The sequence below is a fragment of the Wolffia australiana genome, chromosome 11, assembly GCF_029677425.1.
Source record: "Wolffia australiana isolate 7733 chromosome 11, ASM2967742v1".
In the NCBI taxonomy this organism is placed as follows: domain Eukaryota; kingdom Viridiplantae; phylum Streptophyta; class Magnoliopsida; order Alismatales; family Araceae; genus Wolffia; species Wolffia australiana.
Window position 1 is genome coordinate 10,312,242 of NC_135845.1, and position 72,089 is coordinate 10,384,330.

Here is a 72,089-nt window from a genome sequence, read left to right on the forward strand (position 1 = left end):
TACATCATTAGTTCACATACTCGAATCTTGTTTTCATCAACCCTCTCGTTGATCATTACTAGTACAAGAAAGTAATTCCTTAATCATCGTTCCTTGTGGAGACGATCCGTACTCAGCACTAAGTAAGTATTTTTACGTACGGTTAAATATTTTTACTGAATAATCTCACTCACCAACGACGAATTTTAACCCTAAATTGAGATTATCAGTAGTGGCCCATCTTCCTCTGATTACTCATTTGAAGGCCCAAAACACCATTTTTCTCTTTTCAAGCCCCCTTTTGAGAATCACTAAAATTCTCCAACTCTTAAAGAATTGTATCTTCTCATTCTTGTGAATTTCTACACATGTGAAACTATATAATACTCATCAATACTAAAACTTATGGACTTCAAAGAATTAAAGGATATTAGTAAAAAAATAGCCATAATGTACAAAATTTAGAATTATAGCTTATGCATAAATATTTAGTTGATGTAAATGATAACATGATAAATTCTGAATTAATAATACCATAATAATTCAAAATGTTTCTAAATATCTATTCATTTATCATGTTATCATCTAGTTAACGACTCCAATGGCCCAATAACCATTATTGGCCTTCCAAATTAATTAACAATATCATCGTATAGATTAATTAATGCCGGATCAATTTAACCCAGTCAATAGGTTGAGTCTTCGACTGTAGGGTACCAAGCTACACCTCGTGCTCTGAAATATACAAATGAGTGTATATCGACTCACTCATGGAACCTGCTCATCATCGGTTATAGTCACTCATCCACTTGATGCTCCTAGGATGGCTTATGGTATGATCAACTGTCAAACCCTAATCGGTCATCTGAGTTAGTACTGATGCATTTGGAAATCACCAGAGAACACTTATCTGGACATTTCACTACCCTGGCCAAGGGCTTTATCACATCGTCTCCTTGAGCGGTCTATTCTTATACTAAGGGTGGAAGATCCCATCTTCACTCAATCGTCTTCATGAACTTCTTGGTGCACCCAAACTAAGACTGTTAAGAATCCATGATTAGAGACTCGTTGGTTAGAATCAACGTACAAATGTCTATCCACAAGACATCCTTGGTGTCTCAGGTCTAAGGACCACTTACACAACCGTGACGCAAATAAACCTGATTGATAGTTTGGTATAATACCATTAATGGACTCATACGGATCAATTCAATGAACTCTTTTCACTAAAGTGCACCCACTATCTATCCTTAGTGTCTCCACACTAATGGCTATAGGACCAACGATACTCATCATATGGTGAGGCTAGACAGTGTTATTCTACTTTGATACTTTGAGGTCTTTCTCGAACTAATTGATAAAATATCTAAATATCCATAAACCATAATATCATTTTAAGCTTGATGAGATGTTAATAATTTTAATGAAAATAAACACGAAACTCATGCTTGTACTCTAATATTTAGAATTTTATCAGCAATCTATATTGAACTAATTGATACATAGAGGCATAGATTAATATACACAAGATGAGTTGAAAATGAACTAAATCAGATATCATACAGGGAAAAGAGTATCTCATCGAAAAAAAGTTATTATAAAAGGCCTTCTTATTATCTCATCGAATTAGGACTCTCTCTTTAGAGATTATTGTGATCATGGTTATATAAATTTACAAATAAATGTTTGTCCAATACAAACTTTAACATTAAATACCTCTATCTTGAATAAAAAATAATGAGAAAAATAAGTTTTATGATAAGTCTTGAATAGTTTACAGTTAAAATTAATATGAGAAACATAAATAAATAAAAAAATCAAATTAAAGTACCAATTAATAATCTTTCAAAAATTGATTTGGTTCTACCATAGGGTTTTAGTATAATGAGGAAAATTAGATATACTCATAAGGTTGATTAATTCTGGGAAATTCAATAGATTTTTTTTTTGAAAACTCATGCATCATATTTCCAAGCCACACAATCATAATTGAAATTTTTATTTTGATTTAATTGCACTTCGAATATCTAATGGTCTGAAGTGATCATGGAGGTTATTGGTTTGATGCCTAAGAATTGTAGTATGCTATCCCTTTTAACATGGAGGGTTTTGGAGGGTATTTATATACAAGGAATGTATAAACATTCCCATTGCTTTTATCTTCCACGGTATATAAGATCCAAGAAACTAAGATCACATTCGTAAAAAAGAGTAAACTTTAAATTGTCTACAAATAGTATAATAGTGAATATGATTTGTAGTAACTAATGCTGAGCAATATGTAGAGTATGCAGTTTTCTTGTATAATTCCATCAATATTGTCTTAATTTCTATTTAAAATGTGCATCGTACTTACATTTAAATGCTGAGCTCATTTTATGTGATGAGAGAATGATGTACTTCACATTCTCTCATCTAGAGATGAAATTCGACTCTTTCATAACTTTGAAAGACCTAGAGAAACTAAACCCAACTCATATATTATCATCATTGTAACATATTTGATGGATATTATGTGGCCGTCAAGCCAGTCACAGTACCATGTTTATCTAAGTTCATTAAATAAAATATTCGAGTTCATTATTATTCCGTGTGGTGTTTTTAATGAAGTCCATGAATATGTGCAATGACATAGTGAATTATGATGAGATCATAATATAGTGATCACTAGTCTTTAAACATGTATTCTAAATATTCCTATTCGATGGATAGTTGAGACGGACATCGAATTATCTAGATAGAATAGCACTAGTTGATCCTGCTTATACAATAAGTATAGCTGATCCTGTAGCTATTATTGTGGCGACACCAAGGACAAATAGTGGGTGCTCTTTGGCGAAAGAGTTCACTGAATTGATCTGTACGAATCCCTGAATGGTATTATACCTAAACGTCAATCAAATTGATTCAAGTCATGGTTGTATGAATGATCCACTAACTTGAGACACCAAGGACATCTCATGAATGGACGACTATGTTTTGACTATGATTTGCGGGCCTCTAATCACGGGATTCAAAAAAGTTATAGATCGGATATAGTAAAAAGCTTACAGAGATGATTGAGTGGTCAAGATGGGATCATCCGCCCTCGGTGTAAGAGGAGATTGACTCGCGGAAGACGATGCAGAAAAAATCTTGGCCTGGGTAGTGAAGATATTGGAGAAGGCGTTCTCCAATGATCCCCGTTACGCATCAGTACTAATCGAATGACGGATTAGGGTTTGACTATAAACCACACCCTTAGTCATTCGAGAGTCTCGCGCAAATGATGGATTATACAAATACGGTAATCGATGATGGTAAAGGTTCCATGAGAGAGTTCGAGACTACTCGGTATCTTCTAGAGCATGAGGTGTAGCCTGGCACCCCACGGGCTCGAAACTTAACCTATCGATTGGGTTAAATCGATCCTTATTTAATTGATCTATATGTTGATATAGTTAATTAACAAGTTGGTTAATAAATATTATTGGGTCGTTAAAGTTATTAACTAGAAAAATACATAAGCCTAGAGGGTCACAAGCACAAGGTCATAAGGGCATTGGTGGATATATTTTACTTTGGTATTTAAGAAAAACCTTAAGTGAAATATAAAGAGGGAAAAGGATCTCATTTTAAGCACCCATGCAAGCCTGATTTTAAAGCCCCCTCCTTTCTTCATTCTCTACATCAACCAAGGAGAGAGTCTCCAAGAAGAGTTGAAGAGGAAGAGGTGGATATCCAAGCGCCGAGTGATCGCGTGGATACTTCTAGAGGCCGGACCCCTGAACGGCTTCAGAACGATCTCAAAGTGAGCATGTCAAGGGTGGAATAAGTTCCCCACAAAGGTACACTCAATATTTTGTTTAAAAGATTGATTGTGAATCGATAGACACGCTTCTGCATCCATGGAACGTGTTTTCCATGGACGAACCAAGGCATCGAACCCAACAATATTTTGGTTCAGATCATAAAAAATATTATCATCACTGAAAATATCAGTCATTAAGATCTAAATGATTTTTTGATTGAAAATGAGATTACTATATGAATAATATTCATGAAAGTATTAATATGATGTATATTTATTGAAAAAAATTAAAAATTTTCCATTGAAGACATCATATAGTTCTATTATATTAACAAAAACTATTAAGTACTTTCATTATACTGGATTGATTTTCATCTACAAGTTATTTTTAATCATTGAAAGTTAATAAAGTATGAGTTTAAAATACACGGAGCTAAATGATCATTATAGTTTGAGGTTAAAATTCATCCACTTTTAGGCTAATACTTAATTGAATTACCTTTTTAATCATAGACCATGCCATGAATCCACAAGAAACATGATCTCTCTAATATTGCAAGGACCTAATATGATGGAATACTTTGAGAAACACAAACTCATTTCTTGATGAACATAATTCCTTTTAACAATTCAAAAATATTAGGTGACCAGCACTTAATTGGTTGTATGTTTAACAAATCAACAATCACTCACTCGCATACTAGAGATCAAAAATTAATTATTTCATGCAATCTTAGAAAAACTTTTCCCACTCCCACATTTAACAAAATTAGGCCCCAAAACCATAGTTGTGCATTCTAACATACCAGAGATACAGGTCTATTTGAAACAAAAAATAGTTGTGGATCAGTTACTACTCACTCTCATATTTGACATCAAATTTTATCGATTTCATGGTATCTTAGAATAGCTTTTTCCACTCCCAAGATCGAAACTAGATTTTTCCCCCAAAACCATAGTTCTACATCATAGAAAATCACAGATATAGGTCCATTTGAAAGAAAACCATAGTCGGGGATCACCTATCATTCACTTTCAATTTTGACATCCAGTTTTAACTATATTATGCTTTATTAGAAGATCTTTTTCCAATCCCATTTGAAATAAAATAAGCCCCCCAAAACCATAGTCATGCATCAAATCACAGATGTAGGTCCACTTGAAAGAAAACCATAGTTGGGGATCACCTATCATTCACTTTCAATTTTGACATCCAATTTTAACTATATTATGCTATCTTAGAACATCTTTTTCCTCTCCCATTTAAAACAAAATTATCCCCCTAAATAAATAATTGTGCATCCCCCCAAGCCAAAAACATAACCAGATGCAAATTTCCTTGGCCAAAGTCTGCCTTTAAATTTTGATGGTTTACTCCCTCATAATAATTTGAATATCAATATGATAATGAATAAATGAAATATATGAAGTCTAGATTTGGCTAACAGTATAAATACCAGAGCCTTCATCTGTTTCCTCTGCCTCTTGACAGTTTATACAGAAGCAGGCCAACTCCCCACTCCTCTGCGCGTCATCGAAGCCGACGATCTCTTTCAACAACGACGAGCAGCAGCTGTAAGAGATTATCTGCATTAGATTGGTTCTGTAGTTTTGTCTGGCGATTTTGTCTGCTTTTTCCGCTCTTTTACCGTACTGAAATCAGGAGAAAAACAAATGTTTGGATTCGATCCCCGACTATCAGATGCCAATTCACGCTTAGGCTTGAAGCTTATTCGATTCCGAACTTGCCTCACTTTTCTAGTTGATGCCAATTTCGCTGAATTTCTCTTCATAGTGTCGGAGAAGAACTGATTGATTCTTCATGGTCTTCTTGAGAGGAGTTATTCGTTTACTGCTGAGGGAAGTATGCGCTGTTACTGTGTAATCATACTTACTCGCGGCGTTCTTCTGTAAATGTTTTTATGAGACTCACTCTCTTCGTGATATTTGTCATTTACTGAATCGGAAATAGTGCAGCGAAAACTTTTCTATGCTTATCCGTTCACAAGGTCGATTTGTCTCCTTTTTCTTCTCCAGAGGGAAGCTTGAAACTATCTTTGAACAATTTCTGATCTTGTCGTGGTTGACACTTTTGACAGCTTTATTGTTCTCGATAACTTTCTATCCTAGTTTTTTGAAACCCGTATTTTTTAATTTAAGGGTAAAATTGTAAAGAAGGTTTCTGTCCGTCATCGCATGCTAAAGAAGAAGTAACCCATGACCCTTTTAAATTGACCTTTTAGTCTCCTTGCTGAGTGTGAGTTTTTAATTTTGTCCGATGCCTGTTGTGAAATGGTAACACGCCAGAAACTAGGTTGACTCTGGGTCAATACTTATATTTTCTAAATGTAACATTTTGAGAGATCAAGTGATGGTAGGTCTCATAATATGTAATTATATCTACTTAGATATATTTCCAATTTTTATCTTGTTTTCCTGGTTAGAAGGTAAAATATCACTCAGAGAGAACGTAAGTGTTGGGGGGATGAGACAGAAGTGAGCTAGGAATTCGGGGTCATAGAATGAACCGTGAATTCCGATTCTTGGTTCATGCGTATCCTAATCAGTCTCTCCAACTCATAAGCCATGTATCTCAATCCTTGCTGCAACAGTTCTTTTTGAGCGGATCGATAAATCTTTGGATTGCATCTCAATCATATTTTTTTTGGCTCATCCAAGAAATGTTGCTTGCTTTTGTGCGACAAGATCTATAAATAACTATTTAAAATACATATTTATAATTATACAATATTAATTTCCAAACCTGATTAATTACACAAGAAACAAGAATCCAGTTAGTCAAAGTAAAATAAGCCAAAGAGGTTTTCTAATCTCCCTCATATAACTAAGGTTACACGAGTTTTTTTAGAAGTCAGAGATGTGACCGCTGAAACTCTCTTGGATTCGGATTTTAATCTCCGAACCTGTTATTTAATCTATAAGCGACGTTAGCCCCGACTAATAATTTACGTAGGTTTTACATTTCTATGTCGCTCAAACTCTCTTCCTCTCTGCATCTGCACGAATTGTACCCTGCTTTACAATCCGCCTGAGTCAACATCACATTGAAGACGTAAAAGCATCTTTCAGTTTTCTGGCTTAATGAGTTTTAGTTCTTATATTTCGTCAGGGAATTATCTCAATGGCTTTCTTCGTTTACCATCTCATTTTCCCTTTTCTTCTCGGTCATCTTGTTGTCATACTTCATTGCCTGATAATTTTATATAAAATGAAACTATGATACTTGGACAGGATCGTGAATCGTGTCATAAATATTCCCACTTAGATCTACCCGGAGAAATTTTCTTATTTGTTATATATCACTTCAACTTAGAAACAATCGGGTGACAAACAAATATATTCTTTACTTTTATTCCAGATTCTGAATGAGCCAGTTGATGAATCCACTGTCTTTGGATGTTAGAAGAGGATGCCGATATCTTTTCTTCAGGGATATGGGGTACAACTTTTTTATTAGAACCGTCTTTTTGAGCTATACATGATGTTTGTGCGAATTTTTATTCGAAATATCTTTTTTATACTTTTTACAGGCTGAGAAAATTCATATCTTCGGAGTTCTCAAAACGCTGTTATGGATCAAAGCTTCTATTATTGCGGGGGCTATCACAAGGTCTTAGTCTACAAAGTCCTGGAATCCTAAGCAAGGTACTGATTATCATTAATAAACTAGATGGGTTTCCTTCTTCCTTCAGCGTAAGATTTCCCTATTGTGTGCTCCACAACTGCACTCAGGATTCGCTATTTCAGTGAAGCAAAACTGTCTTCTGTAAACGTACCCTCAAAATTTCAGAAGGCTTCTCATTCTTATTGTAGGTCCTTTGTCATTCTGATTGGAGACACATTTAACTTCCTTATAACCATTTACCTTTGGCGACTTCAGATGATGATTCTTTGTATCCTGAAATAAGTGTGAGAAGGTCACAAAATAAATGCCCTTCAAAGGTTTCTTCAAATTCATCTAGATGGTGTGTAGTAAACATCTTGGAATTATATCCTGTAATTCTTGCTCGAATGGAAATGATGTAATCGATGACATTTCTAATGGACTTTGGAAACTGGTGAATTTAATCAGCTTGTTATGACTTCATATATTTTACTCCTTTAAAAAGAAAACCGATAACTTTTAGAATGAAGCAGGGAAGATCCCAAAATCATACTGTATAGCTTGTTGACTGTGTGGCAGATAGGTGACCATTTCAAATAAGTGTATCTGAATTGGGATTTTGTATCTGTGCTATGAAGGGGGTAACCTTAATTTTTCCAAAAAAGCCCTTCTTTTGTACGTACCTTTGGTGTGGGCCACAGTTCAGTGACTCATCAGCTTAACTTTTTCACTTTTAAAATATTGTGTTTGTTTGGCTGGTTTTTATTTCCCTCTTAAATGAAGAAAAATGCTGATGACTTGTGAGCTTAGTGCTTTCATTAGTTAGGTCCTTCACTCCGGTGAACCGTGTAGAAATCTAGTTGTAGACAATAAGTGAAAACCGAGCTCCGTAAAAGAAAATGAGAATTCACATGACTGAATGGATGTCTGGGATTCATTTTGTGAGGAATCGGTTCCCCGCCTTATGATGCCTTTGGCTACTGGGCAATCACTACGTACATCTAGGAACTCTTCAGTTTTACCGTTCCAACTCCATCTTTCTACAAAGCCCTAAATGTGGTTATAGAAATTTTCTCTCCAGCCCCTTTTCTTATCCCTCCTATGTTGGAGGACAAGCGCTGGGAAAGGAGCTGTAATGGAACCTAAAACAGCTTTCTTACATTTGATAACCTCAATCTCGGGTGGCCTGTGAGCACTAATACTCTGATAATTTCTGTGGACATTTGAATGATTGGAGGTGGAAGGGCAATGGGATAAGGCTGCCATCCAGGGAGCAACGGAATAAACCATGGAAATAGTAGATAGTGCAACTTCATTGACATTCTCTCTGACTTAAAAGGCAGATAGATTATAAAAATTATATAAAACCCAATACTAAATAGGTAGTGACACTTTTAACCTTTCAGTCTAACAAGTTCCAAACTAGAACTCTACAATCGCTGATAGCGTGCCCAAGAAAAGGAGTCGCACATAACTCCTAGATCACTGATAGCGGACCTTTTAAATAAAATGGAGGGAGAAGGATTTCAAGAATTAAGTTACCCTTTTTGAGTCTGGTAGCTGCATGAGCAGGCTGAGGCACGCTTCTTCTGCTGATTGTTGTCAGCTTCCTCCACGGGGAAGAAGAAGTTGAAGCGGGATACTCCCAACCATGCTGGTCAAATCCCTTCGTCAATCTCGACAGGGAAGCAAGGTACTGCATCTGGCATCAGAGTAACTTTAGATGGACATGACTATGGAGAGAAGCCGTTTGTATGAAGATTCTACTTCCGTTGCCTCAGGTACCTGAGAAAATTATATTATCTGTTATGAGCTTCTTTCAGTGACAGAAGTATATTATGCTGATTCTGAAGGCTAAGTGTTCGAGTATCTGTTGAATTATTGATGGAGTCCTTCTAGAGACTTATTTCAGAAGACGAGTCAACGGTAAGCTCAGTCTGCAACTGAGCCTTAGGTGGGAAACATAACAGATTCTTGAATGATTGTAGGGTTATCGATACCCTTTCTGAAGACATTTGATGGACATGAGATGAATGATCATTGAAGTTCTTCTAGGCACTATTGGATTGTCTAGCCATCTTGGGGGTGAGGGTTTCCATATTTGGCAATTCTTGAAGCTTAGGCTGTTCTTGCTTGTCATCTTGCTCTTCTTCTCTCTTCTTTCTTGAAGCTAGATAGATCTCCATTTGGAAGTTTCTTAAAAAATCTATGTCCCTGGTGGCAGAAGATTACCCAAGGTTTCTTCTTAAACCATAATTTAATATTTTGACTCCTACCATTCAATTTTATTTATTTTAAATAGATATCAAGATCTAGAGATAGTCTAAACATAGTTCTTTCATAAATTTTATAGTTTACTCTATATTTTGAACCCAAGTTGTAATTCTACATTAAGCTATAAGTACTGATGTAGTGTGGACTACACTTCCATTCCTGCTCATTTGGTACACTTGAGATGTTTTTCAGGTTTCAGTCTTCATGGGTTTTGATGACGTTGACGAAGGCCGTGAGATCCCCCCGGAAAGGTTTCACCATAACACCAAACATTTTCTTGATGAAATTGATATTGCGTCGTCATGTGCCAGATTTCCAAGTATTATCTTGGGTAATTCTTCTCTAGTTGAGTTGTATGATGTTGAATGTGAAGAGCCCGAAACAAATCTTCCGGCAGTTAAAAGCAGTAGTGAATGGCTCCAAATATCAGAAAGCGTAATCTCAACTGAGTATGAATTATCAAATGTTAGCCGTTTGCTAGAATCATCTTCTCCAGATTCCAATCTCTTTACTTCAAGTGAAATTCAGTTGCGCTCGTATCATTCTAAGCCGTGTACTCCAGACCCTGGAGAAAGAAAGCCCTCAAGAAATAAGTCAACCAAAAAAAAAACAGAAGCTTTTATAAATTCCCCAGAGTTTATATTGGATAAACCAATTAGATTTCTACCAGGACTGTCAGCCAGATGCTGTCGACAACTTGAAAACTGTGGTTTTTACACGGTAACTTTCAATTTGTACAGAACACATTTTTAAATTACTTACGATTTGATGATTGAAAATATTTAATTTTAATATACAGGTACGGAAATTGCTGCAGCATTTTCCTCGTACATATGCTGATCTCCAGAATTCTCAGGATTCCATAAATGACGGGCAGTATTTAATTTTTGTTGGAACGGTGTTGTCTTCCAGGTAAAGATGAGTGGTGACCAAAACTTGAGGCTAACTAAGTTGAACTTGAGGCTAACTAACTTGAGGCTAACTAAGTTTATATATGAATCAAGATGATATTTTTCTGCTTATTTTTCTCATTCAATGCACCATATTTTTTACCATCTCTTGAAGTTGCGTGTCAAAAAGTTCAATAGTATTTAGTGTTTGGCAGTAAGTATTTCGCTGTTAGTTTGATATTAATTTGATTTGTGAGATATCTTGATTGGGTTAATGATATGATATTTTCAAAGAAGTACAAGAGAAGGAATAAGGAGCTATCCGGTCGACGGCCCATTGACCGCACAACCTGACCAAAGGGGGCAGAGTCCCTACAAATAAGAATAAAGTCCATAGGGAAGGCATTGAGTCTCTTCTTGAATCTGCGGGTAGACGGTTACACCGTCGGGAAGGCCAGAGAAGCAGGGCTAGCCTGCAGATCTGGAGAGGGAGCTTGGCCGCGGAGGAGCCACCTGATCCAGAGAATGAGCTTCGCTGAGGAGAAGCCGTCTTGATCGCCCATCTCCCACATCTGAGTGTTATATTCTACATGGTTTGAGTTCAAAACCCATTTGGGGAAACTATTGGTGACTTTCTTGAATTACAATTTGAGAGTAATCCATTGATACTATATTTCTGTATCAGTTAATCGCAACTACGAGTCAAAATCAGGGATTTTAGCTGTCGGGTTTGAATTACGATAATTATTTTCCTGAAGATGTTGAATCGCTGCTGTAGTCTCTTTCCCTTGTGTCTCTCTGACACCTTTTCACCTACTATCAGACTTTTTGGCGACCAAATATCAGGTACATATGAGGAATCGTTGGCTTAAATATTAGCTGCAGGATAGTGGGCCTTGGCCCAGAAGGTAAGCAAAATATAAGAAGACATTCTGATTGTCGTCACGTACAATTGACAAATAGGCCACTTCTACATGTGGCCTATTTATGTAGGAAAATCAAATAAGAAAAACGTAGTGACCCACGCCAATGGGGCCCATTAGAAGCTAAGAAATGGACCCCGATAGTCCTGTGGATCTCGTCAGGGTAAATCAACAATATAAGAAAATATAATGTAAATGAGTAATATTGTGATGTAGATCTTGAAAGAAATCAATGTAGATCCATACAAAATGATGTGGAAATTGTCAAAAAGAATCCTGACGCAGGAAGTTGTCTGAGGGAATACTGTGCATGGTAGAGAGGAAGAGATACGAGGAAACAATGCGGTGGAGGTAACAATGAGATGGAACGGGAAAATTGGAAGACGAGCTCCCTCCTCTTGATTGCAGGCTGGCTCCTGCTCCCCAGCTTCCAGTTGCAGCCTGCAACTGATTCTTGAGAACTATTTCTGTTGATACCTTTTCTCTAGCCATCCCCCCCTTTATTTATATCTTCCAAGAATCTTTACTGGACGAGTCTTCTTTTCCTTCTTTGGTAATTCTTGGAGAAGAAGCAACTCGTATCATATTGATGCATCCAGCTTGTATCACAAAAAGGCATTAACCAAGAATAACATGATTGATCTCAATTCCCATCAAATCATGAAATGTCCAAGAAAGTTCTGATGAATCTGTCTTGAGAGAGAGAGATGAAAAGAAAGATAGAAATGGAACCCCCATGATGGATGAGTTCCCCTCTGTCCGCGGATGGATCCTCCGCTCCTCCGGCCTCCAGCACTCTGTCTCTTCGTCCCGATTCTGGTAGACTTCCAAGAAGAAATGCGATATTCCTTTCCCGCGCAGGTTACCTCTTCTTTTAAACTGGTTCACACGTGCGAGGACTCGCATATGTGTTCTGGTTGGTGAATTTGTCTTATAAAGAACGTGTCAGATATAATTTTTTTTTACAAGAAGAGGGAAGATCGCCTGAAATCAGTGAACAAACCAAAATTATTAATAATATATGAGTAATATAAAGTGTTGTCTCTGGGCTGAAGAAAAAAGATTAATTATCTTTGCCTATTTTGATTGTGAAAAAGGTTTAGCTGTCTCTTGAGATTTGAATATCTTTTAACTTGGTTACCATCCTTGATTTTTTTTTACATCATTTTTTTTCTCCCGTCACGTGCTGTCTCACTGGTTCATGAAATCTTACAATTCGTGGCATAAAATTATCCCCTCCATCTCAGGGGAATCAAAGCTGGGGTTTCTTTCTCGTTTACTGAGGTTATCGTCAGCTGTGAACTGGAGGAAGTTAAAAACTCGTCTGAGGATATTGATGATGGTGGCTGTAGTAAGCAAAATAGATATGTTTACCTACACTTGAAGAAATATTTTCGAGGCACTCGGTTTACAAACCAATCATTTCTTCGAAGTCTTCAGTCAAAGTACAAAGAAGGAGATCGCGTCTGTGTTAGTGGCAAGGTGAGAAAGATGATTACATTGAAGTTTTTCATGTATTTTGGATCTTTCAAGTGTTGAAGTGAATCAGCATTGCATGATAGATACAAACAAGCACATCTGAGGTTATTGTAATTTAAAGTCTCTATGAGATTCTCTCTAGCTAATGGTGGACAGAAGGTTCTGCTCATCTCAAACTGGAATTATTAGTCCTTACATTCGTTTAAATTTAATTCTTTAACGTGGAATTTTCTCCTTCGAATATGACATTGTCCTTCACTAAATTTCTTATGAAATTTTAGACGTAGTTAGGGTACTCTCAGGTTTCAGTTCGACTGCACAGGACTGATCTAACAGGAGATGCGTTCAAAAAAGCCAGTGTCCTGTTGAAAATTTTCTACATTGATACACTTCTTGGCAAGGTTCAAGTGAAAGAAATCCAATTCTAAGAGTGGGAAAATGTCCTTTAAAAGATATTGTATGCCTTTCCCCTTTCTTTTTAATGTGATATTTGGAATACAGGTGAAGAAACTTCAAACTGATCATCACTACGAAATAAGGGAATATAGTATTGACATTATTGAGGAAGAGGAGGGAAGTAACCTACAGGCTGAAAGAAGACCATATCCGCTTTACCCAGCAAAGGCAGGACTAACTCCGGGGTTCTTGAGGGATACCATTTCCAGGTACTTTTTCTGTTCCAAATAAGTGAACCGTATCAACATCTAACACTATTATTTCATTTCTAATTACTATTGTTATTAATTACATATGTTTCTCTTCCTTCTTCTGTTTCTTTTCTTTCTTTCTTGTTTGTCAAACGATGCAATACAATTTTTTTCTTTTTTTTGTGAAACGATGCGATACAATCTGTATCAAATTGGAAAGGAAAAGATCAAGAAATGCAACTTACAGATGTAATATCGCAATTCCACAGTAAGATCCTTCTTCAGAACTCCTAGTGGATGCAGATCCTCCTGTAGCTAGCTCTCCTTGTTGGTATGAACCCCTTCAGAAGACCCTTGCCGCATACAGCTGGTCTTTCCAAGATCTCCCACACCCCTCCAAGAAGTCTAACCGCCAACAGATGCCTTTCTTGTAGGTCTCACCTCTTATTTACAGGTATCATTTATTCCCTTACCACTCCCAGTCAAGACTGGGAGTTAGTGGCCACGTCAGCACCACATGGGGCATCAGGTCCCCTGGTGCCTGTTGACTGGTTAACATCCTTTATTTGGCTCCCTTTTCTTTTTCTTTTCTCATATACTCTAATGGGAACCGTATCTAGATGATTCCTCTTATTTCTTCTCTTTCTCTTTTCTCTCTTATCCGTTGGCACCCCTCAACGTCACATAACCATCAATGTCACATCAACTTTGATGACAATGTTGATGCTTTTATGTGGTAGATATAGATGACATTAAAGGAGGTTTTTTTCCGTATGGGCGGTTGATGTTAACTATGACAAATAAGTCCATGACGGCTGACACCGTCAAAGCAATTGTCAACATTCTGTCAACATCGATGTCAACGTCGATGGGATGTCCCAAACCCTACTCTCTTTATTGCAGTTAATATCTCGTCTTGAAAGTGGAACAAAGCTGGATGCACTCTTGAGATCGATTGGATTTTGGTGGGAATCTATGGAGGATTCTTTGAAGGAAATGTAGGAAGAGAGAGACACGAAGATGGAAGAAACCAAATGACAATAGGCCCAGATTGGCTCGTGGGCCCCCTCTGGCAGGGTGCCCTTGCCAATTCCACAACTGCCTTCTGGTGCTTTAGTGTAGGGCTACAAGTATTAAAAAAGAACTAGTCTTTGGATGAAAATGAACTGTCCAGGATGCCCCTGGACAGGGGTTGGTGATCCATTCTTTTAAAAAAAAGGGTTGGTGATCCCAACAAATTCCATAGCCATGTGTGAACCAGTACCCTTTAATAGTGTCCTTTGATTCTCTCTGTTATTTTCTCTTTCAATTCTGATTTCATTCCTGCGACATGTGTAATTCTCCAACTGAAAAGGTCAATGAACATATTAAGTATGTGTAGTCCTATTTCTGTCAAGAATCAGGATTTGGACATCATACAGGATAAAAGACGATGCGTCCTGGTAAAAGCTAGCAGTTTGACCTTTCTCTTTCACAAATTTAAACTTTCGTACAACATATGGACTTGGTCAATTCCCTTGATTTTGACTAGTTCCACTGTTCGGCGAACCGATGACATGACCTGAACTAAAATTTAATTGGTTCTGCTAAACGAATATATGCTTAGAATTTCGATTGAGTTATATAACCTTGAAGCGGTAACTGCTAGTTTAATCTACAGTTTTTGTCCAAGAAATTGCATCTGTCAAATCTAGGGGTATTTTTGCAATTTCCATCTTGGTATTCCTATCCCTATATATTGGTAGGCAACCCCTGGTTTAAGAGATTTGCATTATTTCAATGGGGAGGATTCCGTCTGCCACCCTGGCCTCCTCTTGTTCCTCTTTTCCTGGTTTGCTCTCCCTCTGTTCTCCACTTCTATGTATTTTCCTGGCCTTTCTATTTCCTCCCCCTATGGAGCTCTACAATATATCAAATAAGAGCACTGCCTAGTACTTTTAACTCATTAAATGGCGAGTGCCCATGCACAATAAAGCATCAAATGGCCTACCAGTTCATTTAAGAAGAAAGAAATTCGTAGTTTTAATCATGCTCTTTATACAGGAAAGCGATTGCCTTTTTCCATTAATTCCTTTTTTATCATGGGGACTGCCTTTCAAACAATTTGGAAGGGTTTCCAAACCATTGGATCATTTTCTTAGCGTTGTTGATTGGATGTAAAGCTCATTGAAATTCTGATTTGACTTAACAGTTGATTCCAAGATGTTCTGTTATTCTCTCAACTAAAACTGTCTTCGTGTTCTACTTATTAAAATTTTAGGCTTCGCTGTCACTGCTGCCGAGAACAAGAGGACAACGACTCGTTGATGGTGACGGAAGATTATGACAACTAGTCATCATCCTCTTGTCTTTCTTGCCAGTTTTAGTATTTCTGATGACAAAGGCCGATGACGAGTCATCATCTTCTCCTGTCATTCGTCCACTACTGAATGACTGGTGACAGTGACCTCAATCACAAAGAGGGATGATGTCAAACTTGCCATCGTCCATGAACAGTACCAGTATCACCGAAGTTATAATTAGACTCTCATTTGGTTAAAAGTAGGAAATGATTCTTTGCCTCACCTCCAGCTATAGTTTATTGAACAATTCACATAATTCTGTTTGACATAGTCTCAGGGACTTCATCCAAAAAAGTTTTTTCATCTGTATGCATCTGTGGAATTTTTTCCTTGTGCATATGTCAGAAATGAGGCGTCCATAGTTTTTTATCCATGTTGATCCATTTCTTGATAAATTTACTTATCCAATTTACTTTTGATATTACAGAATCCTGAAGGTTTTGGAAAGAGAAATTGATCCTATTCCCTCTGAAGTTTTGAGTGAGTTCAATCTGTTGAATCTTCGTGATGTAAGTTAATTTTTGTGGGATTCATGCGCACGCTTCTTTCAAATTCAGTTTTTTGTTGCACGCATGCATCAAATCTTCAACCAGTAAATTGTCCATCAATCGTTTTACACAAAAAATTCAAGTTCTTTCCCTTTTAACTAATTCCCCTAAACTATTCAAAAAATTGAGCAGGCCTATGTTGGAATTCATCAACCCAGGGAGTTTGGTGAGGCTGATTTAGCTCGGAGAAGACTAATATTTGACGATTTCTTCTATTTACAGGTAGTTCTGTTTACTAATGAAAAGAGACTCATAAACTATATCATGTTCTTTAGGTTAGTTGTTTGCAAATAATACTTCTGGTTGACTTCAATCGATTACTTGACTATTCAGAATGATTATTCCAGTCTCGTTATGAATGCACATGGTTGTTCTCGAATGAACGATGCGGCTAAATTGCCAGCAAACGTCTGTTCCGAGTATTGACAGTTGTCTGATATGACGCCGTTGTATTTAGGGATATTTCTGTCTTTTTAGCCCTGTGTCATTATTTAGTGTTAGGTCAGTCTCCTTAATATATATATGCACTTGTCTTTGAAGGGAAGCGAACAGTCATTAGAAGAATTGTGTTTACATCTCCCTTCCTATCCCCAGCTGTCATCTCCCTCATTCCTCTCAAGTGTTCTGCAAATGAAATCACCTACAGCACTGGCAATGACTCCAACATCTCGTCCCCATGAAGATCTTACTGCCAATAGGTTTCAGGGATGGGAATTGACAATTTTTGCGTCCCCTTCCCTCTCGCCCCAAGTATTGAGATGCGGGATGCAACATGCCGTGGACGTTTTTTTCCCAGACTGGATGCCACTAGGATGGTACACCATTGGGTCGGGATTTGGATCCATAGATGTGTATCATGACATGCCTCGTCCTGTCCCCTCCTCCCATCTCAACCTGAGAAGCAGTGAACTTCACAGGAATGCATCCCCCGTCCAGCCCTGATGCCCCATATGACGACTGCAAGGTCGCAGTCATATCATTGACTAGTTTTTTCATCAAGGCCTGTGCTTTGATCCCAAGTTACAGTTTGATGTTTGGCCTTCCTAGCTGGGAAGATTATTTCAGATGCTTGCAGCTCTGGGAACGCAATTTGAAAAGGAGAGTTTACTTGACAAGTACATTACGCAAGGCCTGGACACCATTTCAACTAATGAGTGGTCCTCGCTCACAAAGAAGTTTCTGGAGGCGCTTCCGTATTCTCTTACTCGCAGTCAACTGGATGCTGTCTCAGAAATCATTTGGGATCTAAAAAGGCCTGTGCCTATGAACAGACTCTTGCAGGTATTTAAATTTTCATTGATCCCCTTTTCTTCTTCGATTGTTGTCTATTTTTGGGCACCTGTAAAAATTGAATCCTTTAGCCTGAAAATCCTGAACCGTGAACCATGATCATTGAGATATGAATACCAAAGCCTAATCATATATATATATTAAAAGGAGAAATTGTGAAGCATTCAATATCTTCCAGATCTGTACCAGGAGTTGCTCATAATTTGTTATTTTCTTAGTTGATAATTTTTTACTCATAGTTTTGGACTAGCATGATCCCTAAATTATGAGTCACAAGATGATAGATTTTCTTATTCATTACTGATTGATCATTACAGCATTGAGAGCAAGAAACAATTTATACATCGGCACTTAAACTGCGTGTAATGCACACTTTTTCTCTAATTTTTCATCAGGGTGATGTCGGCTGTGGGAAAACAGTAGTAGCTTTTCTTGCATGCATGGAGGTCATCGGATCAGGATTTCAGGTTCGTAAGAGGATCTTATTAGTGAGGATATCTTATTTCACATCTTAAAACTATTTCATTGTTCAGTCTTGTCTGCCGAGTGAGAAGAGGTGCATGATAGATTGTCACAAAGCTGTTTGGTGTTGTTCTCGTGAACCTTTAGAACTCCATCTCATTTCAGGCGGCGTTTATGGTTCCGTCAGAACTTCTTGCTATGCAACACTATGAGCGTTTGCTCTCTTTACTTGAAAATATTGAGGAGGAAGAGAGGCCTTCCATTGCCTTACTGACTGGATCTACGGGTGCAAAGCAAGCAAGAATGATTCGGCAGGTATTATAAGTTGAGGATATCTATATTTAAAAATTAGTATTAAATCCTTTTTCTTTTGTAGGATCTTCAATCTGGAGAAATAGATATGGTGATTGGAACGCACAGTCTTATTGCAGAAAAGGTGGAATTTTTTGCATTACGTATTGCAGTGGTCGACGAGCAGCAACGGTTTGGCGTGATCCAGAGAGGTAGATTCAACAGCAAGGTAGTTTCTACTTGGAACTAGATTTTTTATTGTTATTGTATGATATAAGTTTGATGACGGTCTATCAAGAATAAAAAAGTATAACGAAAGGTGGGGAAGAGAGGGAAGAAGATAAAGAAGCAGACATTCAAGAACTTTCTAGATCCAGCAATCTTGATTCTCCTGTCAATTATGAGTAGGGCTCCCAAACTCCAAGAAAAACCGAATTTCATGCATTGTGATACGTCTAGGTTCGTATCGGAAGGAGTAGAGGACGAGGCGAGGTAGGAATTCCCAGGGTGGAGAGGTGAAACGGGAAGGGTAGGGGAGGAGGCCGAGCAGGGGAGGTAGGGATCGGCCGGGGGACGAGCCGCCTGAAGACGCAGTGAAGCAGAGTCGATCACGAGGACGGGGATCGTAGAGGGAGACGGAGCATGGATGTAAGGAGAGACGAGAGGGGAGAGAGGACCAACATTCACTTAAGCAAATAACATTCTGTCTGCCCTTCTCCAAGGAGGGCTGTGCTATTTAAAGGGAACATAGAGGGAAAGGAAACATAGAAAACTGACGATAATGCCCTTCACGCAGCCAGGGGATCTTATCACATTGACAACTAGTCCAGATACATGTGTAATATTTACATCCTTATTATTTCTCACCCATATGCCTAACTGGGTCATTTGGCTTGTTTTTTGGGCTGCCTGGTTGGGCCTTTTTAGAACTCTACCATTTTCTTCATTTCTCAGTATAGTGGTTTTATGATTGTACATAAAATCAGTCTGATTCACGCTAAACAATTGCTCCCTTTGCCTCAGTTGTATTATGCCTCGGGGGCATCAAGAACGGATTCCAAGGAGTCCGATGAATCTGAAGATAAATCATTCATGGCTCCTCATGTTCTTGCTATGTCTGCCACTCCAATTCCGAGAACACTTGCATTGGCTTTGTATGGAGATGTGTCTTTGACTCAGGTCCCCTGTTATGCCGTTTTTGATATATTTCCAGTGCTTTCATTTCTTTTAATATTTATAATTTTCCTTTAATTCGACTGAGAGAAGAAGGGTTATAAGCCACAGTTGCTTTCTAACTCCTATACTCTATTATAAATGAGGAACAAAGATGAATTTAGTCTAAGAAATGGCGCTTGTCAAGCGTTCATCAACGGTAAATATCATATTCCCTCGTTGATTTTTTAGGGAAGCTCATGATTACATTGAAGTTGACAGGGTAACTGCTGATGATTGATGAGGTATAGCAAACGGCTTATGCCCTCCATCAACTTAGTTCAATTTCTTGTAAGAAAAACATTAAGCCCATCAACATCAACCCCATTAACTGCCCTAGTTGACATTGAAGTCGACATTGACTTAATTTTTAACAGGTGGAAGATTGATGATGACCTTGACCTTGATACCATGAGTAATATGTCCTTAGTTTTTTCTTCCGATTATGAAGTCACAGCTCAGAAGTAGTGGAATCCTTGTTTCATCAACTCTCTGTCAATGTCAATGTCAACGTCAACGTCAATGGGCTGACCTCTTAAGGCCAATTACATTATTTTTGAAACCCTAGTTTTTTGAATATTTGATTCCTACTTGACTATCTCTAATAAATCAATAGCGTCCCTATTCTGTGACATTTGAGCATGATGACTTGAATGATCAGTTTCTGTCTTGATTCAAAATATTTTGATCAAGAATTCCCTAAATTAACCTCCTAAACAGATAACGGACTTGCCCCCTGGAAGGTTGCCCATTGAAACTCACGTTCGGTTTGGTGATGAGTGCGGCTTGGGAGAAGTTTACCAGGTGTTTACATTTTAATCCAGGAAAAAGATATTCCTTTTATAAGTTTGGGTAGATATTTAACTATCTGTGATTGTAGATGATGCTGGATGAGCTGAATGATGGTGGAAAGGTCTACCTTGTCTATCCAATCATAAAAGAATCTGAACAGCTGCCTCAGCTTCGTGGCGCTGAAGCCGAATTCGAATCTATATCTAGCAGATTCAATGGGTTCCAATGCGGTCTTCTACACGGTCGGATGAAGGGCAACGAGAAAGACAAGACCCTTCACAGATTTCGATCAGGAGAAATTCAAATCCTTCTCTCCACCCAAGTTATTGAGATTGGCGTCGATGTCCCTGATGCTTCAATGATGGTTGTTATGAATGCTGAGAGATTCGGAATCTCCCAGCTCCATCAGCTCAGAGGGAGAGTGGGAAGAGGGGAAAAGAAGTCAACTTGCGTGCTCCTTGCTTCCACTGCAAGTGCCGTTGAGCGTCTGACGGTTCTAGAGAAATCTTGCGATGGATTTTACCTGGCAAATGCTGATCTTATAATTCGTGGGCCTGGAAACTTGCTCGGGAAGAAGCAGTCTGGTCATCTACCTGAGTTCCCAATTGCAAGATTAGAGGTGGACGGAAGCATTTTGCAGGAAGCCCATCTTGCTGCCTTGGTAAACTACTTTGATCTTCAACTTATGCCTGTACACTTGATTACTCAATGGGTGTCTTGAGAGCACATAGAATTATTTCTTATCTTTGTTTTGCACCATCTTTTGTTTCATTGTTTTTATTTATTTTAATTGTTAATTTTTTAATTTCTGTTTTATTTTATTTAATTTTTTGATTGCCTCTATTGCATTTTAAATCCGATCTTTTTTTTTGAAAAGTGATATAAGACGGTCACCTGACAAAGCGGTAACCACCCAAAATTACATGTGAAGATATCTAAAGATCCTTCAATATGGTCAACCCCTCCCTCATCTGGTTACCCCTTGAGGGAACCATGATGCCACGAGGCCCTCGACCTCGTGGGCGAGCCTGTCCTTGGACACCTTGTGTCCCCCTGAATATTGCCTCATTGTGGTGTAGCCATATTGCCCAGAGCACTATCATCGCTCGACCCCCTTCCTCCCTCCTCCTAGGGCCCTCTTGCCTTAAGAACTCCCAAAATACCCCCTCTGTCATCACATTCACCACCAGCTGTGATTGGGTGGCCCAGATTGAGCAGGCAAAGGGCCAAGAATAAGGGATTGCAGTCTTTGTCGCCACTAGTGCATAAAGTACATGGTGGGAAGGTATCAGGACACATTCTCTTGCGGAAGACGTGCGTCACTGGTCTCTTGCTCAGTAAGACCCATCCAAAGGTCTTTACTTTTACTGGAACCTTTAGGGGCCAAATGGCCCGACATGCCTGGATAGTTGATTGGTCTTCATTTCCTTGTCAGATCCTCATGTTGGCCTTTCAAACAGAAAAGGGAGCCCCTGTCCAAACCCATCTGTCATGTTCTCCATGGCTTGGCCAGCACTGAATCAAGGCTTGTTGCATGCCCAAGAAATTCGCCACCTCTGGTCTGATAGGGCATCGTCTACCTTCAGAATCCATGTGTTGCCCCGACATTCCTCCATTGTGGCATCAGGGCATCTGACCAGCGCACAGAGCCGAGGGAATGTCTCCCTCAAAGGGCCATTGACAGACCACAGGTCCTTCCAAAAGCGAAATAGAGAGCATCTCCTGGTCGGCCACAGAAGAAGTCTCTATCTTGGGGGAAAATCTGTCAAAGGCCTTGTCAAAAAGGCGATGTTCCTCTGCTTGGGGCCGCTTTCTCATCCCAGTTTAAACCCCGACCATAGCTGTCTTGCAGAATTTGGAAGACTAGGTCCTCCCGAGGGCGCATGAGCCGTTTTACCCACTTTGTCAATAATGCTGTGTTTATGTTTTGTTGGTGTTGGATGTCAAGACTCCTCATTTAGTAGGTCTGCAGACGATATCCCATGCCACTAGTGCCAGCCCTCGACCCTGGTTGGGCCTGGCACCTTTCCATAAGAAACGACACATCAGGCATTCAAGTCTTTGACTGATTCCTGCTGTCATCTTGAACACTGAGAGGTGGAAGTTGGGAATTTATGACAGTACTGACCTCACTAGCACTAATCAACTTCCTTGGACAGTACCTTGGCTTGCCATCCTTCCAGCTGTCTCTTGACCATCTCTACCACTGGCTATCAATCTACCTCAGTCATCCTCCCTGTGTTCAATTGCACTCCCAAATATCTCATAGGTAGCCTTCCAAGTGGCGTACCTAGTGTGTCTGCGCATTGCGTCGCCTCTTGCGAGAGGCCGCTACCCACAAATTCTGACTTAGCCTGATTGATTTGCAAGTTAGAGAAGTCTGCAAATAGGTGAGTAAAGTGAAGTTCTCTGCCTCCTCCACCGAGCCTTCTATAAAAAAGTAGGGTTGTCTGCGTACTGCAGTAGTGGAACAACCTCGGGATAGTGATAAGCGCTATCAGAAGAAATACCAGAGAAGGAGGACCAGATCTGGTCAATGATATGTTGACCTCTCCAACTGACTAAAAGAAAGGAGAAGGGTGTCGCCTAGCTACCCTATAAATAAGAAGCGACCCCTGGTAAGAGAACATATTCTTTTCTTGGTAGTTCTTGGCAGTTACGCTGAGACTTGGGAGCTGCGGAGGGAGCTCGCCTACCGCGGAAGGAGGAGTCCGCCCTGGAGGGAAGACCGCCCTTGGATCGTGACTGAGCGCCTACCGGGGAGGAAGGAGCCGTCTGATCTGAGCTTAAATCTCGCTATTCCGGTCATATCGCTATTGTTGGAACATTCTTGATCTGCATTTCAACTACTTTTACCCCATTGTTACTAGAGTGTAACAATCTGGTATCAGAGCCAGTATGTTGGACCAGGAAGAGGTCAGAGGAAAGTCCAGAATTGATGAAATTCCAGTACCGCCCAAGATTCTTACAGGAATTCTGCAACAACTTCAAGCAATGAACTTAAAGTTGGAGGCCAACCCAAAGGGAACCGACCAGGTACGGCCGTGTACAGATGAATCAAGACCGGGTAGCAGAACAAAATGTGATGTTTAGAAAGGGTGATTTACCTTACTTTAACAGGTCTAACGCACTGATATGGCTCAACTGCGTGGAAAGGTTCTTTAAAATCCACAGATTGACCGACGAAGAAAAATTGCAACTTGTTTCGCTTCACATGGAGGGATCAGCTCAAGGCTGGTTTATATATACAGAAGAAAATCTTGGATTCGGGCATTGGGCAGTGTTCCGCCAACATTTTGAAAAGAGATGCAACCTATCAAACCGATCATTGTGCACACAGCTGATGGACCTAAGACAGACAAGCACCGTCTCTCAGTATCGATCCGATTTTGAGGATTTGGTGGCTTTCTTATCGCACGTACCCTCAGACATTCAAGAAATTGCATATCTCAGGGGACTGAAGCCTGAGGTCAGAGTGGAATTGAACAAATATAGGCCATTTGGAATTCAGGAAATTATGGATTATTCTATTGAGGCCAAAAATAATTTGGCCATATTGGATGGTAAGGATTGCCAGGATTTGGCTAACACCAACACTGCTCTTGTTGTTCATGATAAATCCAGGAGAAAATATTATACACAAAGGGGAGAGACTTCATACAGTGGTCAACAACTGAGGCTAAATCAGGTACCTTCTAGGAACGAAGTTTCTCAGCAAGGAAATAAGAAGAAGCTGGTCAAGCTATCTACAGAAGAGTTCTTGCAAAGGAAAGAGAAGGGTTTATGCGATCAGTGCAATGAGAGATATACTCCAGGGCATCGTTGCAAGAAAAAGCAAAGTATTTACATGTTGGAAGAGGTGGAACCAGAGGAACTGCCTATTTCAGAAGAAGACTTAATGCAGCTTGATGAAGGACCATTATTTGACGGCGAATTTATATCTGTCCAAGAAATCAAGCCCTCATCAAATACCTAAACCAGGTGCATTTAGACTCTATGGCATTATCTTCAATCATCAAGTACTGATTCTCATAGATGGGGGCGCCACTTTCAATTTCGTCAAACCCTTGGTAATTCAGAAACTTCATATTCCAGTTCGCCCTTATCATAAAATCAGTATTACATTGGGTAACGGACACCGCAGGCTTACTGAGGGGATTTGCCTTAATTACCAGTGTCATTCCAGGGACTCCCAGTTGAACAAAATTTTATTCCTTTTCTGCTAGGCAGTTGTGACATGATTCTGGGGGTTCCTTGGCTAAAGTCCTTGGGTTGGTTCCACTGCAACTACATCACCTGATGATCAAGTTCTACATTCAAGGACAGATACACAGGATTATATCAGATCCTGAACTAAATTCTCTAAGATTCTCCCAGTTTGAAGTGGACAGCGCACATGAGGAGTGGGAAGAGCCGATCCTCCAAATCAATGAAGCCAAGGCTCCTCGATCGAATTCTTTCCATGAGGTACATGCTTCCTCACTCGACTCAGGTTTACATCGGGTTATAATTAAGTACCTACATACTTTTGAGCCATCCAACACATTGCCATCCACAAGAAGTTGTGTTCTTCAAATACATTTGATACCTGGTTCAAAACCAGTCAACAAAGGACCTTACTGATACTCTTATTTACACAAGAGTGTCCTAGAGGAATTGGTCAAGGAGCTTTTAGATACCAATGTGATACAACACTCTAACAGTTGTTTCTCAAGTCCAGCACTACTAGTTAAGAAAAAAGATGCGGGATACAGGTTATGTGTTGATTACAGATCTCTGAATCAAATGACCATACCCAATAGATTTCCGATACCTATAGTTGATGAACTCTTGGAAGAGCTACATGGAATGACAGTTTTTTCTAAAATAGACCTGAAGTTCGGGTATTATCAAATCAGGATGCATCCCAATGACATCCACAAGACTGCGTTCAAGACACACCATGGGCATTTCGAATTCAAGGTAATGCCTTTCGGACTATCAAATGCCCGGCTACTTTTCAAGCACTCATGAACTCAGTATTCAGTTCGTACCTTCGCAAATTTATTTTGGTGTTTTTTGATGATATACTCGTCTATAGTCAAAGCATGCAACAACATGAGAAGCACCTAGCCATAGTATTTGATCTACTTTCTGAAAATCAACTCTATGTTAACCGAAAGAAGTGTTGTTTTGGGAGTGAATTTATAGAATTCTTGGGGCATGGAATATCAGCAGCAGGCGTTTCGACGGATCCCAGCAAAATTGAAGCAATTCAGAATTGGAAGTGAAGGAATTAAGGGGTTTTTTGGGGCTTACCAGTTACTACCGCCGATTTGTAGCAAATTATGTGGCCATTGTCCAACCTCTCACTGCCCTTTTAAAGAAAAATTCTTTCAAATGGACAGCTGAGACTGAGCAGTCATTCGTCCGATTAAAGAAGGCAATGACAGAAACTCCTGTTCTTAAGCTACCAAAATTTTCTATTCCTTTCAGCATAGAAACTGATGCTTCAGACCAAGCAGTTGGAGCAGTGTTATTACAAGAAGGGCACCCTGTTGCATATTTCAGCAAAGCATTTCCTTGCATATCAAGGTTCAAATCTGCATATGAAAGAGGGCTAATATCAGTAGTTTGCGCTGTACATAAGTGGAAACACTATATGCTATTTGACAAGTTCACCATATATACTGATCAGTTCAGCCTAAAATTTCTCTCGGAACAAAATGAGGTGCCACTGCAGTATTACAGGTGGATATCAAAACTACTGGGGTACAACTTTAGCATCCAATATATAGCTCACAAGAAGAACATTGTAGCTGATGCAGTATCTAGATCCACTCAAGAACTCAAAGGAGAGTGCAACTCTTTATCTAGGACGCATTGGCTAGACAAGTTGATACTTACTCAAGAAATCCGACAAGATCCCAAACTGAGTGATATCATCAAAAGGGTGGAATCAGGATGTGAACATGTACCGCAGTATTCACTTCAACAAGGACTACTACTTTGGAAGGGAAAAATCGTTTTACCGCCTACTTCTTCCTTGATCCCTCAAATTTTAAAAGAATTCCATGATTCAAATATGGGTGGGCATGGTGGGTTTTCTGCGAACCTACCAAAGAATATCTCAGCAAGTCAGGTGGCCAGACATGAGAAAAACTATTAAATCGTATGTTAATCAGTGTCATGTGTGTCAACAACACAAAGCATCAACACTGTGGTAGAGTCCTCGCTCCCGCTAATGTAAAAGCTACTTCAGAATGAAACCCAAACAAATATGTCCTTCCATCAAGTCAAAATATCCGGAGTGAAACACAGGGAGAGATTTGGTGAGGGGAAAGGAGGGACAAGAGGGCACCGGCGTCTCAGGTGGAGTCGCGCCGCGCAGCTAACCCTTCGAGCGTTCCGTCGCCTGGAGGAGAAGGGCAGGAGAGAGAGGGAGAAACAGGTTAGGGTTTCGGGAAGGTTCAAGGAGGGGAGAGGGAAAGAGAAGAACGTACCACTATACTCGCCGTCGTCTTCTCCGTCGCTTCCCCCTTTTTCCATCGAGTGCGCCTCCGTAATCTCTGCCCTGATGGGCTCCGTTGCAAGTCGTGGGCCCTCTCGCGGCCCACGTCGTTTCCTCTGGTAGACCCGTAATGGGGTCCTAACAATACTCCCCCCTTGCAGAGCCAACTTGTCCGCAAGTTGGAAATCCGGGAAATGGTCCTTGATCGTGATTGCGTCCTCCCATGTCGACTCAAAGTCCAGAAGGTGATGCCACTTGATAAGCACCTGGGTCCCTATTACTGAGTGTTTGAAACCAATCACCCGCTCCAGGGTGAGCTGCCATTCCAAGTTTTCGGAAAGTGTGGGAGGGACTTGTTGTGGGGTGGCTGCTGGCCCCGCCGCCTTGCGGAGTTGAGAGACATGAAACACCGGATGAATGGTGGTATGGGCTGGTAAGTCCAGTTTGTAAGCCACCAGTCCCACCCGTTGCAAGATGCGGTACGGCCGAAAATACTTCGGCCCGAGCTTCTCATTCGGCCTGCGAGCCAAGGAACGCATGCGGTAGGGCCGCAATTTGAGGTATACCCAGTCCACCTCGTAGGTCACATCCTGCCGATGTCTATCCGCAGCGAGCTTCATTCGGTTCTGAGCGCGGAGGAGGTGTGCCCTCAGAAGATCCAGCATTTGATCACGATTGGCTAATAAGTTATCCACATCTGCTACTGGTGATGTTGGGGAACCATAACGGACAAGGGTGGGGGGTCTCGGCCATAAATAAACCAGTCGGAACGGAGACATCTTGAGAGACGAATGATAAGCTGTATTGTAGCTATACTCAGCCCAGGGTAACCACTTTGCCATTCCCTCGGATGCTCGCCCGCGAAGCACCGAAGGTATGTCTCGAGGCCGCGGTTGACCACTTCAGCCTGGCCATCAGTCTCTGGATGATACGCGGAGCTCATGCGAAGTTGAGTCCCTTGGTGGCGGTGTAGCTCTTTCCAAAACGTGCTGATAAAAACTTGCCCTCGGTCAGACACCAATGAACGGGGTATGCCATGCAGGCGGACCACCTCACGAATAAATAATACGGCAATGTCTTTTGCTGTAAAGGGATGCCGAACGGGGGTGTAGTGACTATACTTACTCAACCGATCCACTACTACCATGATGCAATTGAATCCCCCCGAGCGAGGTAGGCCCTCTATGAAATCCATGGAGAGATCTTCCCAAACTTGATTGGGAATGGATAGCGGTTGCAGCAAGCCAGCCGGCGCCAGGTGAGATGATTTGTTCTGGAGGCACGTGTGGCACTGGTTAACAAGTTCTTTGATATGTCGCTTCATGCCCTGCCAGTAGATTGCTGCTTTATTCGTTGATAGGTGCGCAGGAATCCTCCATGTCCCCCGTCCGCATGAGAATGGAATGCCTCCAAAAGTGCAGGGATGAGTGTCGATGAAGATGATAAAACAAGACGTCCCTTGAATAATAATAATCCTTCTCTGATAGTGTAGTCTTGAATGGTAGTATTCCCGTCCTTGAGGTCTGCCATGAGTTTCTGGAGAGCTGTGTCGCTCTCTATTTCACTGCGAATAATGTCGACAGCTTGCCAAATCGGTGCTGAAATGGAACACAAGGTAGCTTCTTCCATGGCGGGAGATCGGGACAGCGCATCCGCCACTTTGTTCAATCGGCCTTCCTTGTAACATATATCAAACGAAAATCCCATCAACTTTAGAACCCACTTATGAAATGGACCCGGAACTTCTCGTTGTTCAAATAAGTGCTTCAAGTTGTACTGATTGTAAAATGCCGAAATAAAAGATAATGCCGCCACTTCTGGACTGCCCACACAATGGCAATGAGTTCTCTCTCATAGGTGGAGCGTGCTCGGACGGTGATGGGAAAGGCCTCGCTAAAGTAGGCAATCGGGCGTCCCTGCTGCATGAGGACTGCACCCACGCCAAGCCCGGAAGCATCGGTTTCAATGCAGAAGTGCTGGGAGAAGTCCGGCAAGGTCAAGACCGGCGCCGCTGAGAGTGCTCCTTGAAGAGTGACGAAGGCATGTTGACTCTCCTCATCCCACTTGAAGGCGTCTCTCTTTAGCAATTGAGAAAGAGGCCACGCCAACGAGGCATAATTAGCCACAAACCGCCGATAATAGCCCGTTAAGCCCAAAAAGACCCGTAACTGGCGCACATTGCGGGGAATTGGCCACTCCAAAATGGCCGCCACCTTGTTAGGGTCAGTAGCGACCCCTTGAGCAGATACCACGTGACCCAAATACTCCAGCTGGCCTTGGCCAAAGTGACCTTTCTTGGCGTTCACATGGAGTTGGTGGTCCGATAGGACCCTGAAGACGATGTGGAGGTGGTGCTGATGCGATGTGATATCCTTGCTGTACACCAAAATGTCATAAAAAAAAACCAGTACAAACCTGCGCAGAAAAGGCTGGAGTATCCGGTTCATGAGGGCTTGGAAAGTGGCCGGTGCATTAGCGAGGCCAAAAGGCATCACGAGGAACTCAAAATGCCCATGGTGCGTGCGGAAAGCTGTCTTGGGGATGTCCTCCTCATGCATGCGTATCTGATGATAGCCTGACTTTAAGTCCAATTTGGAGAAAACAGACATACCATGTAGTTCCTCCAACAGCTCTTCTACCACTGGAATTGGAAATTTATCTGGAATGGTGAATTTTTTCAGGGCCCGATAATCCACGCAGCAACGCCACTGACCCTCCTTCGGAACCAGCAGCGCGGGGCTCGAATAAGGGCTGGAAGAATGGCGGATTATCCCCTGCGCGAGCTGCTCTTGGATGACCGGCTCCAACTCATTTTTCTGAGCGTGGGAATATCAGTAAGGCTGAACATTGACTGGAGTCACCCCTGGCTGTAATACAATGCGATGGTCCACTTCACGTGCCGGTGGCAGCCCCATCATCTCTCGAAACACGCCAGGAAAGGCATTTCTTTTTGCAACCTCAATAGAGTCCGTGCTGTCCTTCAAAAGAGCAAAAGAAACACGGGCTGTTAGATGGAATCCTGCAGGCTGTGCCCCCTGCCGACGACTTCTCTTGCTAGCTGCCAGTTCAGATGATTCTGCATGATCCCCACGCAGCATGTGGAGAACGCCGTCAACACTAAAACGCAGCATCAATAAATCAAAATTTGCTTCCATCCATCCTAGTGTCCGCAACCATTGAATACCCAAAATGACCTTGACCCCGATTCTTTCCAAGGGTAAGAAGTCTTGAACGACGGTAAGGTCTTGCACTACGATCTGCAGACCCTTACACATCTGATGCCGTTGTAGTCGATGTGCGTCCCCCAAGATAATGTCATATGGAGGGACGTCCGTCAATGGAGCGCCCAGATCCCGCAGCAGTTGCCTGCAATTGAAGTTGTGGGTCACCCCACTGTCAATCAAAATCGCCACCTGCCGCTTCTGGATTGTTCCCTTCACTCTCAAGGTGCCCTGAGAGGCTACTCCAAATAAAGCATTTAGCCCCGCCTTTGCCATTACTGCCAGCTCCTCGGGTGCTTGGCCCTGGGGCGTCTCATCCTTGTTCGAGGAAGGGTGGAAAGCCTCCTCTCCTTGGACTAAGTAAAGCCTCAGCTCTCTCTTACAGCGGTGTCCCGGCGTAAATTTATCATCACAATGGAAATAGAGACCCTTCTCCTTGCGACTCTTCCATTCCTCTTCCGTAAGTCCCACATATGACTTGCGAATTCTTTCCGTGTGCCCCCCTGTTGTCGCGGTGGAAAAGGGGCGGTTCCCCTGGGTGGACAATGGGGGTCGTTCCCGGCCTCCGCTCTTCGGGATCATTGGCAGCTTCTGTGGATGCTCTTCATTACTGCAGCCAATTGTTGTTCCGCTTCTAGGGCCAAATCCTGCAATTCATCCAAGTTCTGTGAGTTGGCACGTTGGACCTCGGAGCGGATCTCTTGGAGTAGGGCCGACACAAAGGCCTTTGCAAGGATACGTTGGGTTACATCATGTGCATAGCCCGCGAGTTGCTCAAATTCAGCAATGAGCTCGTCCACTGACCCTGTTTGCTGAAGTTTGAACAGGCGATGGTAAGCCTCGTCTGATGAATAGCCAAAACGCTTGGCAAGGCAGTGGCGAAAGTCGGCCCAATTGTGAAATCCAAACTGGTCATCGCGATAACAGAACCAATCGAGTGCCTTGCCTTCCAGGTGCATCGACACTAGCTGTAGCCTTTCTTGCGGACGAGTCTGGTGATGGCGAAAGTACTGCTCCACCCGCCTTAGCCACCCTTCCGGGTTCTCCCCATCAAAGCAGGGGATGTCCCCTTTGCTGTAAAGGCGCTGACGGTCTGTGTGGTCGTGGCGGAACTGGTGACCCCGGCCCTCCGCCTCCCACTCAATTGGGGGTTCGTCGCCATGTGCCTCCTCCTCAGCTCCCCCTTGAGCCTCCCATGTCCCTCCGTAGTGCGGCAAGACCCGAGGGTCGCCCCAATCCTCTCCCCCGGGGTTGACCCGGCCTCGCGGTTCCCTACCCCGATCATTCTCCGGGAAGAAAGGGTGCCGATTTGCCATTTGGAGCGATGGGGAGTTCCAGTCTCCTTGTTGGCGGTCCCCCACCAGTGGGTTGGGTCCGGCTCTCTCCGTGCCGGTCCCATTGGACGTTGTTCTCGACCGCCTTGAACCAACGCCAGTGCGCGAAGACGAGGATGGGGGGGTAACGGCGCCAGCGGGGGAATGCGGTCGCTTTGGCCCACTGGGTAGGAAGAGGCGCCCATAGTGGCTCCGATCCCTTCCCCAGGTGTGGTTCCGCTATGCGGGGTGGCCGGAGACGGTACGAGGCACCCACTGGTCGCCCCCATCGCAGAAGGATCATTGGCCGCTGATTGGACCAACAGGGCGGCATCAACTGGAACTGATCCTTCTGCCGTGGACCTTGGACCTGTGCTGGCGTCCCCGTCGTCCGCTGCCTGCTTTCCGGTGAGCATGGCACAGATGTGTGCCAGAGCGTCGTCGGTTGCCCTTCTAGATTCGGCCATCTGCGTCGATAATGCCTCAATGGCATTGGTGGTGTCGCGGATGGAAACGGTCAAATTCTGGACCTGTTCCTCCACTTCTTCCATCCTCGCTACAGTAAGCCCTTTCGTCATGGCCAAATAGTTAGCAGGGTCGTCGCTGGCGCTCTGATACCAAATTGTTAGAGTCCTCTCTCCTGCTAATGTAAAAGCTACTTCAGAATGAAACCCAAACAAATATGTCGTTCCGTCTAGTCAAAATATCTGGAGTGAAACACAGGGAGAGATTTGGTGAGGGGAAAGGAGGGACAAGAGGGCGCCGGCGTCTCAGGTGGAGTCGTGCCGCGCAGCTAACCCTTCGAGCGTTCCGTCGCCTGGAGGAGAAGGGCAGGAGAGAGAGGGAGAAACAGGTTAGGGTTCCGGGAAGGTTCAAGGAGGGGAGAGGGAAAGAGAAGAACGTACCACTATACTCGCTGCCGTCTTCTCCGTCGCTTCCCCCTTTTTCCATCGAGTGCGACTCCGTAATCTCTGCCCTGATGGGCTCCGTTGCAAGTCGTGGGCCCTCTCGTGGCCCATGTCGTTTCCTCTGGTAGACCCGTACTGGGGTCCTAACACACTGTCACCAGCGGGATTGCTCCAACCACTGCCAATACCCAATCAAATCAGGGAGGATATCACAATGGATTTTATTGAAGGATTACCAAAAGCAGAAGTGTTTGACTCAATTATGGTTGTGGTGGATCGTCTAAGTATAACCATTACATTGCTGTCAGGCATCCGTTTTCAGCTAACAACATTGCTGAAGTATTTACTGAAGAAATTGTCAGACTGCATGGCTTTCCTAACTCAATTGTATTGGATAGAGGAAGCCTCTTCACCCGTCACTTCTGGTAGGAGTTACACCGCCTCCAAGGAACACACCTCAAGTTCAGCTCTTCATATCATCCGGAGACTGATGGTCAGACGGAGGTCACTAACAGAGGATTAGAATGCTATCTAAGATGTTTTGCCTCAGAAAACCCAAAACGATGGAAGAACTGGTTACACTGGGCAGAATTTAACTATAACGCATCATACCATACTTCTATCAAAACTACACCTTTCAGAGCAGTTTATGGCAGAGATCCTCCCTCACTCATTCGTTATGGATCAACCCCATCTCCTTTTGACTCCATCGATAAGCTAATGCTCGAAAGGGATCAGGCTCTCATTTTATTAAAGCAACACCTAGCTAAAGCCGAGTCGAGAATGAAGAGCCAAGTAGACAAACATAAAAGAGACGAAGAGTTCCAGGAGGGTGACATGGTCTACTTGAAGTTAAGACCATATAGAATGAAATCCTTGGCACAAAAAAATGTGTGAAAGCCAAGTTCCGAGATACTATGGGCCATTAAAAAATCCTCAAAAAAATAGGGACCGTCGCTTATAAACTGGATTTGCCTCCTCAAACCACATTACACCCTGTTTTTCATGCCTCTCTATTAAAAAGGGCTCTGGGATCTCATCAACAAGCTACAAAAGAATTGCACCCACATCTAACTGCTGATTATGAATGGCAGGTGTATCCAGAAGACATCCTTAAAGTTCGTGGTACGCCATATGGAAGGGAAATCCTGGTTAAGTGGACCAACCTTCCCACTTCTGAAGCATCTTGGGAACAGATTCATAGATTCCGCAAGGCTTTCCCTAACTTCCAGCTTGAGGACAAGCTGATACTCCACGGGGAGAGTGTTGATAAGCACTATCAGAAGAAATAACAGAGAAGAAGGACCAGATCTGGTCCTTCTTCTGTTGACCTCTCCAACTGACTAAAAGAAAGGAGAAAGGTGTCACCAGCTACCCTATAAATAAGAAGCGACCCCTGGTAAGAGGACATATTCTTTTCTTGGTAGTTCTTGGCAGTTATGCTGAGTCTTGGGAGCTGTGGAGGGAGCTCGCCTACTGTGGAGGGAGGAGTCCGCCCTGGAGGGAAGACCGCCCTTGGATTGTGAAGGAGTGCCTACCGGGGAGGAAGGAGCCGTCTGATCTGAGTAGTGTTCGCCCAACCGATATCCGTCCGTCATCCGGTATCGGACAACCGATATCTGATATCCGGGAAAAAATGAGACGGTGTCGGATATCGGATATCGGTCGATATCCATCTAGAAGGGGTTAGACGGATATCGGTATCGGATATCGGGGGGATGAGGACGAGGCGGATACCGGATACTGGATATCGGTTTTCCGATATCCGGATGTCGGAGACGGATACCGGATGCCGGATATCGGTTTTCGATATCCGGATATCGGAACCGGTATCCGGATATCGGAACGGGTATCGACCGATAAAAATAAACTTTATTTCACACACTACCTCTTAGTTTTAAACGCATTGTATAGTTCTTGATTTATGATCAATGCCCATTAATATATAGTGTGCAATTTTTTTTTTCTTCCATATGGGATAACAGGATTCAAAGTTAATTTAAACTCTGAATCCCGTTATCCCACATGGGAGATATTAGAAAATTTTCTGTGTATAAATTAAATGAGGCCGTTATATTATTTAATATTAAAATAATATTCATATCTATTATCACTGCATTTAAAGAGCATCATATATATAAATTAATTTATTAAATAATGAGTACGCCGTCCAATATATAGAGACAAACATTTCTAGTTCCTTCCATATGGGATAAAGGGATTCCGAGTTTAACACAAAACCCGAACCCTATATCCCATTGGAAGAAATTAAAAACCTGAGACTGTATATAACAAATGAGATGAGTGACCAAATAGAAAGCTATCTTGGTACACCCGTGTCCACGTCATCTGTGCGAAATGCTTGATAAGTTATAAATATAATTATTTTTATTGTAATTCGATGCGGATATCGGTTTTCGATATCCGCATCTGATATCCGATAGCGGCATCTGTCCCCTTGAGATGGAGACGGATGCCGAATCGGGACAGATATCGGTATCGGATATCGACACTGTAGAAGCCGATATCCGAGACCGATATCCGATATCCGGATATCGAGAAAACCGGATACCGGAAATTGCCTCTCCGGTATCCGGTACAGCATCCGTCCCGATACCGGCATCCGGTACTGGTATCGGGACGGGCAAACACTAGATCTGAGTTTAAATCTCGCTATTCTGGTCATATCGCTATTGTTGGAACATTCTTGATCTGCATTTCAACTACTTTTACCCCATTGTTACTAGAGTGTAACAGATAGCTTGCCGTCTGATATCCCTTCAAGAGACAGTGGGAGCATACTAGATTGGTGCAAGTGGCGAGTGCATCTGCAGCTAGAACGAAAGGTAGAGGGGCAAGCGAGCACCCTTACCTTACCCCCCTTAGTGGTTGTATATGCCCACCTTTTGGTCTCCCGTTCACCAACACTGAGAAGGAGTGTGCTGTTATGCATCTCTTCACCCATGTGATCCATCCCTTTGGGAAACCCCTCCTCTTTATTGATGCCCACAGGAATCCCCAATCTAGTGTGTCGTAGGATGTCGCAAAGTCAACTTCTCACATGAACCCCTTGATCCCGTGCCTTTCCATGGATTTAAGATCTCTCCCGCTGCGACTGCGCTATCGACTATAAATGCTGATTGGGAGGGTATGACGAACCCCCCAATCACTGCCCTCAGCCTGTTCGGCAAGACTTTAACAATAATTAAATACACTTAATTGGATAGCGAGATTGGTCTGAAATCCTTGATTCTTTTCGCGCCTTGTAGCTTTGGTAGGAGAAACAGGTATGCCCGCTTGATTCTCTCCATACTGCTGGTTCCTTGGTGAAATTCTTCAAGTGTGGCCATCACATTTGGCCTCACCAATTCCCAAAATTTTTTTAGAAGGCTACTGGCAGGGTGCCCGTTTGCCATTGAGTCCTTTAAGTGCCTCCTTGATCGCTTCCTCTGAGAAAGGGCGGATCAACTCTACTTTGTGAACCGGATCCAACATCCGTGCGCCTGCGCCACACCACGCCCACTAATTGCGTAGTCCTTTCTTGTCAGAGGAGCAGAAGTTTTCTACAGCAGCACAGCCCACCGACTGTGGTCCGACATGTTCCTGGCCACCCACCTTCAATTTCTGAATGTTGTTTATCCTTCGCCTCCCGTTAGCTGCCAGATGGAAGAATCTCGTGTTCGCGTCCCCTGCATTTAGCCATAGTTGTCTGGCCTTTGTCTCCAGTCCATCTCTAGCTTCTTGTCTTCTTCTGCGACCACGCCCCTCCACTTCCTTCGATCCTGTGCTTCATCTTCTTCCTAAAACAGAGTATCCTCCTAGTCATCCAATTCTTTGATCCTATGCAAGGCCTCTCTATTGGTCTGCCTTTTCTTCTTGTGTATGGGCTTGCAGACCTCTATGAGGTGGTGTTGCAGTCAGTGAATTCTTGCAGCTAGTGTTTCCTTTTCGGGCCCAAGTTGGGTTTGTGCTGATCACTATCTCGTTACCTCATCCTTGAAGCCAGTCTCCAGCAGCCGCGACTTATCTAGCTTGAAATAGATGGGCCTTCTGATTGTTTCGTTTCCAGCCCATACAATTGGGGTATGACTGATAGTGGCCGTGAGAGTGATCTCATGTCTGCTTAAGGGAACTGTTCTGCCAGCTCTATTGAGCACAAAAATCGGTCAAATCTTGACATCTTGTTGTGGCCCATTGTGCTTCTCCATGTATATGTGGAATCAGTGGGTCCCATTTCTTGGAGCGATGACTGTGAAATGAAAGCTCAAAAAGCCTCTGAGTCAGTGTCTCTCCCTCCAGCGCTGTTTGGTCGGTCCTGTGCTTCTAACGCATTTTAAAGTCACCTCCCATCCATATGGGGCACCCTTGGAATGTGCCTACTAGATCAGCCAACTCTCTCCTTAGATCGCTTCTCCGTGTGATTTTTACTGGACTGTAGACCAAGACTACAACCATCTCGAAGATGGCGTTCATACGTTTCAGTTTGACTGCAGCAGCAAACTGACCCATCCACATGTCTATTTTTGAGAATATTCCCTCTTTCCATGTCACCACCCTCCCTGAACCTCTCTACTGCATTAACCACCAGAAAGCCCTGAATGAAGCCTCTTCCCACTGTATTTCAGTCCCTTGACTTGCACTTTTGAAGCATGGTTTCCTTTAGGCATGCCACTGTTGCTCCCCATTCTCTCATATATCTTCCCACTACTCCGCGCCTATTTTAGTCACGGAGTTTGCGAACTTTCCATGAGATACATTTATGGGGGACAATGTTGACCCCCTTCGCTGCCCTGTAGCGGCTTTAGTCCGACCATCTGTGCAATCTCTTAAGCTCTGTGGTTTATCGCAGGTTCCTACCTGGCCGTTTGTTCGCCAGCCGGCTCTGCTATATCACAGTTGGGATGGGCTTCCATGGCCACTTGTTCGTCAGCCAGCTCTGCTGCATCACAGTTGGGAGGGTCCTCTGTGGCCGTTTGTTCGCCAGCCGATGGTGTTGCTTCACTTTTGGGAGGGCATATAATCTCCTTGCATTTTCCTCAGGGTTCGGCTGCCTCTAGTGCTACCTTGTGCTGTGTACTCTGCCGCTAGCAGCAATCGTCCGCTTTTCCTGGCCATTGCCCATGCAACTATTCTCCGCTCATGATGGATGCCCAACCTCTTATGTTTGTATACTAGTCCTTCACTACCTTGATGACTGTTTTTGCCTGGACACAGGCGCTGACTTACGACTCTGCTGTTTCCTTCACTAATGGTCTCCCTTCTAGCGGGTGTGTCTTCCAGCCTATTCACATTCTCTTGACTCTAAGGACCTCCCCCCTTCCTTGTGTCTACAACTTGTTTCTCCTTTGCGGCAGATGTTTCTTGCATCTGGTTCTTCTGTCTTAACTGCATTATGCCCGCTTTACCGTGCGAGATCTCTCTGGTTTCATCCTCCATATCTGAATTAATAGCTACTTGCTGTCTCCTCGGGTCTAAGGCACTGCCTTCGTTTTGGGAGCTGCCCCCCTCCACCCCCCCTCCCGAAGGAAGTTGTTAATTCTTTGCCTTTGTCCCTTGCAGTGCACTGTCTCTTAGCCGGTGGCGGTGACGGTTGTAATTTTGTGGCAAGGCGAATCTCGTAAGTTCCTTCCCGGCCTCAAAAGTTTAGGATAGGCGGTGGTGTGGCTGCTAAGATCCCCTCCACCTCCAGTAGCACTATGTTTGGGTCCCCGGACTCCAAGCCATACGAGACAATACGTTTGAGTATGCCTAAAGGTCTGACCAAAGCCTCCAGCGCCGGTCTAATCCGATATCCCGTTGCGACGCCCCGAGCTTCTATAATGTGTGAGATACTTGATCCCCTTGATGAACCATCACTTGGAAGAATCTGGTGCCATCTCACTAGTGCTCCCCCGTTGACTACTTGCTCTCAGCTGATCAGTGCTGTGTATGCTACCATGCAACTATTCTCCGCTCATGATGGATGCCCAACCTCTTATGTTTGTATACTAGTCCTTCACTACCTTGATGACTGTTTTTGCCTGGACACAGGCGCTGACTTACGACTCTGCTGTTTCCTTCACTAATGGTCTCCCTTCTAGCGGGTGTGTCTTCCAGCCTATTCACATTCTCTTGACTCTAAGGACCTCCCCCCTTCCTTGTGTCTACAACTTGTTTCTCCTTTGCGGCAGATGTTTCTTGCATCTGGTTCTTCTGTCTTAACTGCATTATGCCCGCTTTACCGTATGCAGATCTCTCTGGTTTCATCCTCCATATCTGAATTAATAGCTACTTGCTGTCTCCTCGGGTCTAAGGCGACCGTCTTCGTTTTGGGAGCTGCCCCCCTCCACCCCCCCCCCCGCCGGCAGTTGTTAATTCTTTGCCTTTGTCCCTTGCAGTGCACTGTCTCTTAGCCGGTGGCGGTGACGGTTGTAATTTTGTGGCAAGGCGAATCTCGTAAGTTCCTTCCCGGCCTCAAAAGTTTAGGATAGGCGGTGGTGTGGCTGCTAAGATCCCCTCCACCTCCAGTAGCACTATGTTTGGGTCCCCGGACTCCAAGCCATACGAGACAATACGTTTGAGTATGCCTAAAGGTCTGACCAAAGCCTCCAGCGCCGGTCTAATCCGATATCCCGTTGCGACGCCCCGAGCTTCTATAATGTGTGAGATACTTGATCCCCTTGATGAACCATCACTTGGAAGAATCTGGTGCCATCTCACTAGTGCTCCCCCGTTGACTACTTGCTCTCAGCTGATCAGTGCTGTGTATGCTACCATGCAACTATTCTCCGCTCATGATGGATGCCCAACCTCTTATGTTTGTATACTAGTCCTTCACTACCTTGATGACTGTTTTTGCCTGGACACAGGCGCTGACTTACGACTCTGCTGTTTCCTTCACTAATGGTCTCCTTCTAGCGGGTGTGTCTTCCAGCCTATTCACATTCTCTTGACTCTAAGGACCTCCCCCCTTCCTTGTGTCTACAACTTGTTTCTCCTTTGCGGCAGATGTTTCTTGCATCTGGTTCTTCTGTCTTAACTGCATTATGCCCGCTTTACCGTGCGAGATCTCTCTGGTTTCATCCTCCATATCTGAATTAATAGCTACTTGCTGTCTCCTCGGGTCTACACGACCGTCTTCGCTTTGGGAGCTGCCCTCCACCCCTCCCGAAGGAAGTTGTTAATTCTTTGCCTTTGTCCCTTGCAGTGCACTGTCTCTTAGCCGGTGGCGGTGACGGTTGTAATTTTGTGGCAAGGCGAATCTCGTAAGTTCCTTCCCGGCCTCAAAAGTTTAGGATAGGCGGTGGTGTGGCTGCTAAGATCCCCTCCACCTCCAGTAGCACTATGTTTGGGTCCCCGGACTCCAAGCCATACGAGACAATACGTTTGAGTATGCCTAAAGGTCTGACCAAAGCCTCCAGCGCCGGTCTAATCCGATATCCCGTTGCGGCCCGAGCTTCTATAATGTGTGAGATACTTGATCCTTGATGAACCATCACTTGGAAGAATCTGGTGCCATCTCACTAGTGCTCCCCCGTTGACTACTTGCTCTCAGCTGATCAGTGCTGTGTATGCTACCATGCAACTATTCTCCGCTCATGATGGATGCCCAACCTCTTATGTTTGTATACTAGTCCTTCACTACCTTGATGACTGTTTTTGCCTGGACACAGGCGCTGACTTACGACTCTGCTGTTTCCTTCACTAATGGTCTCCCTTCTAGCGGGTGTGTCTTCCAGCCTATTCACATTCTCTTGACTCTAAGGACCTCCCCCCTTCCTTGTGTCTACAACTTGTTTCTCCTTTGCGGCAGATGTTTCTTGCATCTGGTTCTTCTGTCTTAACTGCATTATGCCCGCTTTACCGTGCGAGATCTCTCTGGTTTCATCCTCCATATCTGAATTAATAGCTACTTGCTGTCTCCTCGGGTCTAAGGCGACCGTCTTCGCTTTGGGAGCTGCCCTCCACCCCTCCCGAAGGAAGTTGTTAATTCTTTGCCTTTGTCCCTTGCAGTGCACTGTCTCTTAGCCGGTGGCGGTGACGGTTGTAATTTTGTGGCAAGGCGAATCTCGTAAGTTCCTTCCCGGCCTCAAAAGTTTAGGATAGGCGGTGGTGTGGCTGCTAAGATCCCCTCCACCTCCAGTAGCACTATGTTTGGGTCCCCGGACTCCAAGCCATACGAGACAATACGTTTGAGTATGCCTAAAGGTCTGACCAAAGCCTCCAGCGCCGGTCTAATCCGATATCCCGTTGACGCCCGAGCTTCTATAATGTGTGAGATACTTGATCCCCTTGATGAACCATCACTTGGAAGAATCTGGTGCCATCTCACTAGTGCTCCCCCGTTGACTACTTGCTCTCAGCTGATCAGTGCTGTGTATGCTACCATGCAACTATTCTCCGCTCATGATGGATGCCCAACCTCTTATGTTTGTATACTAGTCCTTCACTACCTTGATGACTGTTTTTGCCTGGACACAGGCGCTGACTTACGACTCTGCTGTTTCCTTCACTAATGGTCTCCCTTCTAGCGGGTGTGTCTTCCAGCCTATTCACATTCTCTTGACTCTAAGGACCTCCCCCCTTCCTTGTGTCTACAACTTGTTTCTCCTTTGCGGCAGATGTTTCTTGCATCTGGTTCTTCTGTCTTAACTGCATTATGCCCGCTTTACCGCGAGATCTCTCTGGTTTCATCCTCCATATCTGAATTAATAGCTACTTGCTGTCTCCTCGGTCTAAGGCGACCGTCTTCGTTTTGGGAGCTGCCCTCCACCCCTCCCGAAGGAAGTTGTTAATTCTTTGCCTTTGTCCCTTGCAGTGCACTGTCTCTTAGCCGGTGGCGGTGACGGTTGTAATTTTGTGGCAAGGCGAATCTCGTAAGTTCCTTCCCGGCCTCAAAAGTTTAGGATAGGCGGTGGTGTGGCTGCTAAGATCCCCTCCACCTCCAGTAGCACTATGTTTGGGTCCCCGGACTCCAAGCCATACGAGACAATACGTTTGAGTATGCCTAAAGGTCTGACCAAAGCCTCCAGCGCCGGTCTAATCCGATATCCCGTTATGACGCCCGAGCTTCTATAATGTGTGAGATACTTGATCCCCTTGATGAACCATCACTTGGAAGAATCTGGTGCCATCTCACTAGTGCTCCCCCGTTGACTACTTGCTCTCAGCTGATCAGTGCTGTGTATGCTACCATGCAACTATTCTCCGCTCATGATGGATGCCCAACCTCTTATGTTTGTATACTAGTCCTTCACTACCTTGATGACTGTTTTTGCCTGGACACAGGCGCTGACTTACGACTCTGCTGTTTCCTTCACTAATGGTCTCCTTCTAGCGGGTGTGTCTTCCAGCCTATTCACATTCTCTTGACTCTAAGGACCTCCCCCTTCCTTGTGTCTACAACTTGTTTCTCCTTTGCAGATGTTTCTTGCATCTGGTTCTTCTGTCTTAACTGCATTATGCCCGCTTTACCGCGAGATCTCTCTGGTTTCATCCTCCATATCTGAATTAATAGCTACTTGCTGTCTCCTCGGTCTAAGGCGACCGTCTTCGCTTTGGGAGCTGCCCCCTCCACCCCCTCCCGAAGGAAGTTGTTAATTCTTTGCCTTTGTCCCTTGCAGTGCACTGTCTCTTAGCCGGTGGCGGTGACGGTTGTAATTTTGTGGCAAGGCGATCTGTAAGTTCCTTCCCGGCCTCAAAAGTTTAGGATAGGCGGTGGTGTGGCTGCTAAGATCCCCTCCACCTCCAGTAGCACTATGTTTGGGTCCCCGGACTCCAAGCCATACGAGACAATACGTTTGAGTATGCCTAAAGGTCTGACCAAAGCCTCCAGCGCCGGTCTAATCCGATATCCCGTTGCGACGCCCCGAGCTTCTATAATGTGTGAGATACTTGATCCCCTTGATGAACCATCACTTGGAAGAATCTGGTGCCATCTCACTAGTGCTCCCCCGTTGACTACTTGCTCTCAGCTGATCAGTGCTGTGTATGCTACCATGCAACTATTCTCCGCTCATGATGGATGCCCAACCTCTTATGTTTGTATACTAGTCCTTCACTACCTTGATGACTGTTTTTGCCTGGACACAGGCGCTGACTTACGACTCTGCTGTTTCCTTCACTAATGGTCTCCCTTCTAGCGGGTGTGTCTTCCAGCCTATTCACATTCTCTTGACTCTAAGGACCTCCCCCCTTCCTTGTGTCTACAACTTGTTTCTCCTTTGCGGCAGATGTTTCTTGCATCTGGTTCTTCTGTCTTAACTGCATTATGCCCGCTTTACCGTGCGAGATCTCTCTGGTTTCATCCTCCATATCTGAATTAATAGCTACTTGCTGTCTCCTCGGGTCTAAGGCGACCGTCTTCGTTTTGGGAGCTGCCCCCCTCCACCCCCCCTCCCGAAGGAAGTTGTTAATTCTTTGCCTTTGTCCCTTGCAGTGCACTGTCTCTTAGCCGGTGGCGGTGACGGTTGTAATTTTGTGGCAAGGCGAATCTCGTAAGTTCCTTCCCGGCCTCAAAAGTTTAGGATAGGCGGTGGTGTGGCTGCTAAGATCCCCTCCACCTCCAGTAGCACTATGTTTGGGTCCCCGGACTCCAAGCCATACGAGACAATACGTTTGAGTATGCCTAAAGGTCTGACCAAAGCCTCCAGCGCCGGTCTAATCCGATATCCCGTTGCGACGCCCCGAGCTTCTATAATGTGTGAGATACTTGATCCCCTTGATGAACCATCACTTGGAAGAATCTGGTGCCATCTCACTAGTGCTCCCCCGTTGACTACTTGCTCTCAGCTGATCAGTGCTGTGTATGCTACCATGCAACTATTCTCCGCTCATGATGGATGCCCAACCTCTTATGTTTGTATACTAGTCCTTCACTACCTTGATGACTGTTTTTGCCTGGACACAGGCGCTGACTTACGACTCTGCTGTTTCCTTCACTAATGGTCTCCCTTCTAGCGGGTGTGTCTTCCAGCCTATTCACATTCTCTTGACTCTAAGGACCTCCCCCCTTCCTTGTGTCTACAACTTGTTTCTCCTTTGCGGCAGATGTTTCTTGCATCTGGTTCTTCTGTCTTAACTGCATTATGCCCGCTTTACCGTCGAGATCTCTCTGGTTTCATCCTCCATATCTGAATTAATAGCTACTTGCTGTCTCCTCGGTCTAAGGCGACCGTCTTCGCTTTGGGAGCTGCCCCTCCACCCCTCCCGAAGGAAGTTGTTAATTCTTTGCCTTTGTCCCTTGCAGTGCACTGTCTCTTAGCCGGTGGCGGTGACGGTTGTAATTTTGTGGCAAGGCGAATCTCGTAAGTTCCTTCCCGGCCTCAAAAGTTTAGGATAGGCGGTGGTGTGGCTGCTAAGATCCCCTCCACCTCCAGTAGCACTATGTTTGGGTCCCCGGACTCCAAGCCATACGAGACAATACGTTTGAGTATGCCTAAAGGTCTGACCAAAGCCTCCAGCGCCGGTCTAATCCGATATCCCGTTATGCGCCCGAGCTTCTATAATGTGTGAGATACTTGATCCCCTTGATGAACCATCACTTGGAAGAATCTGGTGCCATCTCACTAGTGCTCCCCCGTTGACTACTTGCTCTCAGCTGATCAGTGCTGTGTATGCTACCATGCAACTATTCTCCGCTCATGATGGATGCCCAACCTCTTATGTTTGTATACTAGTCCTTCACTACCTTGATGACTGTTTTTGCCTGGACACAGGCGCTGACTTACGACTCTGCTGTTTCCTTCACTAATGGTCTCCCTTCTAGCGGGTGTGTCTTCCAGCCTATTCACATTCTCTTGACTCTAAGGACCTCCCCCCTTCCTTGTGTCTACAACTTGTTTCTCCTTTGCGGCAGATGTTTCTTGCATCTGGTTCTTCTGTCTTAACTGCATTATGCCCGCTTTACCGTGCGAGATCTCTCTGGTTTCATCCTCCATATCTGAATTAATAGCTACTTGCTGTCTCCTCGGGTCTAAGGCGACCGTCTTCGTTTTGGGAGCTGCCCTCCACCCTCCCGAAGGCAGTTGTTAGTTCTTTGCCTTTGTCCCTTGCAGTGCTCTGTCTCTTAGCCGGTGGCGGTGAGGGTTGTAATTTTGTGGCAAGGCGAATCTCGTAAGTTCCTTCCCGGCCTCAAAAGTTTAGGATAGGCGGTGGTGTGGCTGCTAAGATCCCCTCCACCTCCAGTAGCACTATGTTTGGGTCCCCGGACTCCAAGCCATACGAGACAATACGTTTGAGTATGCCTAAAGGTCTGACCAAAGCCTCCAGCGCCGGTCTAATCCGATATCCCGTTGCGACGCCCCGAGCTTCTATAATGTGTGAGATACTTGATCCCCTTGATGAACCATCACTTGGAAGAATCTGGTGCCATCTCACTAGTGCTCCCCCGTTGACTACTTGCTCTCAGCTGATCAGTGCTGTGTATGCTACCATCGAGCCCCCAACCCTCAAGAAAGAAATGTCCACTCTTGAGGGACCATGCTTCTGCTTTGGCGAGGGTTATAGCTTTTATATGGAGACCCATCCATACATTGTTTGCTGTTGGGGAGCCTCTCAAGATCTCCCCAATTAGACAGCCCATGTGGGCACCCTGGTGGCTTGATGTCTCTCTTTTTTGCAAATTGGTGTCTTCTTTTGACTGAGGGCCCCCCGGGCCCTGAGCTTTCCGGTTGGGGGTGATCTGTCTGGCAACATCTCTGCCTTCTCTTGGGCATTTCATTTGGCGATGGCCTGTCCCCTTGCATCTTTGGCAAACCAGCATGCCTCAGCATTCCCTTGCCCGATGTCAGCTCTTCAAGCAGCAATAACATTGCTCTTCACTTCCTCCCACTCTGTGTGGCTCTGGTCGACGGATAGGTCTTTGCTGTCGTAGAGCTACTCTCACCCACCTGTCCACTTCTTGTGTATATGGCACTTGTTCCACCATGCCTACTCTGTTAGTGACTGGGAGGGAGCCTAGTCGTCCCACTCCTTTTCGATGCTCTTTCATCCATGTCCCTGGGCTTCCTCTGTGCATCACTCCTTTTTGGAGTGGGAAGCTGCAATTCCATCACACCGTTTTTCTCTCTTTCCCATGTGGTTTGTCTCCCGGGGTTCTGCTTGACCGCCTCTGCAGGTTGCCTAGGGCGTGGTGCAAGGAAAATGCATAGAATTTGGCTCCTCTTTAGTCTCTCCATGTCTTAGTTAACATCCTCATGGTCCCCTCGCGCCACGTACCCATCTCTCCACGAGTCGTTACACTCCGTTGTGGAGTTTGCCTCCAGATGGTCTTCACGCCCCCAGGCCAAGCGGTATGGGCTGTTCTACACGAGACTCATGACAGCCTGGGGTCACCTCTGGACTCCCTGTCCTCCAAAGCTTTGGTGGTGCCTGACCTGGGTGCGTTCCCACCTGATACCCTGGCCACTACGACACCTTTACCCATTCAGAGCTCTCACAATCGTGGGGACAAAGGTGTCGTCTCAAGTTGTTCTCGCCATTGGGGTGCCATCATGGCACCCTCCTCCTTACAAATGCGGCCCCCTCTTCATAGCATCATCCATAGCTTCCACCTCGTGTGATCTTTGCGTGTGTGTTGCCCTCACCCTGCTGATACTGTCGCAGTCGTCCGGCACCTATCCCGGCGTGGAGGCCGAGTAGAAGACTACAGGATGGTTAGAATCCATTGTTAGACAAGCGAATGGTAGTCTCATTGTAGATTTCTCTGGATTCGGTAACCAGTTGTAGGAGGTGGGGGGAATTTGGGTGATGAGGTAGAGGTGTTGCTTCAGGGCCTCACCAAATACTGAGGCTCGAGGGATTTGAATGCAGCGCGTCCTCCCGTCCAATAACTTGATAAAGATTTGGTTGTTCTTTGTAGCTGCCCCCCCGTCCACACAAACCCTGGTATTGTTGGAGGCCCAAGATTTGTTCCGATATGCGGTGATCTTCGCGGCCTTCTGCTTCTCAAGGGAAGCAGTTGTGGGCTGCATCTCCATGTCTTGTATCTTCCTATTCTCCAAGAAATCCTTGGGTTCGCTGTAGGTGGGAGTTTTTAAAGTTTTTACTTCTTTCATCTTCTGGGGAGAAGGGCATGGGCTGGAATTAAATGAGGTTTAAATCATAGTTTCATTAATAGAGATGGCCTTAAATAATCATCTGTGCCAGAAAGGTTGGAAGTTTAGAGCAATGGTCAAATCTTTGTAAATGTGTTTCTCTTCTATTTATTTTGTTTGAACATTTCAGGTTTAGATCCTTTACATGGTTGCAATGAAAAGTTTCAGGTTTAAAACTTTGGATATTAGATCGGAAAAAGGATCTTCTAGTTGTCGATGAATTTTATCATTTCGTTTTCCTTAAATGACCCATTATTAACCTTTGAATTCCAAGTTGGGACATCTTTCTGATAACACTTTCCCTAACGCAGAAGGTGCTAGGTGCGTCAAACGATCTCCAGAGCTTTCCAAGGCTGAAAGGCGAGCTCAGCATGAGGCAGCCCTTGTGCCTACTAGGCGACTGATTGAGAAATTCGCTTGCGACAAAATCTAAATTTTGGCTCGTCGCCCCTTAATTTCAAGTTCAAGGTACTTTTTTTGACTTAAATTTATTTTCAGAAGCTCGAGTAATTGAGCGTCTGCTGCCAAATTGAGAATGTCCCGATCAAAATTTTGGTAGGTCTTTGTACCTCCTTTGAGTGATAGAAAATATGTACCCTGGTAGATCTTTGGGGCCCCTACAACAATTCAATGTAATTTTGTTCCTTACTGTAAATGTGTAGCTTTTTACAAAGCTTTTAAGAATTTATTGTGTTTCTGGTTGACACAGTGCCATATTACCGCTGTTCTATCCCCTGGGTCTTTTTCTCTCTTTAATTTAAAGTGTTTGCTGGCCACCTGCATTCCCACCTTTCACTGTTTCCTGGGCAGAATAAGCCATAGAGGATGAAACAATAGAACCAACTGGCCACAAGAGATGTCTACATTCCCAGTCTGGCAGAGGAGTCGATGGGAATGTGCCATGTATCCTCCTACTAATCATCAGTCAATGTCTGGAAATCCTGGCTAATCCAAGACAGTAATTTATCTCATGGTCAAGCTCTCTGATCTGTGTAATCATGGACCAGAGGGTCTTCGGCCCTTCTTCTACCACCAGCTTCAGGATCTGGGCCACGCAGGGCATGTGGTTAAACACCGTGTTTCGATCGCTGAGCCCTTCCCTCGGGCCAACACAGGCCTTGACTGTCTTCTAATTGGCTTCTCAGTATTGGACGCCTTTTGAACAGTCAAAGAGGGCTGCGGCTTTCTGTTGAGCTCTTCAAGGATATAGGACATGAGTGACATCTAGGTGGGCTATGTGAATTGCCCAGCTTTTATCAGTCCAGGAACCCTTCACTCCCATGAAGATCTGCTTCAAAGAGGCCTAAACTCAAAATTAATGAAGATCTTTGGGTTGAACTCTCGCAGCGATGCCGCATGTCATTGTACTGGATGCTTTGGAACACACCCTGTGTACCCATGCTGGGCTTGATTTGTGGGCTTAATAATCTGAGTGGGGGATTGGTAGAGTGACTCCTATCAGCTATCGGATCAGATGCAAGTCGAGATGATCAAAATCGACGGCTGTGGGGGTTTGACTTAGGATTGGATCATCTTCTTTGTTATGAGATTGTCTCGTGACTCCGTAATCTGGTGGGTTGCTATGGATCACAACCAGGTTGGTGGTGATTGAGATGTCTACTGAAGTTCTGTTACTAATTTAAAGCGACACTTTATATATTTTTTTCCAGACTTTAATCTGTATGAAAATATTAAATAATCCTGAGATAGAGATAATGCATGTATCAGCTGATCTGGAAAACATTGCTTCTGATGCTACAATTTTAATTTTCAAACTTTGGAACTAATCTCACTTTCTTTTATATGTTTATGGTTTCACTAGAAAAGCATTTACAAACATCAAGGACTTGTCCTCTACTCTATCAAAAAAATAAAAAATCCAGATATGTGACTGTATTTCAGTTGATGTAGAACAACACAGCCTGTGGCCCAGTAAGATAATTCCTAGAAGTTTTAACTAAAAATATTTATCATTCCATAGTTTACCAGATTTTAGAAAAGAATTCACTAACAGAACTGATCTATCCTCTTATTTCTATGATTTTTTTTATAAAAGGTAGTACTTGTTGCAGTTGATGTGGAATAAATATAAGAATGGGTTTATATTGACCCTATTGCGTCATCTCTCCATCCAGAAATTCAGATATTTATCAAAACCATGGACTAATGTGACTTAATATTTATTTGTTTGAACATTTAGCATGTTATCATGATATGATGCCTAAAATATGTTTGAATTACAAGGATTGATGTTGACATTACCTCTCTCTAGTATATAATCGTTGAGTTGATTTCTCTACTTTCACAAGTAAAATTACGATTAAGGATAATGCATATTGATTGATTGAAATCCTCTATACACAGCAATAGATGATCACCAATCTCAGGGGTCATGTCAATAGAGAGATTGCTTTTAAGCCTACTGCCACTTCAAAAATAAGCTGCCAAATTTGGTTAAAATACTTGGGCCAGACCAAGTACCCTCTATTTCCTGAATTTTTTGAAGGGCCTACACATTAGTAATGATGCACATGCTGATGCTCTATCATAATTCTTTTTCCTCTACACCATATATGCACACAATTGGGAAAGCAGAAGTGAATATTTGAGGTAGAATTACTAGAGTCTTAGCTCTGTGAAGAGTAACTTTCATCTTTGAAAGCATCATTGCAAGACCAATCATCCCTTGAAAATTGTGAGAGAATTTAGGCCATTTTGAGTGGGATTAGTCCCTTGTCACAAGCTATATTTTTTTAGCCCTCTTCTGGCACCAGAAACACCAACTGTCCAGTGAGCTTCACCCTGGGAGAGTACAAGTCCAAGAAACATCCTAGGTCTAACAGAAACACACGACAAGAAGTGATTGCATTTACCTCGGGTACACATGCCTATATTGTATCTAAGGACTGTTCTTGAATCACTGACTCGGAGGTAGACATGGTCGTTCTGTTCTTTTTGTGCGAATTTGTGCGAATTGTTCGTTCTGTTTGGTTTTCTAAACAGAACAAAAATAAATTCAAACAGAACATCACACAGACCCGTGTGCGGTTCTTTTGTTCGCTTTATGCGAATTTTATTCAATTTTTGTGCAAATGTGCGAATTTGTGTGAATGTGCGAATTTGTTCGTTTTTGAAAAAAAACAAAGCAAAGAACAAGGCCCTGTGCGGTTCTTTGTGCAAATTTTTTGTTCGTTTAGAACAAACAGAACAGAACAACCATGTCTACTTGGAGGCCTCCATCCATGTGTCATGTACCCCTTACTTCGTGAAAATGTGTCAGATACCTCTTATTGTCTTTGGTAAAGAACAAGACTTGATACATCTCACAAACACCCTTTTCATCCATGATGTTCTCTATGTTCCCAACTTTATCGTCATCCTTCTCTATTGTAATGCCCTAGCCTTATTATCATTTCTCCATGATCTATGGGCTTCAGCTCATTAGGCTCATCACTATAGAGTTATTTCCCATCACTATATGTTATTAAAGGCTTAGGTGTCTTGACGTCTCCAAACTTTGCACTCTGTGATAGGTTTCCCTCTCTGATTTCTCATGCGAGTTGCGTTAGTTAGCAAGCATCACTGCTACTGTCTGTTTAATACTTCATCTCCTTACAATTATTGGTATTGTATTGTGTTTTTGGATGATTACTTTTGTGTCTGTGTTTAGATCCTCATGTTCTCTCCATTGTCCAACATTTTATTGCCAAAATCACCAATCAGCTAACCCCCAAAATTCTCCATACTGACAATATGTAATAGTTAACTTAAAGGTGAGTAGAAAAATCACACCAGTCATATTTATAATTTTAAGTATTATCAAAATGTAAATTTCATTTAGAATATATGCTTTGTAGATTCACAGTACAAACAATATCTAAGAGATGCCTTCCTCGTTTTATATTTTTCAAATTCAATATTTTGCTTCATTTGATACTCATTTTGCAATTTAGATATCAATCAATGTCAATATATAATTTATAAGACTGATAATTTGGTTACATGTTAAGCTACAGCTTTAGACAATGAAAATGGATATTTTCAAATGAGGAGACTACGAATATCATAACACTGATAAGAATAATAACCTATTATCATCTTTCATTGGTTAAGTGCAACAATATTTTTTTATAACAGTAGACTGATAAGAAAAATAGCATAGTTTTACCTTTCAACTTGTAGTAACATAGATTATACCTGCTAGCAATCTGAGAAATGACAAGATTCTAAAGTTCTCAACGCACTTAAAAGAAAATATCTGAGGGAAATGATTAAATTTATTCCATGTAAAATTTAAGTATTGTTTGTAATCTTTTTAATGTTAGACCAATGTCAGGACTGACATAATTTTAGTTATTCCCCAGATAAGAATAATAACCTATTATCATCTTTCAGTGACCGAGTGCAACATTGTTTTTTTATTGTGTTAAACTGATAAAACAATCTGTATATTTTTAACCTTCAACTGTTAGTAACAAAAGACAGATATCTTTTACTTTGACAAGAACTCATCTTATTTTTATTAGCTTTCAAATCACAAGAACAAAACAGACGAGCTCATTTTTAATATCATAATAAGGAAAAATATATAAATTTCATTTTTTTATTTTACAAACTAAAAGTATTCATAAATATTTAAATCATATTTCAATAGTTAAAAATTGAAATAATCATATCATGTCGTCTTTTAACTAATAAAAACAAAATGCACTCATGTTATTTTTTCTTTAGCTAGTAAGAGAAATAATAGCCCAATTTTGTTTATTAGTTTTTGTTTGAAATTATTGAAACATAAATATGTTTCTTTTTAACTCTTAAACGTTGAGAGATTTGATTTATGTTGTTATTGTAGGAACTAAACACAAATACACATCTCATAAATTAAATATTTTTGTTTGAAATTTTAACATTTAGATATTAAAATTATATAAATATATTGATTTCATAAATTCAGGTGATTTATATGTATTTAAAGGTGATATGAACTTATCAAGCATGCCAAAGAATAAAAAGTATTAGTAATCAATATAAAACAAAACTTATCTCATTAGTTCTTTTGTACGCCCACAATCAAAATTATGACATATTCTATCGCATGGATAATTTCAAAGTATGAGTATTTTATGATTTTATAAATGGCCTGTAAGACAATCATACATTATCCATCATGTTCAGCCTTCATTACTAACAATCATATTTATTATTTTGTACGTGCACATCTTATAATGAAGTCTAATGATATATGCCATCGTAAGCTAATTATGATGACGTCGTACTAAGTAAATCAATTTTGCTTCATACTTGTCTCTTAAAAATTATTATTCATAGGATATTTGTGGAGGACATAGATAAAATATGTTGTAATTATGTTAATTACGTTAAATTTATGGTTTTTGAATTATGTCATTGGTATTTTTATTTGATTAATTATATTTATAAAATATTTAACCACTGAAATATAACTATTGATGAGTAAGTATCGTCTTTGCAGGGAACGGTGATCAGGAATTATTTTTAAATGGATAAATTGTGAGGTAGAAAGGTGATGGTTAATATTTACAGATATATTATAGATATTAATATCAAAGGCAAATAAGACAAAAATTATTGCTTTAAAAATATAATTAGAAATAGGAATACGAAAGATGGAGTGAAGTGACAATGATGTGGGCAGAGATATATGGGTAAGTACGTATATATAAATGTATATGCATATATTTATTAAGTTTAGTAACTATGGGGTGATGAAGCAATGTGACATGAAAGGGTTTAGGAAGTGGTGAATATAGTGGAATGTGATGTTATGTGATGTGATGAAATGATATGATGGATCTAACCTGAATAGTGGCGATGAAGAAGACTAAATGTAAGGGAAGGAGAGTAACCATAGATCCTTGTGTTCTTCGAGGACCACAATCATTTTTAGGTGCAAGTGAGGCCCTCCTCTTCTCTGTTGATTCTCCTTAATCATCCAAGATACCAAGAAAAAAATTGATAGATTTCCCAACTCAGTCTATTTCACTAATCCTACAAAAGTAGGAAGCATCTATAGAGCTTTCTTTTATTTTATAGTGACTCTACTTATAGATCAGAGGGCATGGATGAATGTAGGGTATAAATATGAATCTTCCCTCAAAATTTAAGCTCAATCGTCCTTCTGGATTGTCAAATATAAAAGTTTGAACCTGAAGCAACCCTAGTTGCTGATTTTATCCAAATATTATATCTCCTCATTAGCATTGCTGCTGCATCATTATTTGAGTTTTGCATCCTTAAAATATCCAAATATTATTTGTCATGATTGGCTTAGGTATTTAGATTATTTTTTATTGACTATTCAGGGTGTGACACATGCCCTTTTATAAAAAAAGAGTAGAATGTTAAATCTCATTTAATACATGACATGGCTTTGTATCACTAGGCACCATACTAAATTTTTTTTGATTTGCCACAAAGACATCAAAGTATATGTCATGTATCAAGATTAAAAAATTGTGATAGCTAACACATGCAATGTGTGATGTGGCAACACATCACCACACTACACATCATTGGGTCATCATGCGTCACATCAGATATTATGACATGTATGCAAATAATAATATCTGTTTTTAGAGGATTCATTACAGTTAAAATATATGTATTTCACCTAGCTGACACATTTCCATCCATCTTAGTAGTGGAATCACATTATCAGTGATTTTAATCCTATCTTTTTTATCGGTCCACTTAACCCTTTGCATTAAAAAATTAAAATGTAGTTGGCTAATGATGTTAGATTATGGTACTGAAATTTGTGATGATACAATGGTGTAGATTAATATTTTAATGCAAATAATCACATCAAATGATGTTATTGATTTATTGAATAGCAGCCCATGTTTCTAGGTCACGCACGACATCATTATTTTGATGCTGAGAAAGAAACTCGAAGGATGGAAACTTTGTCTTCTATCCCCTCGAGGGCATATTCAACTCATATGTCACATCCTCATTAGTATTCTGCTGCATACCCTAGTGGTACACTATGTATCTCTCACTGTTCTTTGATTCGTGGAGTGCATATGTGCGCACTTCCTATGGTCGGGTCACTTAGAGGGAGGTCAACAACATCATTAGGTCTCTTCGCAGAAAGCATGTCGACCAACGGATGAGGGGGTTCTGGGGATCAGGCGCCCTCAAGACATCTAGGACACTTCGGAAGAAGCTCGTGTGGCATGTGGGTATCGTGAGCTTGCCCTTCGGGCGCTTTATATCATCAGCTAAGTACGGCGAGCGGGCTTGCCGTGAGTTTGATATCAAAGGCCCAAATGATGGTTTACTCGGCAACACCGCTGGCCAGAGATATCTATGATGACCCTCTCGCCCGTTGACCAAATCAGAATTTGTGCACGGTGATAAGTTCAAATTTAGGGGGTTTAATGTCTTTGTTTCAATTTAGACTTAGCCAACAATATAAATGAAAATTTCCACTTAAATACTCGTATATTTAATATAGGTAAAGTAAGGGGTCCATCCATAGAGAGATAGAAATTCAATTTCAGAATGTTTCTTAAGCTTTGGAATAAATAAGTCAGTTTTAAAAGGGACAAATATAATTTCTGGGATTTTTTTGGGATTTTTGCTTAATTTATGAAAATTTATAGGATTTACATTGAAGAATAAATTAAGAGAATCACACTAAAATAGTTTGACACTAATTAACACCAGAAATAAAACATATATATTTGCAGATTTTTTCTGGAATTAAATTCACATAAAAACCACTAGAAATAATAAATATGATAATTAGAGAATTTTTATTGAAGTTTTTTAAGATCTAAAAAAACCACAAATTAATTATAATAATGTAGGTTATATTTCTTATTTTTTATAATTTTTAAAAGTGTAAAATAAATCAAAATTTACCCGAGGTTGTTCAAGGCAATTCAGTTGCTCTTGGACAACCAAAATGTGGCCAAGTCTTGAGGTCGGGAGAAGTTTGTAGAGGAATTTGAAGGTGAAACTGGTAGGGATTTTTTATGAAATTTGGATGAACAAACTGGAGGTATGGATGAAGGTCTGGAGAGGGAAATAGACTGTTGTGGAGAGAGAAAGTAGTAAAAACAGGTGTTTAGAGTGAGAAAGTGATGGAATCAAAGGGAAATGGATAAAGAATGATGAGAAAATGGAAATATTCCAACTACCTTAATGTCAGTCTATTGAGTCCTCAAGTTCTGATCAAGTCTGGATCCTTAAATTGTGCCAAGATCAGGCCTTTTTCAATACAAATAAGAGATGAGATCGAATGGAAACTTCAACAAACTTTATCAAGCAAGTTGAACAACCTGGATTCTAAAATATGCCTTGTCCTGCTGGCCAACCACTTGCTAGAGCACATCCAGAAACAGGGAAAATGAGATGGAAGAAGAGTACTTATACATAGGGAAAATTACCAAAATACTCCTTTGGTCATTTCTAAAAAATAAGAAAAAATCTTCATCTCTTTCATGGCCATTTCGCTTCTTTTTTTCCCATTGGTTGAGAGCTTTTCCCTGTAATTTTCAGCTTCTTTTTTTGTAAATTATTTGAGAGCCAAAATGGACAGGTTAGGTCCTGGCCCATTATCTTCTCATTGTTCTTTTGAAGGCCCACAACACCATTTGACCATTTCAGACCTATTTGCATAATCAATGAGCTTCCAAAAATTTTCTAGCTCATTAAGAGTCGCCTCTTTTCATTCCTGTAAATTTCTGCACCAGTGGAACTATAAAATATTCATCAGTAATAAAACCTATTGACTTCAAATAAGTCAAAGAGGTTAGTTAAAAATACCCATAATGTGCAGAAACTAGAATTTATAGCAGATGCATAAATATTCAGTTAATCCAAATAATAACGTGATAAATTCAAGATTAATAAGACCAAAATCATTAAAAATATCATGGTATCACATGGTACGATACTTGGCTTGCAAATACCACCTTAGCTTGCCACCCTATTTTTCTACACTACCAATTCCAATTGTCTGTGGCCCAATCGCTAACGGGGAACACAAGACTCTTATGGGAGAAACATGGACTTATGTTAGTCTTCTTACCTACTTCCATGGCCACTGAGATAGGGAACTCCCCAAAACGTCCTATCTGGACACTCATGTCTGGTGGGATTTTCTCCTCTCATTCCTCTTGGAATAACTTCTAAGAGATATTTCCTATGGAGGCTTGAGGTCAACGCATTTAGCACCTAGCAATTATCACCCGCATCTCATTCTTCCTTTGGAAATTCATGCATCGTGGCCTACCTAGTGATGGTTGGGTGACCCACATTAGTTACTCCATTAGTTTGCACTGCCAATGTTGTCCCGTATCTCCTTGGGTTGAGACTATGGAACACCTCTTATTCCATAGTGAAATTTCTATGGAATGTTGGCACCAATTTACTCACCACTGGTGTCTGATTTTTTATTCCCATACTACACTAACACCGCTAGAGTGTTTTGATAAGATCTTTATCTCGTCAACATGCTCTAAGCTTAGCCCTTATCTATACATTACCATAATATACTTATTATGAGAGATATGGAAAGGGTGAAACTCTTCTCATTTTGTAGGGTCCACTATGAGCACAACAAATCCATCGCTTCGTACCAGCTATCATCCGACACTCGCTACCTACTTGTGATGCCCTCCGCACCTAGGGCATTCTGGTCAGTTTGACCTGCATCACCACCGAGCTATAAATTGCCCATTGGCACCCATCGCCAATTGGTTATCTCAAGCTCAACATGGATGGTACAACTAAAGGGAACCTGAGGCTAGCTGGTGGAGGTGGTCTCCTTCGAGACCACAAAGGAAGTATTATTTTTGGTTTCTCACATTTCTATGGAGTTTAGGCTAACACATCAGCCGAGGCTATGTCGATACATGATGGCTTGCTCCTTTGTGAGGAGAAAAACCTTCAGCGTATCATCATAGAATCAGAGTCACAATTTTTAGCTGATATGCTCCATGCATGCTCATGCTCCCAATGGCATCTCTAGGGTGTATGGCAAGACATCATGTGGTATCACACATGCCTCATTTGCATTCGGCACCAGCTGCGAGAGGGGAGTCAAATGGAAAATGTCCTTGCCAATTATGCAGTGCGCTCTCGCACCCATCCCTCTATACTACTTGGCATGATCTTCCTCAGGAGGCTTGAGGCAGCCATCACATTGAGAGACTTAGCCTGCTATCTCTCTCCGCACGCTGGACTCTTGTACTTGATGGCCCCCACAAGTGGCGTATCCCATGGAACACTAGATGTGGGAATGCACGACATCATGCCCAGAGGTTGTACCCTTCGCGGAGCTTCAAGATTATACCTACTGAGGGCGAACATAACATCTTCTCTATGCATTGCGCACTCAAGGGGACATGAACGAGCTATTGGCGTCACTATTTTATCTTTTCCTTTGTATCATGGGCGTGGGTAAGTGGGGTTCATGTGTAATTGCGATATTTACACTCGCTCCATGCCTATAAACTCTTTTAAACATGCAACCTTACATATGTAAAAACCCCTTGGGTGGCAGCCAGGGCACGAGCACAACCTGTGGGTTGGTCATACTCTGCACCATGTTTTTTACAATAAAAAATTATTAAATAGCATGTTATAAGACCTCCAACTTAATTTATCACAAGTCCCATAGTAATGCGTTTGAATACTTTTTAAAATTTTAATTCACCTTGGGAACCTACAAACATGAGCATGAAGTTATACTATAATCTAAAGGTGCTGTCACACTTCTGTATAGTGAGACATTTCTCTCAAATGTGGAGGCAACTTTGTATTTGGGATTCCCCACTAACCTTTATCTTAGGTAAAAGCAAAAGTGATGCCGGACGTCGTCGGTGACATCGTTCGGTCGTGTATCGAGTCGGTGCTCTGATACCAAGATGATGCCAGACGTCATCGGTGACGTCGTCCGGTCATGTATTGAGCCGATGCTCTGATACCAAGATGATGTAGGACATCGTTGAAGGCATCATCTGACTGATAATTCACTAAGAAATGTAACTACGTGATGATGTGATTCCTACGTGGATGTACGTGCAGGCCCCGACTCGTGGGGAAATTCACCAAGCTCTGAGGTCCACGTGGATGGCCGATGATGATGATGATGACCTTCTAACCCTTGTCGGAGTGACGACGGTGACTACGGCGTCGAACAGAAGAATTTCCGTTGACGCTCGCATGTAACAGACGGGCTCGACCCGTGCCCAAGGAAATACTCAGTTCGTAGTTTTCTTGAAAATAATCTCTCACCTAAACTAACCCGAGCATGGTGGAGTGCAGTTGAATATATACTGAAGAAAGTAATATAATTGATGAGCAAAGGGGAACGACATACCTCGTCAGGCGGCATTCATCATCAGAGATTTTGTCGATGCATGGGCTGGGTGGTCGGAAGGCGGAGTCATGCCATTGGCCGACACAACTTGGCTCGACTGGTTGCGTGATTCGCGATGCGGGAGTAAGATGCGGGAAGCTGGAAGCGAGGAATAATTAGAAGGGGTGAGCGATGGCGATAGGATTCGAGTGTCTAGCCGATTTTGGTTGGCACGACCAGTGTTGCTGCAAGTGGCGTGACATCCTGAGGGCCGGTGCCAGACAACATTAGGTGGCAAGCGTGGGGAGGGTGCGATACTTCAGCGCCCACGGAAGCGCGGAGTGGATAGACGGTGCCACAGTCACTTGAGCAATCCTCCAAGTGCAGCACGGTGAACTGTTTGCTGGATGGCACACCAAGTGCGTGAATGGCAGATCACGCCTTCGTGGCCGATTGTGGTCAAGGCTTAAATTGTTGCATGCTCACGTTGATTCGGGAGGGGGCTGCGACACTTGGCCATCGTGGACAGTAAGGCAACCACAGAACGACCAGAAGGCAATGTCGCGTGGTGGCTGTTTGGCGGAGCCTGTCGTATGTCAACTCTCGCTCGACCTAGTGCGAAGGGAAGCAAGGCACTAACAGACTCTGTGGCGTGGCAGTGCTCAAGGTAGTCCACGAATGATTGGGTCGCAATGGAAGCTTGGCGTGCCTGACCCATTTGTGCCACTGCGTGGCATGCTCAACTGCACTGAAGTCACACTGCGCTACTGATTTGGCGTAGCGGATGCATTGACTGGATGGATGACTGATGTCCTGACAAATGATCAGGGTGCCGGATCAGAAGTAGCACAGTCCGTTGGCCGTGGTGCAAAATAGTCGGTCGGCTGGATTTATAGAAGACCAGTCGTCGCACGCGAACACAGAGAGAACGACAGGTCATGGTCAACTCATCTACGCCCGCAGCACGTACACACACACACGACCGCACTGGCAGTATGATGCGATCCGCACGATGCAATCGTGCGCCCGCGGACGTCTGAGGGGGGGGAGAAGAAGATAGCGTGCCAGAAGCTACGAGCGGTAGATGACAAGGGTTTGGTGGCGATCTTGGAACAGAATCCTTCTTTCCCTTTTCCTTCTCTCTTATTCCTCTTCTGCTTCTTCCTCTCTTTTTTCCCCCTCCTCTTCTCTTCCTCCTTGCGGTGAGACCTGGATGCTTGAATGATAACTGCCAAATGAAAAACTCCATATCTAAGAATGAACGTGCCCATCATGGCCTTATATAGGGCCATGATGAGCCCATTACAAAGTTTACGTAAGGGGCCCAATAAGGGACCCCTTTTACAATGGTTAAAACTGAAAAAAACATAGGAGAAAAACTTATAACAACTCAAAATAAAATGATGGATAAAACAAGATGATATGGTTGCGTCAAGACAAGCAGGGTGCACTCATTGTGATGAACCCATAACAGAAATTAAACGAATGAAAACAGATAATTAAAACATGAATACGTGCGTGGATGTGCTTCGCCCGGGGTATTTAAACCCTTGCATCTTTACAGATGCTTTGGCGTGCCGATCGGGCTGGACACGGACGGGCGGTGATGCTGATGACGGTGAGGATGGCTCCGATCACGTTTCGTCGATGTTGTTTGGATGCGCTCCATCAAAAAGATGGACATTATGGTCTTCTTTTCCAAAACACATAATATCAGATATATAGGGTGATGAGGGTCCAATATAGCCTACTCCCATGAGTTGATGAATGAGCAGAATACTCCACAAGGGTATAGTAAAAATGAGGTTTTAAAATCCTTCTATAAATAGTTGATGATATAAGCATGTTTTGACCCAAGCAAGGGATAATAAATGCAAAAAAATCCTTTAAAAAATGATAATTCATGCTTCCAAAATAAGAACCCACAATAATATTTTATTTCTGACTTCCATTTTTATTTTTTTATTTTTTCATTTTTTTGAAAATGGGTGGAAATAATGGAACTGATGATGAAATAAATAATCCTGATAAATTCAGCCTGAGCAAGTGATAAAAAGATGAAACTTATACCATGAAAGAATGTAAAAAAAAACAGAGGGATATAAGAAGGAATGTATATCATGAAAGAATAATATGATAGAGGAGGAGAAGAAAAACACTTGGGAGAGGTAAACCATATCATTAGTAATTAGGGCTTATTGAGATAGATCGGTCCCTTTAGGAGCTGTGGGCAAAATGGTTTTAGGTAGCTAGGAAAGGGGTGAAAATTATACAGTTATATGTTTAAAATATAGCTTTTAGTGGCTCGAAGAAAAGCAATTATGTACTTAATATTTGAAGAGATATCCTACCTTACCCAAAGTAATATTCTACTTAATGGATATCCAAAACAACTTAGGATTGCCTTGGGAAAGATGGTATGATGGTTCATTCACTCAGCACTCAAACTAGAAAAATAATACTTCGAACCTTTGATTTTCAAGTATGTTCCTGTTATTACATGATATCCTTGCCACTTAGAAGCTAACCATGTGACCATAGCTCCTACCCTATAGAGATGTACTCGATCCCCTACAAGAACCTAACTTCAACACACTTGGTTCAACGACTTGGGGTGAATGTGATGGAGTGCGCCCAAACGATGTCAACAAAACGTCATCGGAGCCGTCATCGTCGTCATCATCATCACCGCCGGTTGGTGTCCAGCCCGATCGGCACGCCAAAGTATTTGTGAAGATGCCCGGGTTTAAATACCCCGGGTAGAGCACGTCCACACATGTGTTTGCATTTTATTTATCTGTTTTCATTCATTAAATTTATGTTTTGTGTTCATCACGATGAGTGCACCCTACTCCTCGTGACACGTCCATATCATCATGTTTCGTATCTGTCCGTATCATTTTATTTTCAGATCGTTTAATCTCTTATTTTCCTTATTTATCTTGCGAAAGGGGGGTCTCTTATTGGATCCCCCTTATTGGACTCATTGTAAGAAGGCCATCATGGCCCTATATATGGCCATGATGGGCATCACGTTCAGGCTAGATCTTGAAGTTTTTTTTTGGTTGCAATTATTTTCCTGTTTTCAGATCTCACCCAAGAAGGAGAAGAAGGAGAAGAAGAGGGAGACGAGGAAGAAGAAGAGAGAAAGAGGGAGGAGGAAGAGAGAGAAGAAGCAAGAGGGAAGAGGGAAGGGGGGAAGTCATTCTGCCATCACTGGCCTAGATCCCATCGCATCAGGGCCCAAACTACCACATTGGGGTTGTGTGTGAGCTAGGGTTCGCCCAACTGATATCCGTCTTTCATCCGGTATTGGACAACCGATATCCGGGAAAAAATGGGATGGTGCCGGATATCGGTTATCGAACGATATCTGTCTCTGAGGGGTAGACAGATATCAGTATCGGATACCGTAGGTAGAGGGACGCGATGGATACCGCATGCTGGATATCAGTTTTTGATATCCGAATATCGGAACCGGTATCCGGATATCGGAACCAGTATCGACAGTAAAAAATACAAATTTCACATTAATCTATGACTTATGTACATTAGCATGGAATGATTTTATTCTATTTTCAGTCTCAATTAATATATAGAGTGCAAAAAGTTTTATTTTCTTCCACATGGGATAACAGGATTCGAAGTTTAATGTAAACTCAGAATCCTGTTATCCCACATGAAAGAAATTAGAAATATTTCTCTGTATATATTAAATGAATCTAACAATAAATTAAATAGTAAAATTATATTTTAGTCAATACTCGCTATATTTAATGGCCTTTATATTTGTCCATTATTTAACATAATATCACAGCGTCCAATAAATAGAAGTGAAAAGTTCTATTTTCTTCCATATGGGATAAAGGGATTTGGAGTTTAACACCAAACCCAAATCCTGTTATCCCATATGGAAAAAATTGATAAGATTTGGCTGTATATATTAAACGAGATGTATAATCAATCAGAAAGCTTGCTTATTACTCTCTTGCCCATGTTAAATGAATCTAATCGCTGAATATTTATCAGTTAAAAATATTTTTAACTATCCTTTTGATGTGGATATCGAAAACCGATATCCACACTCGATATCCAATGTCGTCATACTCCCCCCTGAGACAGAGATGGATGTCGACATTGAGATGGATATCTGTATCGGATATCGGCACTGTAGCAACCGATATCTGATATCTAGATATCAAAATGAAAGGATACCGAAAATTGCCTTTCCAGTATCCGATAAAGCATCCGTCCCGTTACCGGCATCTGGTACCGGTATTGGGACGGGCGAACACTAGTGTGAACACACGACGCTCCTGCCTGTCCGTGTACAAATACGTTGAACTCTAGCAGACTATGGTGCCCAGGTCACTCTTGTTGCGTTCAGACGCGAATGACTCGACAATGATGTGCCGCTGCTTTGTCGTACGCACATTCCATGCACTGCTCAACGGCTTCGGTCACAGCGACTGACTACATCACCCGCGCAGTGAGTATCTACCGCAAGTGTCGCTGCCTACGACATCACCCCGGAGTGTGCATGGTGCGTAACTGGGCCCCGCATAGACTGTACACCCTAAGACTGAATTGAGGTGCTTTCTGGATAGCATCGCCGTGCGGCCATGTGTCACGCTTGGTCACAATTCGGGAAGACTCCATGAAGGCGTTGTTCATGCTGGGAGTGGTGAAATCTTGACCTGACTCCAACTTGACAGTTTGCTCACACCACCCTCTCCTAGTGGCTGCACAACTCTTTGCTGCTTCTGTCTCATGCGCGACTCACGATTGCCCCACTCGTCGATCGCTCGACAACTCTGACATGGTGTATCAGTGCACAACAAGTGCTGCACCGCAAGCGGACATAGATTGCTACACTACAAGCTAGCTCCTGGTGGTTGTACTTCTTCCAAGCCCCGTGTTCCTGCCCTTGAGCATTATCCAGCGAGAGCTCCTTGGTAGCCTGTTTTCACCCACCGTGACACTATGACCACCAAGATTACAATGTATTTGCCTAGTGCATACATCTACAGTCGCCGACGCCACTCTGCTCCATCAGCACTGCTAGTTGCACCGCTGAGCGCCACCTCCAGTGTTGGTGCTGCTAACGCCCGGTGCCCCACGACCTATCATTCTCGTCATCGCCACCATTGTCACTTTGATAACTGCTTCTGCCAACGACTGTACTCGAGTCCTTCCCTCTGCCGCCCACAATCGCCACAGCCTCGACCTGTCCCGTCTATATCCTCTGACACCACACTCCAGCACGCATTCCCTCTGACTAACGATTGGCGCCGTGCCCTTCCGCCAGCACTATTTCTACTGCACCTTCTTGCATTGCCTCGTACATCGACGAAGACGTCGATGACGAACGCCACCGCCAATGAGGTACACCGTTCCCTTTTCTCGTCCATTACATTACGTCTTCTAGCATACGTTCAGCTGCACTCCACCAAGCTGGGGTTAGAATTAGGTGAGAGATTATGTTGAGAAAACTACAAATTGAGTGAATTCCCAGGTACGGGTTGAGCTCGTCCGTTGCGAGCGAGCCCCTACGGAATTATTCCGTTCTGCGCTGTAGTTGTCATTGTCAGTCTGACGAGGGTTAGAAGGTCACCATTATTGTCATTCGGTTGCCCGTCTCGGAGCTCAAAACTCGGCAATTTCCTCCAAGTCAGACCTGCACTTATTCTCATATAGGGTTTCATCGCATCACGTAGTTACATTCACTTGAGTGAATTACTCGTCAGACGATGCCATTCATGACGTCAGACATCATCTTGGTATCAGAGCCAGGTTGTGGATGCCCACAACATGACTTCATACCCTCGCATCATAACATATGCATACATCCTTTATTGAAAACCCATCTAGGTATCCCATCAAGGAACTAGCCATGTTCGTCGAGATGTGATCGAGTCGAAGGATGCACCCGGAAAGTTCGTCTTTCCTGCGACGAGACGACTTGTTGCTGCTCGAAAGAGTCAGTCCTATATGACTCTTAGACCCTCGTCCCATCACGCCCGAAGGTGGTGCATCACCGCCTCCTTCGGAGCTTGGATGAGCCACACCCATGGATAGAGGTGCCGACGGATCACTAGATCCACGCGGACACGTCAGTGATCGTGGTATATGAGCTAGATCCTACCACAGTGCCTCAAGGTCACTAGGTACCACCTAGCGTAGTGACGGTAGGAGATAGCAAAGAAGAATCGTCGCCCACACGGGAAGGATCCCGTGGACGAGCCTACACCCTGGGCTCGATTTGAACGTGGCTGAGGAGTAGGACGTGGACAAGGGAGAGCGCAGAAAAGTATTGACCTTAGGAGGATTCGAATGTAGAGTGCGGAGCATAACTCTGCACCCTGACCGCCGTCGCCGAACGCGTGGAGCAGCTATTAGCATGACATGTGGTACCTCTAGTAACTGTCGCCGCGCCCCAGCCCATGGCGCCAGAACGAGCTCGCGACCCACCTAAGGTAACGCGTCCCCTAGAGTGACTGTAGATGCCTATTGAAGACGATGAGCACCCTGATGACCGACGGTAGGACGTGATACGCTGGGAGAAGTCAGACGTCATCAATGGCTCTGTCTGACGGGTAATTCAGTAAGGTGAATGTAACGACGTGATGCGATGAAGCCCTAGATGACTGTATGTGCAGGTCTGAATTGAGGGAATTCACCAAGTTCCGAGCTCCGGGGCGGGCGACCGATGACGATGACGGTGACCTTCTGACCTTCGTTAGAGCAAAAATGGTGACTACGGCGCCAAACAGAATAATTCCGTAGGGGATCGCATGTAACAGATGGGCTCCGCCTGTACCTAGGAAATACACTTGGTGATCTAGTTTTCTTGATAAATTCTCTCACCTATTTCTCACCCGAGCATGGTGGAGCATAGTAAAAAATATACTGAAGACGGTAATACAACGGGCGAGCAAGGGATGGTGTACCTCGTCAGTGGCTTTGCTTGACATTGAAATCTTCGCTGATGGCAGTGTCAACATGGTCATAACAGTGAGTGAATGCTGGAGGAGGGCGTGAGTAGCTCGACAATCGGCGATGGTGCGGTGCAGGAGCGAGGTGTCGAAGGGCCGAGGCGACGAGATTGAAACTTTTTCCAGGTTGAAACTTTTTCCAGGGAAGTTAAAATCAAGATGGGATGGACCATTTATAACTACTGACATATATGATAATGGAGCAGTTTTGATTTTTGATCCTAAGACAGGGAAGGAGTTCACAGTAAATGGCATGCGATTAAAGCCGTATGTGGAAGCAGAAAATTTATCACAACCCACAACAACAATATTGTTAAACCCGATCGCACCCACCAAACAGGAAGCACTAACTTAGGATTTGGATTCTAGAACTTTTCTCTTTATTGCATTTTCATTTCGCAAATAATGGGAATTAAACTAATTCCCTAGCTTTCATTTTTGTTTGTTTTGTTTTCAGTTTGTAGTTTTTCCAGGAATAAAGAAGAAGTATAATTCACACACATAACGAGATGTCGGCTCATCATTAGTAAGTTCTTCAAAGATCACACCTAAGCAGGTTTGAAATTCTGAACTTCCGAATTATATTTGTGATTCATTACCATGCATTGAGGACATTGCATAGTTTAGTGGGGGGGGAGAATATTTCATGTGCTTAGGATTGCAAACCTTTGTTTGGTTTTTGTCGTATAAATTCCAATTTATAATTGAAAACCCACCTTTAGGAGACCTTCTTCATCCATGAATTCGAATTACATGTGTAGGGAAGTTTGGCTTTATATAGCGGATCATGATCATGCAAAAATAAAACAAACCTTGATTTTAGATAATGTGGGAGTCAATTTCCAAATGGCTAGGGTATCTAGTGGGTGTGTAGAGGATAGGAAAATCAAAGGATTGAAGCACTATGACTCAAAAAGGTAGAGAGCTGAGTGAATTGAGGACCCCCACCGCGCCACCATTCACTGAGCCGATCCTACTTGAATGTTTTTATTCTTTCATTGAGTCAATCTTACTTTAGGGTGGAAGATAGGCATTTCTCCAAGTCTTTAAGCACAAAATTTTCTCTTTCTTGATCTCCATCTACCTTACCATTCCATTTGCCATTCCATTTGTTATACCATGTGCCATATACTTATCCACTTCATTGAACCTTTGTCTAACCTACAACCTATCATGGATGGTAGCAATTTACCAAGCCATTCTATCTCCCTTTCCATGGGATCACCTTTATCCCATCTCTATCACCATTTCTGTCTAAATTCGCTCTTCAATTTTTTATTACCTCTTCTTCTCTTCAATGATTTTACATAATGCCCTCATTAGAGTCAATGATAATTCTCTTCTCTTTTCTCTTTCACAATGTTTTAGTATGTTCTTTACCCCTTACCCAAAAAAAAAAGAGAAAGTCTTCAAGTTCAAGCAAAATCTGAGGAATTAAAAAAAAAAGAGAAGTGGGGATTATGTGGCAGGCATTGTTAGTACAGTAACTTTGGTACAAGTTATTATTGAATCTAGCGAAGACATCACACATGATTTCTTTCTTTCTATTTCTCTGTCATTCGTCTATCTCTTGGGAGAAGGCAACCTGAAATGATATATCCTTGATGAAACCTTTTATTCAAATCCATCTCTTCCCCTTTGAGCATTCTATGTTTCATTTGTTCTTATTCTCTTACCCATGCCATCACAACATTTGATATTCTGTGCTAACTGCAAGGCAGAGAACGTCTAGCTTTTATCATATAGTAGGAGGAAGCTTAGTGAAGAATTTTAACATAGAGTAGCCGCTACCCTGAAGAGAGTGACCTTGATATGAGAGGTGAAAGGTCCATCACTTGAGGAGTGCAGTGAGGAACCTTTTAGATCATAGTGTATTATCCGGAGAGAAGTACATCTTTCTGTCTCATTTCATTAACTCCACCCGAACCAAGAGGGATGGCACCCATATTCCTGACAAGGTGGAATCCAAATTTTCGAGGGGAGTTCCGTTTGAGCATGTTATTGATAATTCTAACACTTCATGCAGGTGAATGAGGATTGATGGATGAAGAAGTCATCTAAAGAAATAATGGTACATTGCTAAGGGACTAGCAATGTTTTAAGTAGCGGGGTATGATAACTTGCAAATTAACATGATTAATTGATGAATTTTACATTATATTTATGTGTTTTAATGACCATATTTGCATGTTATCATACAAAAATGAAGATAAATGACCTACACTTTGATTTTAGTATTATTTCTAATTTTTATCATTTTTTACATAGTATTTAACCGCATTTCATTGAAGAAATATTTTTTACAGGGCCTTAAATACTTGGGTAAAGGTTGGTAAGGGATTTCCTAATTTTTCTGGAATTTTTCCATATTTTTTATATAATTTTCTGACCGATATTTAGTTAAGGAATAATTTTTTCATATTTAAATAATACAAATTCTATTTATTTGGCATTTTATAACATATTTATATATATATCAAGGGGCATCCACGTCATTCGCTCAAAATTTGGGCAAATAAGTGGATGAATATTATTAAAATAATATTAAGAGAAAGAGAGAGAGAGCATTATTGACGTATTATGGCATCACAAATCGCGATGCCATAATGAGCAAATCATTTAATCATATGGAGCTACGTGGCGCGGAAGGCGAGAGAAAGGTACGTCTTTTTTTTTACTTTTATTTTTTGTGCAATAAATGCACTCGGAGAATCGATCTCCGCGTGCGTTTATTATATACGAATATTCCTCGTACTGCAGTTAGTTAGCTGCGTGCATTAAATGCACGCGACAACCGAAACATGTGCAGTAAACATAAAACAAAAAAAAGAAGTTGCGGCGCGCTTTAAAAGCCGTGGTTGATTTCTGCGTGCATTAAATGCACGTGGAAATCAACCTGCAAATATTAAATATTGCGGTAAGCTCACCGCTATAAGTATTTTTAGTTTCTTATTTTAAAACGACAGTGATGTGGCTTCTTTTCAACCATTAAATGGAGCATCATTTTTTTTCAATGATTGGGCCCGCACGCGGACAACTACGTGTCAGAATGCGATCCGAGAAGAGGGAAAACGAGGAAAATTGCAAAAACCAATCAGAAAATGCCATTTCCTAGCTTCTTAGAGGAGAGATAAATTAATCCAACGGCTAGGATTAATCCTCAATAAAATGATGATATCTTGAGATTTGGATGTCCGATTGGGCTGCAATTTTGAGGGCATGTTTGTTTTTTCCCCCTCTACAATCCAGACGGTTTGATTTTTAAATAGAGGCCTGGAAAAAGGCGAAACTCACTTTTTGAAGCTTCCCCCAAGGATTTGGCCTAGAAGGACACATGAGTTGCTTTGGAAGTCGACAGATCTTGGTTCTGCATTCAAAGTTGTAAGTTTTTGATTTGTATTTTGAACTTCTTGAGAGATTCTAAAAGGCCTTGGCATGGGCAAAATGTACATGCCCTAGAAGTTGTTTTGAATGAAATTAGCATTGCATTTGAGTCTGATTCAAGATCTGAATTTTAATATTTAGTTTTCAATAGATTTGGAACAATTCTGCATTTTTAGATTTTTAATTTAGGGTTGGATTTCACATTTTCCCCAAATTCTTCACTTTCTCTCTCTAGGTTAATTCGTCTAATTTCTCTCTCTAGATTTAAAAATTGATTATTTGAAAATTTAGTTCAATATGTAAAAATAGTAAATATAAAATTTCATCCAAAAATTTGTCATTATTGAAGTCCAATTTCAAAATCTAATTTCAATTCAGAAAAATTGTCTTAAAATTTTATAATAATTGGGAAATTAATAATCTGAATTAGTCTGATCTTATAATTAAAAGTATCTGATCTTGAGCTTTTTGACTTAAATATTTAAAATCAAAATAATTTTTTATTTAATTTTGATTAATTAAAAACATTATTAAGTATAATTAAGGTTTATTAATTGCGAAATTAATTCATCCTTAAATTAATTCATTAAAAATTGGATAAAAAGTTCTACTTGCTGCCTCCCTGTGGTTCGACCCCTTGCTTGCTCTATACACTGTATTTAATGATTAAGGGTATTAATAAATTTTATTGTATAAGTCTAAACGCAAAATCAAGGATGTATTTACACACTATTTTTAGGCTCTTTAGTCAATGGATGCTGGCGACGCAGGAGGTATTTGCGACGAAGGGAAACACTTCAACATTGGAACACTATTTCTGGTCCGACTGCACAGTACCCGTCCCCCTCCTCTTCCTGCTTTCTCTGCTTCCTTCTTCCTTCTCCCTATCCTTCCTTGGCTTCTTCTTCCTTCATCTCTTCTCTTGGGTGAGATCTGAAAGCAACGGTAACTGCAACAAACAACTTCCAGATCTGAAAGGAATGTGGCGCTCATCATGGCCTTATATAGGGCCATGATGAGCCCCTTACAAGGAGTCCATTAGGGAGGCCCATTAGATGACCCCCCCTTTTACAACATAGATAAACCTAGATAAATTAAAATGAGACAAAAATAAATGATATGGACGAATACAGACAAGGAAAAACATAACAATACAAATGTGTCACGACAAGTAGAATGTACTTATCATGACCAACACAAAACATGAAATCGGATGAACGAAATGTGGAGAATCAAAACACGGGCTCGTGCGTGGACGTGCCTTACCTAGGGTATTTATACCTGAGCGTCTTCACGGATGCTTTGGCATGCCGGTCGGGCTGAATACAGACCACTGGTGATGTTGTTGATGGCGAGGATGGCTGCGGGTGACGTTCCGTTGATGTCGTTTTGGTACGCTCCATCATTGGGACTAACATCTCGAGCGATACCCTACAAGTGACCCACAGGACATCCGTGTCCAGGATGGATGATAGCCATGGACGACTATGACTGTAGGTACAAGGCCGACTACCGGCCCACCGAGATGACTAGTTTTGGTTGTATGATTGACGTTAAAGTGAACCCTATGAGGTTCCTCGGTACCCACCGTGTGTGATACCTGATCACCACGTTTCATACAAGGGTCAATCTCTATGATGGGTTGACCACAAGTGGTACCCGACCCCACCCTGACAACATGTCAAGCCACGATATGGAGGACAACCGGTGCTCGAGCGACGACCAAATGACTATGAGCGTCGACAAGAGGAGCACTGCACCAGGATTCAGAAGAGCATACGAGCAAACGTCGCTGTCTTCAAAGGGTCAAGGAAGCCGAAGGAGTTCATCGACTGGGAGTCAAGTATGAACTCCTATTTTTGATGGTACCGCATGGACGACGACTTGTGCATCAAATATGCAGAAACACGACTTGGCAGACAAGCCAAGATTTTTTGGGAGAATGAGCGGTTGGAGCTGGAGCGACGAGGATGACCTATTACGTCATGGACCGAGATGGCTCAGAAAGTGAGGATCAAGTATGTACCCCTACAGTACCAAATGACCTTATTCCTCTCATGGCTCGACGTACAACAGGGTTGATAGTCTGTGATGGAATACATCAAGGCCTTCAAGGAATGTCGGATGTGATGCCTTTTGTGGAGGACCTGCAAATCGTTATCGACCTGGTTGCCCACGGGCTTTGACCAACCTTGCGCAGCAAGGTGCTTAAGTGCAACCCTGCCAAGGTTGATGAAGCCTACCCCATCGTAGAGCACCAAGAGATCTAGGCGAGGAGACCGTTACACACACTACCCCGGCACCACATCGGACCACACCCGTTCGATCCACTCCGTCCGCATCCGCTTGGACTTCACAGAATGTCGGAGGACAAGGAAATGCCCGACCACTTCAGTGGGATGAACACCACCTGCTTGAGCCGTCATGACCAATACCACGGCCCGTAGCAATATTGTGAACCAAGCACATATCATGTGCTTTAAGTGCCCGGGGAAAGGGCACCGAGCCTGTCAGTGCCCGTCATTGGCATTATTGATCGACGTTGGAGACGTCGACCCAGACCAGATGGGTGAGATGGAGGCCCTACATGAAGATGAGTTTCGTGTAGACGAGGAGTTTACACAAGAGTATGAAGAACCCGACAGAGGAGCCGGGTACATTCAGATCACTGAACCTAGACTGACTCCACCACCGGCTCTGCAACCCACTAGCTGAGAGTTGGCCAATATCACAGTAGATCTACTATGATATGGAAGTTGGCCAATAACTCACTTGCCGTGTCACCCCGACACAAGTGTAACACATCTACCGCTTTGAGCCGCCCCACTGGCATGACCTGCACCTATAGTGCATCGGACCGAACAGATGGGCGATGCAACCTTCGCACCTTAATCTTCTATATCTACATCAAGATCAACGAGAAGGTATGGAAGTTGATCGTGGACAGTAGAAGTTGCATCAACGCCATCTCCGATGCGATGGTCGCCCGACTAGGGTTGGCGGCCATACCCCACCGGACACCCTATGACATGTCGTGGATCGATGCCTCATCCTTGCCGATGAAACGTCAATGCTGCGTCCCGTTGAAGGTGAGCTCCTACTATGAGAGCGTCCTCTGTGACGTACTTCCTATGAAAGTAAGAAGCATCATCTTAGGTCGTCCTTCACTATATGACCATGATGTCACTCTAGTCGGAAGGACCAGCACGTGTTCGTTCATGTACCAAGGACGGAAGGTCACATGGTACCTGTATACCATGAAGACGGCAACCAAGATGGTCCGGACCAACCCGGTATGGCTAGTGGTAATACGTGTCACCTTGTTCGATTGAGACTTGGGACGCGAGATCGATGACGCGCCAGTATGCCTCACTATTGCTCTCGACATTTCCCCAAAAACACCCATAGCTTCCCGACCACCCGAAGTTGAGTCCCTCATATCAGAGTTTAGTGACATATTCCCCAATGAGTTACCCAATGAATTACTGCCGATGCGTCACATACATCATGCGATTGATCTTGTGCCTAGAGAGCGTCACTATCGAATCTGCCCCATTACCGCATGGAGCCGCAATAGTACAAGGAACTACTATGACAGGTCCAAGCACTACTCACAAAAGGCCTCATCTAGGAGAGCCTCAGCCCATGTGCAGTCCCCGCACTTTTGGCACCGAAGAAGGATGGCACATGGTGTGTCACGACAATCGAGCCATCAACAGAATAACAATCAAGTACCCTTTTTCCATTCCATGAATACAAGATCTTTTCAACTTGATGGCCGAATCCATTATCTTTTCGAAGAT

General features: G+C 42.7%; 1 protein-coding gene across 1 annotated transcript; it reads left to right on the forward strand.

The window, feature by feature from the left end:
• The first annotated feature begins 5,252 nt into the window (after positions 1 to 5,252).
• On the forward strand, positions 5,253 to 47,268 carry LOC144709333 (DEAD/DEAH box RNA helicase family protein). The gene is made up of 17 exons (XM_078582865.1): positions 5,253 to 5,347; positions 7,152 to 7,232; positions 7,324 to 7,438; positions 9,864 to 10,391; positions 10,471 to 10,583; positions 12,732 to 12,966; positions 13,465 to 13,628; positions 16,380 to 16,461; positions 16,633 to 16,722; positions 17,548 to 17,781; positions 18,186 to 18,257; positions 18,418 to 18,567; positions 18,629 to 18,772; positions 19,567 to 19,722; positions 20,476 to 20,559; positions 20,636 to 21,208; positions 46,866 to 47,268. Exons 2-17 carry the CDS (start codon positions 7,159 to 7,161, stop codon positions 46,956 to 46,958), a joined length of 2,907 nt encoding a protein of 968 aa, XP_078438991.1. The 5' UTR covers positions 5,253 to 5,347; positions 7,152 to 7,158; the 3' UTR covers positions 46,959 to 47,268.
• Positions 47,269 to 72,089: the final 24,821 nt, after the last annotated feature.

What these genes read in the sequence shown, in the direction of transcription:
- LOC144709333 (XM_078582865.1), top strand. Translation starts at nt 7,159, where the DNA reads ATGAGCCAGTTGATGAATCCACTGTCTTTGGATGTTAGAAGAGGATGC. An exon ending in CTATGAACAGACTCTTGCAG is followed by an intron (nt 17,782 to 18,185) that starts GTATTTAAATTT and finishes ATTTTTCATCAG; the next exon opens with GGTGATGTCGGCTGTGGGAA. An exon ending in AAGCAAGAATGATTCGGCAG is followed by an intron (nt 18,568 to 18,628) that starts GTATTATAAGTT and finishes TTTCTTTTGTAG; the next exon opens with GATCTTCAATCTGGAGAAAT.